General features: G+C 45.4%; 6 protein-coding genes across 6 annotated transcripts in view; 4 read left to right on the forward strand and 2 right to left on the reverse strand.

Moving 5' to 3' along the window:
- Window positions 1–7,082: 7,082 nt before the first annotated feature.
- Window positions 7,083–8,525, reverse strand: LOC138820043 (PRAME family member 12-like). Its single transcript, XM_070011684.1, has one exon. It carries the CDS (start codon window positions 8,523–8,525, stop codon window positions 7,083–7,085), a length of 1,443 nt encoding a protein of 480 aa, XP_069867785.1.
- Window positions 8,526–10,881: 2,356 nt separating this feature from the next.
- On the reverse strand, window positions 10,882–12,363 carry LOC138820044 (PRAME family member 8-like). Its single transcript, XM_070011686.1, has one exon. It carries the CDS (start codon window positions 12,361–12,363, stop codon window positions 10,882–10,884), a length of 1,482 nt encoding a protein of 493 aa, XP_069867787.1.
- Window positions 12,364–17,351: 4,988 nt separating this feature from the next.
- On the forward strand, window positions 17,352–18,830 carry LOC138820045 (PRAME family member 12-like). The gene has a single exon (XM_070011687.1). It carries the CDS (start codon window positions 17,352–17,354, stop codon window positions 18,828–18,830), a length of 1,479 nt encoding a protein of 492 aa, XP_069867788.1.
- Window positions 18,831–25,343: 6,513 nt separating this feature from the next.
- Window positions 25,344–26,822, forward strand: LOC138820046 (PRAME family member 12-like). Its single transcript, XM_070011688.1, has one exon. It carries the CDS (start codon window positions 25,344–25,346, stop codon window positions 26,820–26,822), a length of 1,479 nt encoding a protein of 492 aa, XP_069867789.1.
- Window positions 26,823–53,584: 26,762 nt separating this feature from the next.
- Window positions 53,585–55,066, forward strand: LOC138820047 (PRAME family member 12-like). The gene has a single exon (XM_070011690.1). It carries the CDS (start codon window positions 53,585–53,587, stop codon window positions 55,064–55,066), a length of 1,482 nt encoding a protein of 493 aa, XP_069867791.1.
- Window positions 55,067–64,801: 9,735 nt separating this feature from the next.
- The window catches only part of LOC138820048 (PRAME family member 8-like), a 10,793-nt gene continuing 4,771 nt past the window's right edge, over window positions 64,802–70,823 (forward strand). Inside the window, exons 1-2 of the mRNA XM_070011691.1 lie at window positions 64,802–64,843; window positions 66,230–66,322. Coding sequence (XP_069867792.1) covers window positions 64,802–64,843; window positions 66,230–66,322 — 135 coding nt within the window. The remainder of the gene's footprint in view (window positions 64,844–66,229; window positions 66,323–70,823) is intronic.

Genomic DNA, 70,823 nt, shown 5'->3' on the forward strand with positions numbered 1-70,823 from the left:
GTTAACCAATTTTGCCAGCACCATTTACTGAAGGGGCTGTCTTTCTTCCATTCTATTGTTTTAGCTTCCTTATCAAAGATTAGATGGCTATAGGTGTGTAGGTTCATTTCTGGGTTTTCAATTCTATTCCATTGGTCCTGAGGTCTGTTCTTATGCCAATACCAAGCTGTTTTGATTACTATGGCTTTATAGTAGAGTTTGAAATTTGGTATTGATATTCCTCCAGCAGTGTTCTTTCCGTTGAGGAGCGTTTTTGCTATTCGGGGTCTTTTATTGTTCCATATGAATTTTTGGATTGCCTCTTCTATTTCCTTGAAGAATGAGGGTGGAATTTTGATAGGTTTCGCGTTGAATTTGTAGATAGCCTTGGGAAGTATTGCCATTTTCACGATGTTAATCTTGCCAATCCAGGAGCATGGGAGGTTTTGCCATTTTTTAAGTTCTGTGTTGATTTCCTTTTTCAAGATTTTAAAGTTTTCATCATAGAGGTCCTTTACTTCTTTGGTTAAGTTAATTCCTAGGTATTTTATTTTTTGTGGGGCTATTACAAATGGAGTTGCTTTCCTAATTTCAGCCACACTTTTCTCATTATTGGCATATAGAAAAGCCATTGACTTTTGGGGGTTAATTTTATGACCTGCTACTTTACTAAAGTTTTGAATCAGCTTGAGTAATTTGGGAGTGGAGTCTATGGGATTCTTTAAATACAAGATCATGTCATCTGCAAAGAGGGAGAGTTTTATTTCTTCTTTCCCTATTTGGATCCCTTTTATGTCTGCATCTTGTCTTATTGCTGTAGCTAGGCATTCTAATACTAGATTGAAGAGAAGTGGAGAGAGTGGGCATCCTTGTCTTGTTCCTGAGTTAAGAGGAAATGGCTTTAGTTTTTCACCATTGAGTATAATGCTGGCTGTAGGTTTGTCAAATACAGCCTTTATTGTATTGAGGAATGATCCATGGATTCCTAATTTTTCCAGAACCTTCATCATAAAGGGGTGTTGGATCTTGTCAAATGCTTTTTCTGCATCTATTGAGATAAGCATGTGGTTCTTATTCTTGCTCCTGTTGATGTGATGAATAATATTAATTGATTTGCGTATATTGAACCAGCTTTGCATCCCTGAAATGAATCCTGTTTGATCATGGTGTATGATTTTTTGGATGAATTGTTGAAGTCGATTGGCCAAAATTTTGTTGAGAAGTTTTGCATCAATGTTCATCAAAGAAATGGGTCTATAGTTCTCTTTCTTTGATGAGTCCCTGCCTGGTTTGGGGATGAGGGTTATGATGGCTTCATAGAATGTGTTTGGTAGTGAGCTTTATCTTTCAATTTCATTGAAGAGTTGGAGGAGTATTGGTGTGAGCTCTGCTTTGAAGGCCTTGTAAAATTCCGCTGTAAAACCATCTGGTCCTGGACTTTTCTTAGCTGGGAGGTCTCTTATTGCTGTTTCTATTTCAATGCTTGATATGGGCCTGTTAAGCTGGTTTAACTCATCTTGGTTTAGTTTTGGCATGTCAATATTTGCTAGGAAAAGGTCCATTTCTGTCAAGTTCTCAAACTTATTAGCATAAAGTTTTGAGAAGTATTCCCTTATAATGTTCTGAATCTTGGTTGTTTCCGTGGTGATGTTTCCATTCTCATCTCTGAGTTTATTAATTTGGGTGTGTTCTCTCCTTTTTCTGATAAGGTTTGCTAAGGGTCTGTCAATTTTGTTAAGTTTTTCGAAGAACCAACTCTTTGTTTTGTTGATTCTTTCTATAGTTTTTTTGGATTCTAATTCATTTAATTCTGATTTAATTTTGATTATTTCTTTCCGTCTACTGGATTGGGGTTTATCTTGCTGCTCTTTTTCAAGGAGGTTTAGATGTGTCATTAAATTGTTAGTTTCCGATCTCTCCAATTTGTTGATGTAGGAGCTCAGAGCTATAAACTTGCCTCTGAGTTCTGCCTTTGCTGTGTCCCAGAGGAGCTGGTAATTTTTGTGTTCATTTTTGTTGAATAGCATGAACATTTGAATTTCCATTCTAATCTCTTCCATGATCCACTCATGATTCAGCAGTGTGTTGTTCAGCCTCCATGTGATACCGGACTTTCTTTGGTGGCTTTTGGTGTTGAGTTCTAATTTTATTCCCTTGTGGTCAGAGAGAATGCAAGGTATAACTTCAATGTTTCTGAATTTAGACAAGTTTGCTTTGTGGCCTAAAATGTGGTCTATTTTAGAAAACGTTCCATGTGCTGCTGAGAAGAATGTGTATTCTGATGCTGCTGGGTGAAATGTTCGGTAAATGTCTGTTAAGTCTAGTTGATCTATGCAGCTGTTTAGATCTGCTGTTTCTCTGTTGAGTTTTTGCCGAGTTGATCTATCTAGTGGGGAGAGTGGTGTGTTAAAATCAACAACAATTAGTGTCTGCAGAGCTTCTGCAGGGCAAATGACATAGCTAGCAAGATCAATAGAAAGCCCACCGATTGGGAGAAGATCTTTACTAGCCATACAACGGACAAGGGTCTCATATCTAAAATATACTTGGAACTCAAAAAATTAAACCACCCAACAACAAATCCTCAAAGAAACAACTGCCCAATAAATAAGTGGGCGAAAGACTTAAAGAGAAGCTTCTCTGAAGAAGAAAGAAGGATGGCCAATAGACACATGAAGAAATGTTCAACATCCCTAGCCATAAAAGAAATGCAAATCAAAACAACATTGAGATATCACCTCACTCCAGTTAGAACAGCAAAAATCAAGAACTCTAACAACAACAGATGCTGGAGGGGATGTGGACAGAAAGGAACCTTACTTCATTGTTGGTGGGAATGTAAACTTGTTCAACCACTTTGGAAAGCAGTATGGAGATTCCTCAAAAGACTTCACATAGATCTCCCCTATGATCCAGCAATCCCACTTTTGGGCATTTACCCAAATGTTTACAAACAAGACCACACTAAAGCTACCAGCACAACTATGTTTATTGCAGCATTATTTACCATAGCTAAGATATGGAACCAACCCAGATGCCCCTCAGTAGATGAATGGATCAAGAAAATGTGGTATATATACACAATGGAATTCTATGCCTCCATCAGAAAGAATGACATTTCCCCATTTGTTAGGAAATGGAAAGGCTTGGAAAAAATTATATTAAGTGAAGTAAGCCAGGCCCAAAGAAGCATAGGTCCCATGGTTTCCCTTATTTGCAATATCTAGTATACGTATGAGTCAAGCAGAAAAGGTCAGATAATGTGATGTTAGGAAAACGAACCCTTAAATATGTATTTTAATGTTTTCGTTTCTTTCATGCATGTGTTTCTAACGCATTTATAAGATTATTTCTTTGTTGCTTTGTATGTCCCTCCCCCACAGTGTAACCCCCGCTTTCGCTATATTTGATGTCAGTATAACATGTGGAGGAGATGGGGACAAACAACTCATTTAAGGATTCAGGTGGACCTGTTACAACAATGAGAAGTACAAAATGTCATGTCAAAACCAACTTTACAATGTCGGTGTGGGGGGGGGGAGGGGGTTATAATTGGGTGGGGGGAGGGGGGAGGCTGGGAAGGGAGGTGAAGGGTAAACAAAGGAGGAGGCTGCAATGCTTAGTAAGAAATGTATGCATTATCCTGCCCATGTAATTGTAGCCCCTCTGTACAGTATGTTCTCAAATAAAATAAAATACAATTAAAAAAAAATTTCAAAGCCTGTCAGCTCACCAATGCCCCCAATCAACCGGTTCCAAAAGAGCTTGCCTCGGTGGAGATAGGCCAGGTGTGTAATGGGAAGTAGACTTCACAGAAATTAAAACTGGAAAATTTGGATATAAATATTTGCTAGTTTTTGTAGACACCTTTTCAGTATGGGTTGAAGCTTACCCAACAAAGCATGAGACCACGAACATCATGGCTAAGAAGATCCTGGAAAAAATCCTACCCAGGTATGGCTTCCCATCCACCATCGGGTCAGACAATGTACTGGCTCAAAAGTAAGTCAGGGAATAGCCGCAGCACTGGGGATGGATTTGAAATTGCTCTGTGCTTATAGACCCCAGAGTTCAGGGCAGGTATGAATGGGATTCTAAAAGAGACCTTAACTAAATTGGCCTTAGAGACTGGCGCAGACTGGGTATCACTCCTTCCTTTCACCTTGTTTAGAATAAGAAATTCACCCTATCGGCTTGGCTTTACTCCTTTTGAAATAATGTATGGACAGCCTCCACCCATTATCCCTAGCCTTCAGACTGAATTGCTTGCTGATTTGGATGATACTGAATTTCTGTGTAAGCTTGACTATTTACAGCTGGGGCATATGTGGCCCCAGCTTAGAGCATTAAATGTTCTGCTTCTATTCCTACCCCCCCCCCATTTGTTTAAACCAGGGGACTGGGTGTTCGAAGGCACAACTTGAGATCTCTGGAACCATGGTGGAAGGGACCTTACATGGTGCTACTGGCTACACCCACTGCTCTTAAGGTGGATGGCATTGCTGCTTGGATCCACTGCTCCCACGCCAGACCGGCTGACCCCTTTGCCCTGGACGACCATGGAGAAACATGGGAAGTCTCCAAGCATCCTACCCAACCACTCCGCATACGCCTCAAGAAAAGAAAAATGGACTGATTGTTATTGGTATACTCATTCAAGATCAAGAGCTGTTGGAGTTTAGTTTCGGGCCAGAGCTACAAGATTGTGGCTCAGGACCATAAGTCAAGGAGGGGAATGAAAGGTTAAAGTTTGAGGCAGTGACCACTTGTTGCTTGTTTCTATCTAGCAAAGCAACATATGGTGGTAATCAAAATACCTCGTTGATTGTGTGCCTTTATAAGACCTGCAAATCCTTAGCTCGGGGCTCTCCTCCTAGGCTCCGCTGTGTCGGAGTGTAGGAAGAGGCCTGAGCTGCAGCCCATTTAGATAAAACAGCTATAGAGTCTGACTCTTGGTGGTCTTCTTGGAGGGGGGCCTGTGACCTTGGCATAACACCTTCAGAAGACATGAAGTCAGAGACAAGGTCTTCAAAGGCGGCAGGCTCCTGAAGATGGTGGGTATATTTGCATTAAGCAAGACAATGTGATGCACATGAAGCTCCTGGAGATGCTGCAGCTGTCCTAGATGCTCCCTGATCATCCAGGGATACTGGAACTCCTTGTGAGGGTGAGGGTCCAAGTCGCCACCCGTATTGGGACAGTTGAGGATGTGAAGGTTCTTCATTCCACCCAAGTTAGGAGCAAGTTCTTTCCTAATTCCTGGATGCCAAAATTCACTCCCCACCAGTTCCTGGATGGAGTCCAGCCTCACCACAAGCAGAGCCTTCTGGATTTCAGAGATGGAGTCAGACCAAATCTGCAGCTTCCTGGAGCACAGCTGGACTCATTCTCTCCTCTCCCTGGCCCAGTGTAGCAGGTGTGTTTGGAGAGCATCCTGGGCGCCATCTTCGATGAGCAGATGCATAATTTTCACCAAGGGTTTCTCTGCAGTCTTTGCTGAGCAGTGATTTACAGCTTGCCTGTCAGTCAGAACATCTGGAGGAGCGATGCGGGCATGGAGACATACCCCCATGTCCATATGTCCACAGATTGATAACTTGTAGTTTACATTGCCTGGGAGCTCCTTCTTGGCAAGTAGCAGATCCAGCCCATCCAGGACAGCCTTGAAGGTCTCCAGGTTGGGAGACTCTGCCAGATCCCTCAGGGGGAGGCAGGGGAAGGGCCAGGCCTGCCCCAGGTCCTTCAGCACCTCTGTGTGGCCCTGGGCATAGATCTCTATGAACAGTGAAGGGAACAGCAGCAGAGGAAGATCGTCTACAGCAAAGATGGCCAGGGCCTGGTTGCTCAGCAGACTCTTCATGGCTAGATGCTGGAGCGAGGGTGGGGCTCCAATGCTCATCTTGATGGACCAGATGTGGGCCAGGTGTGCAGGGCTCTCTGAATCCCAACAGGGCCAGGCACTCACTGTGCAATCCAGAATTCTTCTTCTGTTCTCTGATCCCTAGATATCCTTCAAGCCCAACCCCAGCCTCACCATTGCATACCTGCCAATGAGAGAGCAGCTTCTGATGGAATTTTTGAGACACACCATGCACACCTTGGTTGGCTTTTGCACTTGAGATTAATTCAAATATTGATTTTAACCAAAAAGGGATAGGTTTAAAGGCCTGTCCCACACAGCCCAGCTTCTCTCTGTATTGTAAATCACACTTTATCAAAATGACCTCCACTTTTATTCCTTAATCCCTCCAGACATTCTCACAGATGTTCCACTGCAAAGCCTGCAAGGAGAGAAGTCATCTGAATTGATAACATCCACAAAGCCTGCAGGAAATCTTTTCTCTGGAGTTCTTTCCCTCTCTGAATCCCTTCCTATTCTTCTTCATCCTTCCTTCCTTCCCTCCCTCCCTCCCTCTCTCCGTATATCCTTCCCTCCCTTCCTTTCTTGCAAGTTTCTTTTTAATCCCCATTCTAGACCTTGGGTAAGGGTTTATTTGTTTGTGTATTTGTGCCAGTTCTTGCATCTAGGTGCTATCTCTGAGCTTTGGTTCACAATGCCAGAACTCTACTACTTGAGCCACAGCTCCACTTCTTGCCACTTTTGGAGGTTCACTAGAGATAAGAGTCTCAAAGATGTCTGTGCCCAGGCTGCCTATGTATGGAAACGCTCAGATCTCCGACTTGCAGAGTTAAGGTTCTAGGTATGCACACTCCTCATTCTTTGGTGCTGAAAAATGATATCTTTCTACTCATGCTTTTTCATTTTTTTATTTTTGATCGATACAGAAAATTATAGATGGTAAGGGATTATTCTACAACTTAGGGGTTTTCTTACAACCATTCAGAAAAACAAAATCATGATCCAGTTCTTTCCAGGCAGAATTGACTCCAGATTCCTGCTGCTGTGTGCACAGGACACATGGAACCCCAAAGCACTCACAAACTCCTGGGGTTCCAGAGTTACAATTGAACTGACAAACTCAGGACCAGATGCCCTGTCTCTTCCATCTACACTGAACACGGGGGTCTGTGCCCCCTGGAGAATGCTCTTCCTGGCTTTCATTTCTGCTGCTAGGAAGCAATTCTAGAAGAGAGGTGCACAACTACAAAGACAGAGTAGAAAGGCCAGAAAGATGCTCTTCTGTGAGCAGCCAGGAGCCATTTGACTCCAGGGTACAGAATCGGTATTTGTTCAGGTAATGACTGAATTTGGTACAGATCTGGACTTTATGGCTTGGTCCCATGTCCCTCAAAGTCTGTGCCAAGACAGCAAGAACCTGAGCAAATCTCTCCGGGTGGATGTCCCAAGGCCACTGATTTTGAGGGTAGTAGCTCTCCAGAGGGGCAGGATAGAGCCCTCGTCTCAAATGACCCATCTGGGCCGTGTGGCACAGGAGGATCTTCAGGGCGGCCATGGAGATGTGGTTTCCATAGAAGCTGAAGAACCTGAGCTGGAAACACTGGCACAGGGCGGGCAGGATGGCCGAGAGCTGGACATCCGTGAAGGCTAAGTCCTCCAGGGCCAGGGTCTCCAAGGTGCCGGCCACTCCATGCAGCAGGTCTAGCAGGGTCTCAAGACTGAAGCAGACCGTGGACAGGCTCCTCAGACGCAGGTGCTTGAGCTGTTTGGTGCAGGGACACTGGAACAGGAACCTCAGGTGAGCTTCGCTCAGCAGACACGAACTCAGAGACAAGGTCTTTAAAGACGTCAGCATCCTGAGGATGGAGGGCGGCTGTTCGTAGTGGAAGCAGACATCGTGTACATAAAGCTCCTGCAGATGCTGCAGCTGCCCCAGCTGTGCCCCAAATTTGCAGGAACACCAGCCATTCCTGGAGCTGGAAGTGAAGAAGCTGCCACACATCTTGGAGAAGTTGAGGATGTGAAAGTTCTTCATGTGGCCCAGGTAAGGGGCAAATGTTTTCAGAAGTTCTTGACATGGGAAATTACTCACCACCAGCTCCTGGATGGAGTCCAGTCTCACCACACGCAGAGCCTTCTGGATTTTATAGATGGAGCCAGACAGAATCCGCAGCTTCCTGGAGCACAGCTGGACTCGTTCTTTCCTCTTCCTGGCCCACTGGAGCAGGTAGGCTTGGAGAGCATTCTGGGCGCCATCTTTGATGGTGAGATCCCTGATGACCATCAAGGGCTGCTCTTCAGTCATCATTGAACCACAGCTCTCTGTTGGTTTGTCAGTCAGGACATCTGGATAAGAGATTTGGGCCATTGAAGGGTAGCCCTGTATCCAGATGTTGGGGTGCTCATTCCGCAGGTCGAGGACTTGCAGTTTCCACCGACTGGGGCGCTCCTTCTTGGCCAGTAGCAGATCGAGCCCATCCAAGACAGCCTTGAAGGTCTCCAGGTCTGGAGACTCGGCCAGGTCCCCCAGGGGGAGGCAGGGGAAGGGCCAGGCCTGCACCAGGGCCTTCAGCACCTCTGTGTGGGCTCCACAATACACCTCCATGAAGAGCGAAGGGAACAGCAGCAGAGGCAGATCTTCCAGGGCAGAGATGGCCAGGGCCTGGTTGCTCAGCAGACTCTGCATGGCCAGATGCTGGAGGGAGGGTAGGGTAGAAAATTCTTTCACTTCCTTCCTTCCTGTCCTCCTTTGCTTACGTTGCCCCTCCCTCTTTCCCTTTCTCTCTTTTCTCTCTTTCTCTCCCTCTTTCTTGCTCTTGCTTTTTCTCTCACCCTCTCTCTCTGTCCCTTTTTTCTTTTTCTATCCCTTTTTCTGCTCTCTCTCACCTTCACTCTCACCATCCCTCCCTCCCTCCTGCCCCCTCTCTCTTTGTATGCAAGTACTCAGGGCCTCTTGTTTTGATTTGGCTTTTTCCCTCAAGGCTGATGGCCGAGCACTCAAGCCACAGCTCTACTTCTGTTTTTTGTGGGTTTACTGGAGACAAGAATCTCTTGAACTCATCTGCCTCACTGGCTTTGAACCATGAACCTCAGAGCTCAGCCTCCTCTTTGCCTGGGATTACAAGAGTGATACACTAGGTGCCAGCAGCTAGTTTCTTTTGTAGGACAGGACAGAGGCCCTCTCTCTTTCTAAGGTCTCAACCTGTTGTGTTCAGTACATGCTGGGCCCAGCTGATATCACCAACCCTGCGGTTCAGCATCAGATTTGGAAGATAAGAAAGGGCATTTGACTGCTCTTTGTAAGTATCATCCACATAGCAGGACACACATATTCATTAATTCAGTTATTTTATTGATTCATTCAAAAAATGCTTTCAGTCTCTAAGAAGGCAAGATTATTTCTTCTTTTCATGCTTTCTGGTTTTCTCTTCTTTGTTCTTTCAGTGTGTGTGTGTGTGTGTGTGTGTGTGTGTGTGTGTGTGTGTGTATGTGCGTGTGTGTGTGTGTGTGTGTGTGTGTGTGTGTGTGTGTGTGTGCTTCTAGTGGGATTTGAACTCATGGTCTGGCACTGTCTGTCCCCCAGCTCTTTCCATTCAAAGCTGGCAATCTACCACATGACCCACAGATTCCACTTCCAGCTTTTGGTGGCTAATTGGAGATAAGAGTCTAAGAGGCTCTTGCCCAGATTGAAGGTGAACTGTGATCCTCAGATTGTGATCCCCAGACTAGTTATAATTACAGGTGTGAGCCACCAGCCTGAGCCTGAGGGGTGACTTATTCTCTTTGGGTTGTTGTTACTGATCTTGACTTTGAATGCAGAGCTCTTTTGCTCAAGGCCAGTACTCTACCACATTGACCCACAGCTCCACTTCTGGTTTTCTGGTGGTTCACTAGAGATGAGAGTCTCGTGGACTTTCCTGACCAGCTGTCTTTGAACTGTGATTCTCAGATTTCTAAGTGGTTTAGGGGCTAGAATTCTGGGCAGAAGCAGTACTCTGATTTTTGGATTCTGAGAAATGACATCCTTCTGCTTACTGTTCTTTTTTCTTTGGAAATGAATTAATTGATGTGTAGACATAGAAAACTGTACACAGTCAGAAGTTTGCTTACAACGATTTAGAAAGACAAGATCGTATTTGAGTTCTTTCTAGGCAGAATTCATTTGAGTTTTCTGATGGTGGGTGCACAGGACACATGTACCCCGAAAGTACCCAGAAACACCTGGGGCTCCAGAGCTACAATTGACCTGAAAATCTCAGGATCATAAGGTAAAGCTGGATTCGGAAATCCTTACCCAAAAGACCACCAGAGACTGTCACCAATGTAAAAGCAAAGGAGTCTTTATTGCAAACTGAAGCTTGGTCTCCCTATTGCCCTCCCCCTCTCAACCCCTCTCCCCCCTCCCGCTGTGTACAAGTCAGCAGCCTACAATGCTGAGAGGCGGCCCCAAGCCCAGGGTTACAGCACCTGTTGTACACTTTTTAGGGAAGGCAGGGGCTTTGCATACATCATAGCATCTTGTAACAAATCACGACACACCATGGGAAAATCATAAAACAACTCCATAGTATGATTGGCGCACTACACAGAGAGAAAGGACCAGAAACAGGTTGTTGGTTAGATCCAGACGTAATTTGCACTGGTTGGCTTGCACAGGGGAGTCTTCAAGAGGATGCATGCTAAACTGCAGGGTGTCCAGTTCAGAGAATGGTCACCAGACTCCAGGAAGGCTGTTCTGGAATTTCAGATACCTTGACATCCTAGCATCTCTGGTTCCCAGGATAGTCTGTGCAAGGCTATTTCAGATACTTCGAGATCCTGGCATCCAGGGTTCCCAGGACTGTCTGTGGCTGGCTTAGGTCAAGGGCTAAGTTGCAGAACTGAGCTGGGGTCTTAAGTAAAAAGAGAGTTGCTCAGGTTGCTCAATAAGCCCTGTCTCTTCCACCCACGCTGAACATTTGGGTCTGTGGCCCTGGAGAATTCTCTTATGTCCTGGCTTTTATTCTGATGCTGAGAAGAGATTCCAGAAGAGAGGAGCCCAACTACACAGACAGAGCAGAAAGGCTGGGAAGCCCCTCCTCTGTGAGCACCCAGGAACCACCTGGGCCCAGGCTGTAGAACTGGCACTTGTTCTGGTGATGACAGAAATCAGTACAGATTTGGACCCTCTGGGTTGGCCCCAGGTCTCTCAATACCTGCCCCAAGCTTGCCAGAACCAGGGCAAGTCTCTCAGGGTCGATGTTCTCTAGCCCCCACTCCTGAGGGTGGTAGCTCTCCAGAGGGGCAGGATAGAGGCCCCGGCTTAAGTGGCCCAACCTGGCCGTGTGGCTCAGGAGGTTGTACAGGGCAGCCATGGAGATGTGGTTCCCATAAACACTGAAGACGCGGAGCTGGGAGCACTGGCTCAGGCCCGGCAGGATGGCCGAGAGATGGGCATCCGTGAAGGCACAGTCCTCCAGGGCCAGGGTTTCCAGGGTGCTGGCCACGTGCTCCAGCAGGTCTCGCAGGGACTCAGGACTCGAGTTATCCATGAACAAACTGGTCAGTTGCAGGTGCTGGAGCTGCCTGGTGCAGGGAGCCTGGGACAGACACCTCAAGTCGGCCTCCTGCAGTGCACAGGCGCTCAGAGACAAGGCCTTCAAAGGCCTCAGGCTCCTGAGGACGGCGGGCAGCTTTCCATAAGGAAAGAGGACTTCGTGCACATGAAGCTCCTGGAGATGCTGCAGCTGGCCCAGATGGTTCCCAATTTTCCAGGAATACCAAGAGTTCTTTTGGCTGGCAGTGTAGAAGTCGGCACGCATCTTGGAGAGCTTCAGGAGGTGAAGGTTCTTCATCTGGCTGAGATAAGGGGCAAAGATCTTCATAGTCTCTCGATTCCAGAATTCACTCACCACCAGTTCCTGGATGGAGTCCAGCCTCACCACATGCAGAGCCTTCTGGATTTCAGAGATGGAGTCAGACCAAATCTGCAGCTTCCTGGAGCACAGCTGAACTCTTTCTCTCCTCTCCCTGGCCCAGTTGAGCAGGTGGGCTTGGAGAGCATCCTGGGTGCCATGTTTGATGGTCAGATCCATGGTGATCATCAAGGGCTGCTCTTCAGTCATCCCTGAGCAGTGGCTCTCTGTTGGCTTGTCAGTCAGGATGTCTGGAGAAGAGATACGGGCCATTGAAGGGTACCCCCATGTCCAGATGTTGGGGTGCTCCTTCTGCAGACTGAGCACTTGCAGTTTCCACTGACTGGGGCGCTCCTTCTTGGCCAGTAGCAGATCGAGCCCATCCAGGACATCTTTGAAGGTTTCCAGGTCTGGAGACTCTGCCAGGTCCCCCAGGGGGAGGCAGCGGAAGGGCCAGGCCTGGACCAGGGCCTTCAGCACCTCTGTGTGGGCCCTGGCATAGACCTCCATGAAGAGTGAAGGGAAGACCAGTACTGGCAGAGTCTCCATGGCAGAGATGGCCCAGGATGGGTGGCTCAGTAGGCTTTGCATGGCCAGATGCTGGAAGGAGGGTGGGTTCCTGAGGCTCATCTTGATGGATGAGATGTGGATCAGAAGTGGGCCAGTTGTGAGGGGCTCTCTCGGCCAGGCACCCACTGCAGACTCCAGAGCACTCTGCTTCTTTCTGGACCCTGGGCATCTTTATAATCCAACCCCACCCTCAGCACTGCAGATCCACCAATCAGAGAGCAGCCTCTGATGGGATTTCTGAGACACACCCAGCACACCTGGAAAGGTGCCACCTTGCAGATTAATTCAAACTAGGATTCCGGGACAAAACCAATGGCCCTATAGACTGGACCCACTCAGTCAAGCTTCTCTTTCAAATCTGAAATAAAATGGACACAGAGACTTCCCTCCCTTATATCTTGTTCCCTCCAGACATTTCCAACGTTACTCTGCCCTGAGGCAGCAAAAGGCTCAAAGAAAATCACTCATTCCAACCTTATAGCATTCACAACGAGTTCTACAAATTTCCTTATTTCTTTCCCTTTTTTCTTTCCCTCTTTCCCTCCTTCCTTCTTTTTATTCTGTCTTTTTCCCTTTTTCTTTCTTTCCTTTCCATCCTCCTTTCTTCACTTCCTTCCTTCCTTTCTTCCTGTCTGCCTTCTCTTATGTCACCCTCCGTCCTTCTTCCCTCCCTCCCTCTCTCTCCACTCTCTCTCTTTTTTCTCTGTCTCCCCCCCCTCTCTCCCTCCTTGTCTCTCTCCTTATATGAAGGTACTCAGGGCCTCTTGTTTTGACTTGGCTTTTTCCCTCAGGGCTGAGGCATACCACTCAAGCCACAGCTCCACTTCTATTTCTTGGTGGGTTTACTGGAGGCAAGAGTCCCTTGGACTCATCTGTGTTGCTGGCTTTGAATCATGAACCTCAGAGTTCAGCCTCCTGAGTGCGTATGACTACAGGTGTGATACACGGGACAGCAGCAGCTAATTTTCTTTTGAGTGACAAGACAAAGAGGCCCTCCCTCTTTCTAAGATTTTAACAGACAACCACAACTGGCACAAAAAAAACCTGAAACAAGCCAGCATCAAGGTCCAACATACACAGATCTAATTTTGCTGAAAAGATGTTGTGTAGGGGAATTGCCATCAAATACTGAATACTCCCTCATGAGAACATTAAATCTATTTCTTAAGCTCATGTGTACTCTTGGATGAGAATTCTCAGTAGTTAAACTGTAGTCACTGCGATTTGATGAAACATGACTTGAGAATAAGAAATATTCACCTCCTGTTCACCTAGCACACCAAAAAGAAGGAAGGCAGGAAGGAAAGAAAGGAGAGGAGGGGTGTAGGAGGGACGGAGGGAGGGAAGAAGGAAGGAAGGAAGGAAGGAAAGAAGGAAGGAAGGAAGGAAAGAAGGAAGAAAGGAAAGAAGGAAGGAAGGAAGGAAGTGAGGGAGGGATGAAGGGAGGGAGACAGGGAGGGAGGGAGGGAGGGAGAGGGAGGGAGGGAGGGAGAGAGGAAAGGAGGGAAAAAGAAAGAATATTGACTTACACAGGACTTTGGTGGCTCACACCTTTAATTCTCCTAGTCAGGAAGACTAGATGTCAGGATGGCAGTTCAAAGCCAGTCTGACCAGAAAGTCGTTGAGAAGCTTTCTGTTAACCTTTAAATTTAATTGTGAAGATGATATACAGAAGGATTACAATTTGAGTACATTTCCTTTAAAACGGTGTCCTTCATTCCTTCCACTTTTTCTCCTTCCCACTGACCTCCCCTCCAAAGTGTAAAGTTCATTTCCCACCATTTCCACGCTTCCCCATCCTCTCCCAAATGAGATAAATGTGCATACAAGACAAAGGCACAGAAATAAAAAACAACAAAAAGAGGCAAAAAAGAATACAAAAATGAAATAAAAGGAACAGAGAATGCAATAAAATCGGGCTAGCTTCCATTTCTTAGAGTTCATTTTGATTAGCATCATTTTATATGATCCCATCATGCAAATTGAACCCTTGTGATCCTTTTCTAAGCATATCCTCCTTTCTTCTCACTGTGTGAGTATTTACAAGGCTGTTTGATTAATCATGTCCAAGTCTTTTACTATCCTTTGGATTTACCATAGATTTATACGCACATATGAATGATAACAAATGAGGGAAACCGTGCATTTTGTTTCTTTGGGTCTGGCTTACTTTACTTAGTGTAATTTTCTCAAAGTCTTCCATTTCCACATGAGTAGGGAAATAACATTCTTTCTGATGGAAGCATAAAGTTCCATGGGATATATATACCACATTTTCCTCATTCCTTTATCCACTGAGGGACAACTGGATTGGCTCCATATCTTAGCTAGGGTATCAGTGCTGCAGAGATCAGGGTTGTGCTGTTTTAATGTGGCCTGATTTGGGCCATTTGCATAAGAATGAAGTTTTATGGATGGTTAGTTGGGGAACCTCCATACTGCCTTCCTTAGTAGTTACACAAGTCTACATTCCCCACCAACATTTGTAGTATTGTTCCCTTTTGGCCATATCCTCAACATCATCTTTTATTGTTAGGGATTTTTGGATGGTTTTTTTTTTGATAGTAGCCATTCTAATTGGGATGAGGTAGAATCTCAAAGTTGATTTGATTTGTATTCCTTTTATAGCTAGGAATGTGGAACACCTCTTCATGTGTCTATGGGCCATTCATGTTTCTTTTTCATAGAAATCACTCTTTAAAGCTCTAGCTGGCTAGTCATTACTTTGAGGTTTTGTTTTTGGTAGGGTTAATTTGTTTAGCTGTACTTACATTTTAGATAGGAGGCACTAGTAAGTAAAGATGTTATCCCATTCTGTGGGCTATTTGTCTTGCTACTGTGTCCTTTGCCATGCAGAAGCTCTTCAGTTTTTTCAGTTCCATTCATCTAGTTATTATTTAACTTGTGGTGATTCTGGGTCTTTATTTAGGAGTTTTGGCCTATACCAAGGAGCTTCCTGCTTCTCCTATCCCTTCCAGTAATATTTCCAGGGGGTCTGGTGTTCCATTAATGTCTGTGATCTAATGGGAACTGACTCTTGTGCGATGTGTTATGGAAGGATCTAACTTCAGTTTTCTGCATGTGGATAGCCAAAACTGCCAGCACTATTTGTGGCACAGGCTGTCTATCTTCCATCTTGTGTTTCTACTTCCATTCTGATCTTTTCAATGAACCACTTCTTCTGCAACAATATATTATTCAGTCTCCATGAGTTATAGAGATTTTATGATGACTGGTTGGTGTGTGAGTGTGTGTGTGTGTGTGTGTGTGTTTGGTCAATAATGGTGGGGTGAACTCTGGGCCTGGGCACCGTCCCTCACCTCTTCAGCTCAAGGCTAGCACCCTACCACTTGAGCCACAGAGCTACTTATGGCTCTTTTCTGCTTATGTGGTGCTGAGGAATGGAACCCAGGGCCTCATGCATGCAAGGTAAGTGCTCTACCACTGAGCCACCTTCCCAGCCCATGATGACTGTTTATATTGAACTATAATAATACAGCATGTGGTCTGACAGAATGCTGGGAATAATTTTAATATTTCAGAACTTGTGCAGACTTTCTGCACAGACTTATATGTTATTGGTTTTGGAAAATATTCCATGTGCTTCTCAGAAAAATATGTATTCTGATGATGCCTGGTCAAATATTCTGTAGATGTCTGTGAAGTCTAGTCAGTCAATGCAGATATTTAGGGGATTTAGTTCTGACGTTTTTCTGTTACACTTTATGGGTTCATTTATCCAGTGAAACAGTGGTATGTTAAAATCACCAACAATTACTATTTTTGATTCTATGGGGTTTTTTTTAGGTCCTATAGTATTAGTTTGATGAAGTTGGGTGCTCTGGTATTGGTGAATAGATATTTAGAATTGTTAGAAACTTCTAGAAGAGATCCCTTTATTAGTTTGTAATGCCCTTTGTCTCTTCTAATTTTAAATTGAAATCTATTTTTTCTGATATTATTACTGGTACTCCAACCTGTTTATGGGAGCAATTTTCTTGAAAGCATTTATTCCAGTCTTTCACATTCAAAATGTTTGTTTTTCTTGGCAAGATGTGTCTTGCACATGGATAGATCTTGCTCTTTTATCCTACTAGTGAATCTATGTCATTGAATTAAAGAGTTAAGTCTATTAACATTGAGAGTGAGGACTGAGAAGTGTTTGGTAATCCTGCCATGTTATCCACCTTTTTAGGGACTCTGCCTTGACATTTCTCACTATATTTCTCTGGTTTTCTGATAAACAGCCATATCTCTGCCATGACTTAGATTCCTATCTTCAATAAACTCCACAGAAAAAAAGAGGAAAGTACTGTTTTGGTTCAAATGTTGGAGCAAAAGCATTGAGGAAAAGAAGCTCAAGGACACTGGCCATGCCCTCAATTCAAGTTGTGAGATGAACAATAAAAAAAAAAGACAGGAAGGAAGGAAGGAAGGAATGAAGGAACGAACCAATGAACAAATGAATGAATGAAGGAACAAAGGAAGGAACAAAGGAAGGAAGGAAAGAAAGAATGAGGGAAAAAGGAAGGAATGAAGGAGGAAGGGAGGAAGGGAAATAATTTTCTAGAGAAATGTTTGTGCATGCTATAAGATTGGGCTGGCTGATGTTCTTGGAACTTTTGCAGGCTCAAGGAACTGAAATATCTGTGGAAATTTCTCAAAGGGATAAAAAATAAGCACAGGAAATGTGTGTGTGTGTGTGTGTGTGTGTGTGTGTGTGTGTGTGTGTGTGTGTTACACATTTGAAATGGAAGCTGGGCCCAGTGGATCCTGTGTATAATCTTATCACTCTGAGTAGAATCTCTGTTTAAATTAATCTAGACCATTTGAACCAGATGAGGTGTGGTAGGTGTTACTCAGAAATCCCATCAGAATCTGCTCTCCCATTGGTAGATACACAGAGGGGAGGGTGGGACTGGGGTATAAAGATGCCAAAGGGCCAGAGAAGAGCAGAGGCCTGGAGTCGGCCTTGAGTGCCTAGCCCTGCTGGGATTCAGAGAGTCCTGCACACCTGGTCCACATCTGCTCCACTTCTGGCCTTGAAGATGAGCGACAGGAACCCACCCTCGCTCCAGTATCTGGCCATGCAGAGCCTGCTGAGCAACCAGGCCCTGGCCATCGCTGCCCTGGAGGATCTACCGGTGTTGCTGTTCCCTTCGCTGTTCGTGGAGGTCTATGCCAGGGCCCACACAGAGATGCTGAAGGCCCTGGTCCAGGCCTGGCCCTTCTCCTGCCTCCCTCTGGGGGACCTGGCAGAGTCTCCAGACCTGGAAACCTTCAAGGCTGTCCTGGATGGGCTCGATCTGCTACTGGCCAAGAAGGAGCGCCCCAGTAGGTGGAAACTGCAAGTCCTCGACCTGCGGAATGAGCACCCCAACATCTGGATACAGGGCTACCCTTCAATGGCCCAAATCTCTTATCCAGATGTCCTGACTGACAGGACAACAGAGAGCTGTGGTTCAATGATGACTGAAGAGCAGCCCTTGATTTTACTCATGGACCTGACCATCAAACATGGCACCCAGGATGCTCTCCAAGCCTACCTGCTCCAGTGGGCCAGGGAGAGGGGAGAACGAGTCCAGCTGTGCTCCAGGAAGCTGCTGATTCTGTCTGGCTCCATCTCTGAAATCCAGAAGGCTCTGCGTGTGGTGAGGCTGGACTCCATCCAGGAGCTAAAGGTGAATAAATTCTGGCATCGAGAAACCATGAAAAAAGTTGCCCCTTACCTAAGTCAGATGAAGAACCTTCGCATCCTCCAATTCTCCAGGATGAGACTGACTGTCACTTGCAGACACAAGAATTTCTCATATTCCTACAAATATGCTGTACATCTGGGACAGCTGTATCATCTGCAGGAGCTGTATGTGCACGACGTCTTCTTCCTTTATGGACGGCTGCCCACCATACTCAGGAACCTCACCCTTTTGAAGACCTTGTCTCTGAGTTCGTGTCCACTGAAGGAAGCTGACTTGTGGTTCCTGTCCCAGTGTCCCTGCTCCAGGCAACTCAAGCACCTGCGTCTGAGGAGTTTGCCCCTGGACAACTTCAGTCCTGAGCCCCTGAGAGCCCTACTGGAGTATGAGGCCGGAACCCTGGAAACCCTGGCCCTGGAGGACTGTGCCATCACAGATTCCCAGCTCTTGTGCATGCTGCCCGCCCTGAGCCAGTGCTCCCACCTCAGCTTCTTCAGTTTCTATGGAAACCACATCTCCATTTCTATCCTGCAGAGCCTCCTGAGCCACACAGCCAGACTGGACTGTTTGAGACAAGGGATCTATCCTGCCCCTCTGGAGTGCTACCCCCATCATGAACGGTGGGTAGGGGACTTCGAACCTGAGAGATTTGCCCACGTTCAGGCTCAGTTGGAGCAGTCATTGAGAGACATGGGGACTACTCAGAAGGTCCAGATCTGTATCGATTTCTGTCATCATCACAAATACTGGACCTTTTACACCCTGGGGTCTGATGGCTACTGGGTGGTCACCGTCAAGAATCATCCTGGCCTTTCTGCTCTGCCTCTGTAGTCAGGAGCCTCTCCTGGGCTCTCATCTGAGCACTCCAAAATGAAAGTTGGGGTTGGGATTGTGGCTCAGTGATAGAGCGCTCACCTGCCTTGCAGGAAGCCCTTGTTTGATTCATCAGTACCACATACACAGAAAAAGTTGGAAGTGGAACTGTTGTTCATGTGGCAGAGTATTAACCTTAAGAAAAGAAGCTCAGAGACAGTGTCTAGGTCCTTATTTCAAGTCATAGGACTGGCAAAAATAAGAAATAAAAAACAAAATGAAAGATATGACATAAGAGCATTCTCCTGGAGCACCGACCCCAACACTCAGAATGGATGGAAGAGAGAGAACCTCTGTTTCTGGACTTTTCATTTCAATCATAACTATGTTGGGCTATACATGGGCACACATTATCAGGAATCTGTAGTGGATTCAGCCTGGAAAGAACTGGACCATGACCTTGTTTTTCTAAATGATTGTGACCAACTGGCTCATGTTCTAGGGCAGTCCTTGACTGTTCACAATTTGCTGTATTAATGAATCAATAAAGTCATTTCCAAAATAATACAGATAATGTTATTATTTCTCAGCACCAAAGTGTACAGTTTTCTGAGAGGAGACTGCCACGTGGTTCAGGAAGAAGGGAGTTCATTGGGGAGAGCCCATCTTGTGGCTTTCATGATCTGTTGGTGTGCACAGAGCCAAATGAGGGCAGGCACGAGGGGCTATGGCTACCAATGTAGAAGTGACCTATTAGCCAGTGTCCTCCCAGTACTCCCAGGTACACCAGTTACCTGGGTTTATAGTGGTGGGCAGGGATTCTAGGTTGGTCTGCCTTCTGTCCCTTGGGGATAACAAAGGGTTGGAGAAGAGAGAAGAGAAGGGTCCATTGTTGCCTGAGCAGGCTTACCATTCCAAACTTTTGATAGTTAAACAGGAGCACCAAATCTCTATAGCTACTTCCTGCTAGCAGGTGGAGTTAAGCTTGGGGATAGAAGGCAGAGGTGTCATGTGGTCCAGGAGGAGGCAGCAGTAACCCTTCCTGGGTGGTAAACACATGTAAGCATCCTTGGCTGAAATCTGAAAGAAGTCTTATGAGGCAGAGACTGAACAGTAAGTCAAAACATTACTGGAGGGCACACAAACACAGAGGGACCGGCAGCCATCCAGTCACAGTGGAAAGGGCAAACGGTGGATGATCTGGCAAGTCCCTCTCTCTTGCAATCCAGGTGGCCCTGTGACTGGTGGATCAGGCCCCTGCTACTTCTGACTGATTAATATCCAGCAACTGCATAGGGGAGAGCTAAATGGACTGGTTATAATAACCACTCCGAAGCTAGGGCTGGATTGCAGTGGTTAAGATCCCAGTGGGAGGCCTTGATCTTACTGTAACTGGACTATAGATACCTGGACTACAGATGTTTGCATGACAGAGTATGTATGGGAGCCCCCTTATAAGTAGACATAGAAGGTATCAAGGTCATGAGTGTAAGTTCCTGTCCACTTACAAGAAAGACGGGTATGGGCATTAAATAGGCATACTTATAAATATTTTCTTTTGACCTCCTGCCTCTGGTGAGTTTTGAAGGGCAAGCACAGAGTGACTCCATTTAGCATCTCGCACCATCCACCCTCATTTATGCAGTTTTTTCCAAGTGTCTCGGGGTAGACCTCATCACCAGGACTAGCTCTGTCCTGGGGGTCTAGCAGGTCTCTTCTGGCTAGGTGCTGAGATGGCATGTCCCATGGTGTTCTGTGCTCATCCTGGGCCGAGCTATCTTCCCTGCAGTCCAGTTGCAAAGCGTTGAGGGGGAAAAAACCCCACAATCATCATGTCTCCATCCACCCGGACCAGGGCTTTCATTCTGGAGAAGGAACTGGAATTGAGCGATGAAATTCCAGGCACGGAAAGGCAGAAGAGGAGGAAGAAGATCATTGAAGCTTCAGCTCAGCGGGGACTCCGGCTGGCAGCTTACATGACAATAGTGCAGGCAGATGATGTGTTGTGGGTGACAAGCCTTATTATGCCGCAGTGGCCACTGTGTCCCTTTCCTTCTTTCAGACTCCCCTGGAGGTCTGGGGAGCATGCCCTCAGACTCTGCAGCTGTGGTTCTCATCAGCAGAAAAACACGAGCTGTAAAACATGTTTGGTTATCTGCCCGTCCACATCCAGTGCTGTGACCTCATCCAGGAGAATGAGGCTCCAGGGAGGGAATCTTCCCGTTACTTTTAGAAACTTCACTGCAGCAAAAGGATGAATCAGTGAATGCAGCCCCAGGGTTGGGCCAGTAAAGGGGAACCAGTCTGCCAGCCCAGTAGCAAGGACTCCACCAGAGTCTCCGGGACCTCACACCCTCCAAATTCCACATGGGGGGGAGGTCCCACAACTCCAGTCTGGCTGACCCACCCAGAACTTCAGTCGCCAAAGGCTGTATGAGAAATGAAAGGAACTTCCAAGAGCTGGTGGCTCATGTCTGTAATCCTAGCTACTCAGGAAACTGAGAGATGAGGATCTCAGTTCCAAGCCAGCCTGGGCGGCAAAGTCCATGAGACTCTTATCTTCAACAAACCACTAGATTACTGCAAGTGGTCCTGTGGCTCAAGAGGCGGAATGGGAGCCTTGAGCAATAGAGCTCAGGGACTGCACCCAGGCCCTGTGATAAAGTCTTATTGAAGGAATGAGCTCCAGTGTATTATCTCAGGTGCATCCAGATGTCAGGCTAGACCCCAGGTGTGCATGGACATGCTTGACACAGGCTGGAAAATGGGACCTAGCCTGGCCATCCACATTCTATTGTAGGCCTAACCTGTAGGGGGCACTGAGGCTGAGCTGTGAGGCAGGAAAGGGTTAGGAGGTTGGAATGCCAGAAGGCTGAGAATTGGACCCCCAGAAAGTCAGCCAAGACAAGACAGATGGAGAGCTGTGTGAACCGTACAAAGCTTGAGACTTTGGAAGTAAGATCACTCCCTTCTGCTCCCTAAAGATAAGGCAGCCAATATTCACTATGCGCACCTACCTTATCTTCTGTCCACATCTGCAATCATCGCCCCTGTACAGAACCAAAGTAAACTCTACCTCCTTGCTCAGAATGTATAAAAGCCTAATTCCAGCCCCATCTACTTGCACAATCTCCAATCCCACAGTAAGGTTGCTACCCCTCACTGTTGCTCAATAAATTCTCCAGCATGTTTCTTCTGTTCTCCTCCACCAGCAAGGAAACAAGTAGAAAGAAGGAAGGAAGGAAGGAAAGAAAGAAAGAAAGAAAGAAAGAAAGAAAGAAAGAAAGAAAGAAAGAAAGAAAGAAAGAAAGAAAGAAGAAAGGAACTAGCCTCCATGGGTAGCTATAGTTCAAACCACAAAGTAATGTCCTCACCCTGACTGCTTGTAATGGCCTGACCCCAGTAGGCGGTGGGATTCACCCCAAATCAGGGAACTTGGCAGTCAGAGGTCACTCAGGGCTTAGGGATTTCTGGGTTATGCAGCCATAGTATTTGGGCAAAGACTGTAATGGCAAGCTCACATAGAGATGGAAGGCTCTGATTCCAGCAAGCTGAGGGCCAGAGAGGAAGGAAAGCGATGGTAACACCACCTTAACTGCAGGGCCACAGGGCTGAACACTTCCAGCCAGTGGACTTACATTGGCTGCCTAAACCTCAGTGCAGAGTACAGACAAGATCAAACAGACAAATGAACCAGGGCCTGGAAAGGTCAACAATGCACAGTAACAGTTGTCTCTTGAACAGCAAAGAAGAAAGACAAAAGAAAGAAGGATGTCAACAAACTGTGAGAGGCCATGTATAAAAATAAGCTCAAACAGCTGAATGATTTGAGGAACAAAATATAAGATAAGAGAAGATGGAGATATAATCCTAGCTACTCAGGATGCCCAGATCTGATGATTGAGATTCAAAGCCAGCCTGGGCAGGAAAGTGTCTGAGACTCTACCCACCAGAAAACTGGAAGTGGTACTTTGGATTTACTGTACATTTATAGGCACATTTGAATGATAACAAATAAGGGAAAACGTGCATTCTGTTTCTTTGGGTCTGGCTTACTTTACTTAGTGTAATTTTCTCAAAGTCTTCCATTTCCACATGAGTAGGGAAATAACATTCTTTCTGATGGAAGCATAAAGTTCCATGGCATATATATATACCATATTTTCTTCATTCATTTATCCACTGAGGAGAAACTGGGTTGGCTCCATATCTTAGCTAGGGTATCAGTGCCGCAGAGATCAGGGTTGTGCTGTTTTAATGTGACCTGGTTTGGGCCATTTGCATAAGAATGAAGTTTTATGGTTGGTTAGTTGGAGAACCTCCATACTGCCTTCCTTAGTAGTTACACAAGTCTACATTCCCCACCAACATTTGTAGTATTGTTCCCTCTTGGCTATATCCTCAACATCATCTGTTATTGTAAGGGATTTTTGGATGATTTTTTTGTTTGTTTGTTTTTTGATAGTAGCCATTCTAATTGGGATTAGTTAGAATCTCAATGTTGATTTGATTTGTATTTCTTTTATGGCTAGGGATGTGGAACAACTCCTCATGTGTTTATGGGCCATTCAAGTTTCTTTTTCATAGAAATCACTCTTTAAATCTCTAGCTGGCTAGTCATTACTTTGAGATTTTGTTTTTGGTAGGTTTAATTTGTTTAGCTGTACTTATATTTTAGATAGGAGGCACTAGTCAGATGAAATGCAAGTAAAGATTTTATCCCATTCCGTGGGCTATTTGTCTTGCGACTGTGTCCTTTGCCGTGCAGAATCTCTTCAGTTTTTTCAGTTCCATTCATCTAGTTATTATTTAACTTGTGGTGATTCTGGATCTTTATTTAGGAGTTTTGGCCTATGCCAAGGAGCCTTCCTGCTTCTCCTATCCCTTCCAGTAATATTTCCAGGGGGTCTGGTGTTCCATTGACTTCCCAGCCCATGATGATTGTTTATATTGAACTATAATAATACATCATGTGGTCTGACAGAATGCTGGGAATAATTTTAGTATTTCAGAACTGTGCAGACTTTCTGCACAGACTTACATATTATTTGTTTTGGAAAATATTCCATGTGCTTCTCAGAAAAATATGTATTCTGATGATGCCTGGTCAAATATTCTGTAGATGTCTGTGAAGTCTAGTCAGTCAATGCAGATATTTAGGGGATTTAGTTCTGACGTTTTTCTGTTACACTTTATGGGTTCATTTATCCAGTGCAACAGTGGTGTGTTAAAATCACCAACGATTACTATTTTTGATTCTATGGGGTTTTTTTAGGTCCTGTAGTTTTAGTTTGATGAATTTGGGTGCTCTGATATTGGTGAATAGATATTTAGAATTGTTAGAAACTTCTAGAAGAGATCCCTTTATTAGTTTGTAATGCCCTTTTTCTCTTCTAATTTTAAATTGAAATCTATTTTTCTGATATTATTGTTGCTACTCCAACCTGTTTATGGGAGCAATTTTCTTGAAAAGTTTTATTCCAGTCTTTCACATTCAAAATGTTTGTTTTTCTTGGCAAGATGTGTCTTGCACATGGATAGATCTTGCTCTTTTATCCTACTAGTGAATCTATGTCATTGAATTAAAGAGTTAAGTCTATTAACATTGAGAGTGAGGACTAGGAAGTGTTGGGTAATCCTGCCATGTTATCCACCTTTTTAGGGACTCTGCCTTGACATTTCTCACTGTATTTCTCTGGTTTTCTGATAAACAGCCATATCTCTGCCATGACTTAGATTCCTATCTTCAATAAACTCCACAGAAAAAAGAAGAAAGTAGTGTTGTGATTCAAATATTGGAGCAAAAGCATTGAGGAAAAGAAGCTCAAGGACACTGGCCATGCCCTCAATTCAAGTTGTGAGATGAACAATAAAAAAAAGACAGGAAGGAAGGAAGGAAGGAAGGAAGGAAGGAAGGAAGGAAGGAAGGAAGGAAGGAAGGAAGGAAGGAAGGAAGGCAGGGAGGGAGGGAGGAAGGGATGGAGGGAGGGAAGGAGGGAGGAAGGGAGGGAAGTAGGAAGGGAGGGACGGACGGAGGGAGGGAGGGAGGGAGGGAAATAATTTTCTAGAGAAGTGTTTGTGGATGCTATCAGATTGGGCTAGCTGTCGTTCTTGGAACTTTTGCAGGCTCAAGGTAGTGAAATATCTGTGGAAATTTCTCAAAGGGTTAACAAATAAGGGCCAAAATGTGTGAGTGTGTGAGTGTGTGTGTGTGTGTGTGTTACACATTTGAAATGGAAGTTGGGCCCAGTGGGTCCTGTCTATAATCTTATCACTCTGAGTAGAATCTCTCTTTCAAGTAATCTAGATTGTTAGACCCAGCCAGGGTGTGGTGGGTGTTACTCAGAAATCCCATCAGAATCTGCTCTCCCATTGCTAGATACACAGAAGGGAGGGTGGGACTGGGGTATAAAGATGCCAAAGGGCCAGAGAAGAGCAGAAGCCTGGAATCTGCCTTGAGTGCCTAGCCCTGCTGGGATTCAGAGAGTCCTGCACACCTGGTCCACATCTGCTCCACTTCTGGCCTTGAAGATGAGCGACAGGACCCCACCCTCGCTCCAGTATCTGGCCATGCAGAGCCTGCTGAGCAACCAGGCCCTGGCCATCTCTGCCCTGGAGGATCTACCGGTGTTGCTGTTCCCTTCGCTGTTCGTGGAGCTCTATGCCAGGGCCCACACAGAGGTGCTGAAGGCCCTGGTGCAGGCCTGGCCCTTCTCCTGCCTCCCCCTGGGGGACCTGGCAGAGTCTCCAGACCTGGAAACCTTCAGCGCTGTCCTGGATGGGCTCCATCTGCTACTGGCCAAGAAAGAGCGCCCCAGTCAGTGGAAACTGCAAGTTCTCGACCTGCGGAATGAGCACCCCAACATCTGGATAGAGGGCTACCCTTCAATGGCCCGAGTCGCTTATCCAGATGTCCTGACTGACAAGCCAACAGAGAGCTGTCGTTTACTGATGACTGAAGAGCAGCCCTTGATTTTACTCATGGACCTGACCATCAAACATGGCACCCCGGATGCTCTCCAAGCCCACCTGCTCCAGTGGGCCAGGGAGAGGGGAGAACGAGTCCAGCTGTGCTCCAGGAAGCTGCTGATTCTGTCTGACTCCATCTCTGAAATCCAGAAGGCTCTGCGTGTGGTGAGGCTGGACTCCATCCAGGAGCTAAAGGTGAATAAATTCTGGCATCGAGAAACCATGAAAAAAGTTGCCCCTTACCTAAGTCAGATGAAGAACCTTCGCATCCTCCAATTCTCCAGGATGAGAGTCAACGTCACTTGCAGATACAAGAATTTCTCATATTCCTGCAAATACGCTGTACATCTGGGACAGCTGCAGCATCTGCAGGAGCTGTATGTGCACAACGTCTTCTTCCTTTATGGACAGCTGCCCACCATCCTCAGGAACCTCACCCTTTTGAAGACCTTGTCTCTGAGTTCGTGTCCACTGAAGGAGGCTGACTTGTGGTTCCTGTCTCAGTGTCCCTGCTCCAGGCAGCTCAAGCGCCTGCGTCTGAGGAGTTTGGCCCTGGACAACTTCAGTCCTGAGCCCCTGAGAGCCCTACTGGAGCACGGGGCTGGCACCCTGGAGACCCTGGCCCTGGAGGACTGTGCCATCACAGATCCCCAGCTCTTGTGCATGCTGCCCGCCCTGAGCCAGTGCTCTCACCTCAGCTTCTTCAGTTTCTATGGAAACCACATCTCCATTTCTGTCCTGCAGAGCCTCCTGAGCCACACAGCCAGACTGAGCTGTTTGAGACAAGGGATCTATCCTGCCCCTCTGGAGTGCTACCCCCATCATGAACGGTGGGTAGGGGACTTCGAACCTGAGAGATTTGCCCAGGTTCACGCTCAGTTGGAGCAGTCATTGAGAGACATGGGGACTACTCAGAAGGTCCAGATATGTGTCGATTTCTGTCATCATTACAAATACTGGACATTTTACACCCTGGGGTCTGATGGCTACTGGGTGGTCACCGTCAAGAATCATCCTGGCCTTTCTGCTCTGCCTCTGTAGTCAGGAGCCTCTCCAGGGCTCTCATCTGAACACTCCAAAATGAAAGTTGGGGTTGGGATTGTGGCTCAGTGGTAGAGCACTTACCTGGCTTACACGAAGCCCTTGTTTGTTTCATCAGTACCACATACACAGAAAAAGGTGTGGCACTATTGGTCAAGTGGCAGAGTATTAACCTTAAGCAAAAGAAGCTCAGAGACAGTGTCCAGGTCCTTATTTAAAGTCATTGGGCTGGAAAAAATTAAGAAAAAAAAAGACAAAATGAAAGATCTGACATATGAGCCTTCTCCAGGAGCACAGTCCCAAACATTCAGAATGGGTGAAAGAGAGAGAACCTCTGTTTCTGGACTTTTCATTTCAATCATAACTATGTTGGGCTACATGGGCACACATTATCAGGAATCTGTAGTGGATTCAGCCTGGAAAGAACTGGATCATGACCTTGTTTTTCTAAATGATTGTTAGCAGCTGGATCATGTTCTAGGGCAGTCCTTGACTGTTCACAATTTACTGTATTAATGAATCAATAAAGTCATTTCCAAAAGAGTACGTAGAAGGTTATGATTTCTCAGCACCCAAGTGTACAGTTTTTTGAGAGGAGACTGCCACGTGGTTCAGGAAGAAGGGAGTTCATTGGGGAGAGCCCATCTTGTACCCTTCATGATCTGTTGGTGTGCACAGAGCCAACTTAGGGCAGGCACGAGGGGGTATGGCTACCAATGTAGAAGTGACCCATTAGCATGGGGTACTCCCAGGTACACCAGTTATCTGGGTTTATGGTGCTGGGCAGAGACTTCTAGGTTGTTCTGCCTGCTGTCCCTTGGGGATACCAAAGGGTTGTGCATCCACATATGCTTTCCCCTGGAGAAGAGAGAAGAGAAGCGTCCATTGTTCCCTGAGCAGGCTTACCATTCCAAACTTTTGATAGTTAAAAAGGAGCACCAAATCTCTAAAGCTAGTCCAGGAAGAGGCAGCAGTAACCCTTCCTGGGTTGTGAATACATGTAAGCATCCTTGGCTGAAATCTGAAAGAAGTCTTATGAGGCAGAGACTGAACAGTAAGTCAAAACATTACTAGAGGGCACACAAACACAGAGGGACCGGCAGCCATCCAGTCACAGTGGAAAGGGCAAACGGTGGATGATCTGGCAAGTCCCTCTCTCTTGAAATCCAGGTGGCCCTGTGACTGGTGGATCAGGTCCCTGACTACTTCTGACTGATTAATATCCAGCAACTGCATAGGGGAGAGCAAAATGGACTGGTTAAGAATTACCACTCTGAAGCTATGGCTGGATTGCAGTGTTTAAGGTCCCAGTGGGAGGCCTTGATCTTACCGTATCTGGACTATAGATACCTGGATTACAGATGTTTGCACTATAGAGTATGTATGGGAGACCCAGTATAAGTAGACATAGAAGGTATCAAGGTCAAGAGTGTAAGTTCCTGTCCACTTACAAGAAAGACGGGTATGGGCATTAAATAGGCATACTTATAAATATTTTCTTTTGACCTCCTGGCTCTGGTGAGTTTTGAAGGGCAAGCACAGAGTGACTCCATTTAGGATCTTGTACCATCCACCCTCATTTGTGCAGTTTTTTCCAAGTGCCTCGGGGTAGACTTTATCACCAGGACTAGCTCTGTCCCGGGGGTCTAGGAGGTCTCTTCTTGCTAGGTGCTGAGATGGCATGTCCCATGGTGGATAGGGAGTGACTGACAGATCAAGTGAGCGTCTATGCCAAGAGGCCCTTTTCATTTCCAATTGAAGCAACGAGGAGAACTTCATAAATCATTTTTTAAGCAAGGCTTACCTGGAACTTATTAACAACAAAAGTTAAGTTTGACCAAAAAATATTGGTAAGAGTTGTTTATCTTTATGTGGGTCTGACTGTAAATGCTGCAGAGGATCAAATCTGTGACAACAAATCTCAATCGTGGTCATGATGAGAGTTTAGAAACCACAACTTATTGAACTGATTAAATTTAGCTGAATATAGCCCTGTAGGTTACTAATTAAGATTGAAACCATTGTTGGCACTGTATCCACTGTACCTTACATACTCGGGGAAACAGACCTTAAACAATGGAAAATAACATTTGAGTTATAGGTGTTTATTTGGAGGACCCCAAGACTCACCCTAAGCCTCTCCAACCAAAAAGAGAGAAAGGAGAATCCACACCCCCTAAACCCTCCAAGAGACCTCCAACAGCAAAACAACTGAGTAAGAGAGAATCACAGGAACAGACAGAGAAAAGAAGGGTGGGGAAGCAAGTCAACTGTGCACACTAAGAGGGACCTCCCTGTGTACACAGGGCGGGAACATGTTTCAGCACCCCAGGCCTGGACAGCGCCCTGCAGCTGCTCAGCATCTCAGCACCATCAGGGATCTGTGGGAACCCTGATGTAGAAGAGTCCCACCTGGATAGAGCACACAGGCTGAGACCAGGAGTGCAGCACCTCCCACAGCACACTGGTCAATCTACAACCGGTCCCAGGACCCTGCGTATCCTGCCAGGGGGGGGGGCCCTCCTCCATAGAGGCCAACACTGGCGGTGACCAGCAGGGCTTACTGGACCCCCACTGCCCTGCCCAGGAAGGACTGCGGCACTGTAAGGGGACAGAGAGGACAGAAGCCTCCTCCACCACTACCCCCACCCAAACCTGCCAAGCTGGGGAGCTAAGCTGCACTCACACCTGGCAAAGCTCAGAGGCAAGTGTCCACCCCTCCCCTGCTAGCTGGGATGCCCAGCAGCAGAGGACGTCCACTCCCTACCCCCCCCCCAGCACCCAGGGCACCGATGTGTGTGCCACGCCAGGCAGCAACCCTGTGGCTGGAGGCCTGGGCCTCTCTCCTCACAGGATCTGCCCACCCGGGGCACCTGAATTCCAGCTCCTGCAGGGAAAGAGCATACCTGACCCCGCGGCCAGCACACTCCCACGGGTGTTGTGTGTGCTGAAATCCCTGTCCAGTCTGAGGTGCCATAAGTGTGCGTGCTGACCGTGGGCGGAGCACGCCAGTATGCATAAGAAGCAAGGGATCAAGCACCCCTGGAGAGGAGAGAAACCACCCAGGGCCAAGGCACACACAACCAAAAACACACCCAGTGCACCCATCAAAAGCCCAACCCTTCTGAAAGTAATTACTACCCTGGAAAACCCATCAACCCGCTCATTCTTGGCTGCAGACTGGGCAGAATTCCTTTCAGCCAGCCTGTGACTGGAGATCACCACTGACAACCAACCAGGAACAAACCCAGAACCAAGCAAAGGCTGCCACCTATTGACCAAAATCAGTCAGAGTTTGGGCTTTGACTCTGCTAATCCCCAGATCCTCTGGTGAACATTGCAGCAAAAAAATTATAAAACACATGAATCGTCAAGACAGAAAAACAACTCCATAGCCAGCAGCAAATCAGGAAAGAACTCTAGTGAGAGTAAAGAAGAAATGGAGGACAAATGATCAATGAAAGAGATGATGAAGGAATTGGCCAAAGAAATAGGGTGATGAATAGATCCACGATTCAAATACAAAGAAGAGATAGCCAAAGAATTTCAAGAGATACAGTCAAGAATAGACATGGTACATAGCTGTTAAAAATGAAATTAACACTTTGTGAACCGATATAGATATCATAAATGGTTCCATTTCCACCATGCAAAACACAATGGAAGCCCTAGTTGACAGAATGAATGAGATGGAAAATAGAATATCAGGAGCCAAAGACAAAATGCAGCAGCTGGAGAAAAAGTCATAGATTTGGAGAAAATACTCAGAACTTACCAAAGAGAAGTCCAAGAACTGGCAGACAATGCCCAGAAATTCAAACTTTGTATAACTGGAATTGATGGAGGAGAGGGATACAGAATAGGGGGATGCAATACTTATTCAACAAGATTATTACCTAAAATTTCCCTAATCTTAAAAGATAAAATCTCACCTACATATCAGAAGTATACAGAACACCTAGCAAACAGGATCCAGGAGGAGCACTTCTAGACACATCATAGTAAAAAAAAGAAGAGAGGAGACCCAAATCCATAAGATCAGGGATGCCAGAGCAAAAATTACAACAAACATCCAAGACATCAAAATGATCATAAAGAACTATTTCCAGAATCTTTATTCACTAAACAAGGAAAACCTAGCAGAAATGGAACACTACTGCACTGATGGTGGGAATGTACACTAATATAACCACTCTGGAAAGCAGTCTGGAGGGTCCTCAGAAAGCTAAGTTTAGACCTCCCCTATGACCCAGCCATACCACTCCTAGGCATCTATCCTGAGCAACAGGAACCAGGATACAAGGAAACATGCACCTCCATGTTCACTGCAGCACTGTTTACAATAGCCAGGATATGGAAACAACCCAGATGCCCCACTACAGATGAATGGATCCAAACACTGTGGTACCTATATACAATGGAATATTATGCAGCCATTAGAAAAAACAAAACAATAGCATTTGCAGGGAAATGGATGGAACCAGAAGAAATCATGTTGATTGAAATAAGCCAAGATCAGAGAGACAAACGGCACATGGTCTCCCTGATATGCAGATGTTAAATTCAAACTGCAACAAGATAGGACAACGTAAACAGGACTCAAGAAGCAAAGGACCTCTTCTTAATTTGTTGCATCATTGTTAGATGACTCCATGTTCCTGACCTCATGGTATATATACCTGCACACCTGAGGGAAGTCAGGAGGAGGGCAAAGCACCAGAGGGCAATGGATGAAAAAATACACCACAGGAGTCCATCGGCTGCACCGGACCTTGATGAACGTGAACTAAGCAACTCGAGGGCAGCGATGGGAGGGAGGGGAGGAGCAAGAACGAGGGAATGGCTGACACTGAGCAGAAGGAAAGAAATGTATGTATCACCCGACTTGGAAAAGATAGGTGTAGTGTCAAAGTTTGTAGCGTTCCTAAGCTTTGTAGACCGTGACAATGGTTAAAATGTGTCTGTGACTTTAGGTAAGACCAACCCCCCCACAATACTGTGAAATTTACTTCTCACTTAATCTCAGTAAAGAAATAAAAGGTTCTTATTTGAAGGACCTTGACGTAAACAAACAGAATAACCTTTGATGTAGTCCTGCAACACTTTACACACTTGCCATTACATGAGCACTCACGTAAGGGGAAAGCTCTGGCACATTTGTAAGGTGCCCAATCTTCTGAGCTTCTTCGCGGTTTGAGTTTTAAAGCTCACATTTTTTCTGTTGGCCTGCAGAGCCAGTTAAGCAAAGATATGACAGAAGCACTCTAGTTTGGTAGAAAAGACTTCTTCTCACACCATGATGAGTTTTTATGCATTAAAATGAGGTTGTTTTCAGCAAGTTCATGACACACAAACACACCCACACACACACACACACACACTTACTTACTTGAGCACAAACGTTTTGAGTCACGCTTAGAGATGTTTTGGGGTGTTTTTTTTATAAGGATACTTGTTGGCTCAATTAGATTAGTCAGACTTTGCCAGGGAACCACACAGACATTCAGGTACAAAGAACAAAGAACAGGTTTATTGCTAGGAAAGGGGGACCAGCAAGACCCCTTCTCACAAGGGAGAAGTGAGAAGCAGCGCCGGCTATTGTCTGGGGTGACCTATGTAACCTAGGGGGTTAGGAGGGGCTGGGAGGGGCCAGGAGGCGGAGACCCTGGTGTGGACGTGCGGGCCAGGGGCTTCATCGTGGTGGACTAGGATGTATAGTAGACAAGGGTCCTGCAGCTGCCCAGACCTGAAGTCACTCTAAGGGGCTCTGGCGGCCTTCTAGGGTGGTAGCTGCCCCAGAGGAGTGCCATCCCAAGGTACAGAGGGCTGGAGGCTGATGATTTACTGACTTTACTACATGGGTCTGGTATTGCCTAGGAAGGGAGCATGCTGAGCAGTGGAGAGGGGAAGGAATGGACTAAGCTATGGGAAAGGACTCATTTTGCTAATTCTGTATAGAGGGGTTACAGTTATGTCAGCAAGGTAATGAGTCCATTTCCTACACTTGGGTTTTAAAAACAAAAGTTGGCTGTAATGTTCTGGAATTTCAGTGGCAAAGCATTTTTCCCCAATGTGTGATAGAACCACATGGTCAATGCCACAACAACAAAAGCTTAAAAACAAATACTTTTGCCAACAAAATATTTAATAGAATTGAATAGAATCTCCAGGCTTAAACATGGGCTGCCTGAGCTGGCTTGGAACTGTGGTCCCCCAATCTTAGTCTCCTGAGAAGCTGAGATTACAGATGTGAGCCACAGTCACAGAGTGCAGAGCCAAGTCCTCTCTACCTTTCATCCTTAAATACATTCCTGGAGGTGCTGACGATGGAGTTCGCCAACCTAGCAATCCAGAGGGGAAAATGCTAAGGAGACACAGCTGTTTAATGGCAGCAATGAAACTCTGGCAGGTGTCTTAACTTTCATCTGTGATGTGTGAACCGCCCTTTACTGAGTCACCTTCAAACTAGAATTCACCACAAAGGTCCAGCCATCCATAGACAGGGCCTAAGGACCTAATCTTAGCACAAGGCCTTCTTCTGCTCCTATACATACCACCAGGGACACGGAGATGACTGGTGAAGCCAATGGGCAGAAAGGAGGAGACAGACCACAGAGCCACACGTGATGCGAAGACTTCACCTCCAGCCATGTGCTCACTTGCTGTTATCAATTCATAATTCACCTGTTGCACTCTCAACTTTAACCACCAGTAATGGGGCAGATCCATGTTGTCCTCAGTGGTGACGGTTTTATTTAACTTGAAGAGCTTTCCAAAGGTGGGAAATGTAAGGTAAGAAATGGATGTGTATAATACTCTTAGAGAAAAACCCTCTGTGCCTCTGATCAGACAGAATAATATTTATCAAAATGAACTCCAGGAAATGGAAACAAGAGGTTTCTGTAGCTCTTGTTGTTTTGTCTTGTATGGTCATTTATCTGTCTTCGGGAGGGTAGACGATGACACAGAAATGAAGTACAAAGGGTGCTCACTGCACATGATAAGGGAAGTGAACTCTGCAGCTGGTGGGTGGGGGCTGGAGGGAACAACTGGGAGAGAGCACGGGAAGGGGGGACATTGTCCAAGAAGAAATGTACTTATGATCTGACTTACAGCACTGTCGTCTCTCTGTCCATCGCCTTTATAGTAACAAAAAAAAAAAAAAAAAGAAATGGATGCCTATAATTGTAGCTACTCGAGGCTGAGAGCTGAGGATCACAGGTCGAAGCCAGCCTGGGCTGGAAAGTCTGTGAGACTCATCTTTAAGGAACCAACAATATTCCAGAAGGGGAGCGGTGCTAAATTAGCAGAATGCTAAGCTTGAGTAGAAAAGCTCGGGGCCAGTGCTTAGGCCCTGAGTTCAAGTCCTAGGACTAGTACATGCACATGTGTGAATACACACACATACACAGTTTGCTTAGAAAAACAGAAGTGGTATAAGCAGTGGTTGTGTGGACAAGTCATTGCTTCTGCGGTAAGCAGAGAGGGCACGCCGAGGCCGGCCATCTCCTCTTCCCTGGGTACAAAGGGAGCCACAAGCTGCGGAGCACCTATGGAGGAAGTTGGGGAGCAGCCTGTGTTGGTGGGGGTGGAAACCTTTCTTGAGCACCCTCCTATTCTAGAAGCCCTTTCTCTCATGCCAGGGGAACAAAGAGGCCGTGCATACCTCTGCTGTACCCCCAGATACTTGGATCTACTTTCTTTGGGCCCTCAGGTTCTACCTCATGCTTCAGCCCCATTCTCTGTCGTAGATGTTTCCTCTGGGACCATGCTGGAAGTCCCACCGCACACCTGTGTGAAAGTCTGAGGTCTCTTCCCCAGCCCCTGGACACCAGGGTCAAACCCCATTTGATCCCCACTCCCTGGATCTACCCCGCATCTAGAGAGAGCCACCCGAGGGCATGGCTTACACACTGTACCAATGACACACAAGGATCACGTCTATAATCCTGGCTCCTGAGGTAGCTGAGAGATGAGGATCCCAGAGGCTTTTAGTTCCAATGAACCAGAAAAAAAGGCAGAAGAGTAGGTGTGACTCAAGTGGTAGAGCACCTGCCTTGAGCACAAAAGATGAGCAAGAGTGTGAGGCCCTGAGTTCATATCCCACTACTGTCATGATCAGTATGTAGCTAGGAGAGAGAGACAGAGACAGAGAGACAGAGACACAGACACAGAGACAGACAGAGAGACAGAGAGACAGAGACACAGACAGAGAGACAGACAGAGAGACAGAGAGACAGAGACAGAGACAGCGACAGAGACAGAGAGACAGAGACAGAGAGACAGAGACATAGACAGAGAGACAGAGACAGAGAGACAGAGACATAGACTGAGAGACAGAGACAGAGAGACAGAGACATAGACAGAGATACAGAGAAACAGAGACACAGAGACAGAGACAGAGACACAGAGACAGAGAGACAGAGACAGAGAGACAGAGACAGAAAGACAGAGGCTGAGACAGACACAGAGACAGACAGAGAGACAGAGAGACAGAGACAGAGACAGAGGCAGAGACAGACAGAGACAGAGAAAGACAGAGGCAGAGATAGAGAGACAGACAGAGGGACAGAGAGACAGACAGAGACAGAGACAGAGACAGAGAGGCATTAATGTAAGTCTGTATTTTCAGGCTTCTTCCTTCCATGGCTCCTTTCTCTTTCCCATGTTTCTGAAGCAGTCTTATATTGGTTTCAACGACTCTCCCCCATAGGCCAAAAAAGAGAGCTGGTGAAGGACAGAGAAAGGAGGTGGATTCAGGGCAGCCGGGGGCTGACAGCACCTGAGGACGTCTTCGGCGTCTTCAGGGTGCAGACACGGGCTTCAGGTTCAACAGGGAGAATTGTGGTTGGGGTGGGGGGACTGGGTGGGAAAGATCTGCAGAGTGACCATTGCAGTCTTTGATGCAGCCTTTGTCCTTGGAGGAGATCCGTGGGATCGCTGTCCTTGATTCCCAGGATGGAGCAGGAGCGAGGTGAGCTCCTGAGTTTGGGTGTTCGCCTTGAGATGCTCAGAAGGAGGCATGGCTTGTAAGAGGAAGTTTGCCTGCCACAGGAGCTGCTGCTCCCAGAATTTTGTGTAGCTTGTGGAATAGCAAAGGGGCTGCAGCAGAGACCATCTCAGATCGCAGGGGGCAGGTATGAAGTCGGGGGCCGTTTAGTTAGCTCAGGCCCCAGCAAGAGCATCTCTTAGGTTTGCCTCTGACATTTCTGCATGTTTCTTTGCTTTTTTGGGGGGAGGGGGAGAGGAAGAATGTATACTGGTTTCTTCCGATGTGAGCCATGTCTCTTGTCAGCAGCAAAGGCGAGAGTGAGCGCAATGAAAGTCAGAACCTGCAGAGGAGCCACAGGCCATCATGAGCCCGGTGAAGCAGCTGTAAAGCCAGCTGGCCAAGCTCAAGGAGCAGGAGTAGAGTGAGTGAGGGGCTTGGGCACCAGGGGCCGAGCCTCCGGTGGGGGCCGGGCCTCCGGTGGGACCTGGGCCTCCTGGGGGGGCCGGGCCTCCGGTGGGGAGCCAGGGAGAGGAGGCTGTGGAGCGGGCAGGGTCTCCCCCACCTTGCACCAGGGGCCCGGGAGGTCCAGGGAGGCTTGATGGCATCTCTGAGGATTCTAAGTTCCACCCAAGAAACCACCGGTGGCTCACCCTGAAATACAGATTACTCAGGAGGCTGAGATGGGAGGATGGAGGTTCTAACCCTGCCTGTGCAGGAAAGTCTATGAGACTCTTATCTCCAATTAATCTCACAAAAAAAGCCAAACGTGGAGCTGTGGCTCGGGTGGTAGAGCGCTAGTCTTCAGCACAAAAGCTCAGTGGCGGTGCTCAGGCCCTGAATGCCCTGTGTCTTTTCCTCCCCAGATGACAGAACAAAGGGAGAACAAGCAGAGGCTTCCTGGGCTGCCACATCCCCACGTGAGCCGTCCCTTGTCCCCACGCTGAACGCAGGGGGACAGCGTGACTGGCCTCTCCCATTGGGGTCCTTTCTCCTCTCTGAAAAGAAGACTTGAAAGGAGGAGCAGAACGGTGCCTATTGTTTACAAAGTGGCTGAGCTCCAAGAACGACTGGTAACTGGCTTTTCATGCTGGAGAAGCAGCAGCCAAAAAGACAAGCAGCTTGAACACAGCTCACGCGCTCAGTGCAAGTGGGGGCCGCCTGCTCCCAGGGCCGTGGAGGGAGGAGGAGCCAAGCGGCCGGAGGCTTGGGGATGGCAGAAACACTGTCTGCTGGATCCACGGGCGATGACTCGATTGAAATACAGACAGCACTGCGTGGCTGGAATTTCTTTCTTTTCATCGTGGTCTGGGGAAGAAACTTTGGTGGCCACGTTTTGCTAAGGCAAATCACTGGATGGCTTCAAAAGCAGACTCTCGGAGAAAGGGTTCAGCTGGCCAGGTGCTGGTGGCTCATGCCTGAATCTCAGCTGGAATATGACGGCTTTTGTCCGAATATCAATGAATTGTTAGAGCGCAGCACAAAAGGGGATCTTCATGTAACTTGTTAAGAATGGGTTTTAAGGCAGGTTCAGGTGAAGACTGCAAAAGACTTGCAGGAAAGAGGCTACTAATAATTCCCGGGCAAGAATTCTAGAAGAGTGTGTATCTATTAAAATATACTGAAGCTGGACCTTGTGGCCCATCCCAGAATTCCTAATTTCACAGTGGACTGAGATCTAACTATCACAGTTTGAAGACAGCACAAGCAAGAAAGTGCATGAGATTCTCATCTTCAGGGAACTGGCAAAATGCTAGGAGTCAGGCTGTGGCTTAATTGATAGATAGAGGGCCAATCTTGAGGGAAAATGCTCAGCAACAGTGCCCAGGCTTTGAGTTCGGTCCCTAATACTGACACACAAAAATGTATCTATAATATTAAGAATAATTATTGGGAATGTTTCAAGATGACCTGGAATATTGAAAAGTTAGGATGGTGGACTTCCTTGTCTGTTTTGTTTTGTTTTGTTTTTGGTTCAGTCCTGAGCCTTGAACTCTGGGCCTGGGAGCTGTCCCTCAGCTCTTCAGCTCCAGGCAAGTGCTCTACCACTTGAGCTACAGTGCCACGTCTGATTTTCTGGTGGTTAATTGAAGATAAGAGTCTCACAGACTTTCCTGCCCAAGCTGGCTTTGAACTGTGTGATCCTCAGGTCTCAGCCTCCTGAGTAGCTAGGATGACAGGCATGAGCCACCAGCATCCGGCTTTTCCTTGCCTTTTATAAACATGGAATAAATACAATTTGACTCATGATCATTGTGCTTAAGTAACTGTTTTTATTTATCTTCCTGTGGTTCAGGGCAAAGGAACGCAAGAATTCATTAACTTCACAAGAAAAGGCAGCATTGCATTGAATATCTAAAAATATTCAAAATGGCCACTGATGGCACACACCCATAACCGGAGCTACTCAGAAGGCTGAGATCTGAGGATTGAGGTTCAAAGCCAGCCTTAGCAGAAAAGTCCATGGGACTCTCATCTCCAATGAACCAGCAAGAGCCACGAGTAGAGCTATGGCTCCAGTGATAGAACATTGGCCTTTAGTAATAAAAAGCTAAGGGCAGCACCTAAATGCTGTTCATGTCCAGTACACATGTGATGTGTGCACATGTGTGCTCTCTCTCTCTCATACATACACAATACATATATATATATATGTATATATATATACATATATATATTCAGAAAGATCCTAGTCTTGTCCTCAAATTGTCTTTAGTTGATTCAGGCAATGAGAGCTTGGTAAGGGAGAAATACCCTGGCACAGTGGGATTATTTGGAAGATGAGCATATTATTATAATGCGAGAATATTAAAGAAAGGTTTTGTGGGCAGAGACCATGGATATGGACACTCAGAGCGGCTGTACACACTGACCCTGCAGCCTGGGTCTCCATACTACCCGTTACTGCCCCCAGAGTGCTGGGCGGATTTTGCTGTGAAAACCTTCAAGCTTTTGAGTTGTTTGGCTGTTGTTTTGGCAGCTCAGGAGAGAGGTGCCCAACGACACAGACAGAGCAGAAAGGCCAGGGAGACCTTCCTATGTGAGCATCCAGTTGCCATCCGGCCTCAGGTTATAGAATTGACACTTGTTCTGAGGCTGCAGAAATGAGTACAGATCTGGACCTTCTGGGTTGTCCTTTTGCCTTCCAAACATGTGCCAACCCAGCCCAAACTTAGGCAAATCCCTCAGTGTAGATGGTCCCAGGGCACTGGCACTGGCACTGTCCCCAGAAGGACAGGATAGAGTCCTCATCTCAAATGGCCCAGCCTGGCTGTGTGGCTCAGGAGGTCCAGCCCTTGTGATCCTCTCCTAAGAATATCCTCCTTTGTTCTCACTGGATGGATATTTGCAGTGCTGTTTAATTAATCTTGTCTTTTACTGTCCATTGGGTTCACTCGTAGATTTACAAGCATATTCTAATGATTACAAATGAGGGACACCATGCAGCCTATGTTTCACTTAGTGTAATTTTCTCCAAGTCTTTCCATTTCTGCATGAATGGTGAAATGTCGTTCTTTCTGGAGGAATCATATAATTCCATTGAGGGCTTCTGGATTGATTCCCTGTCTTATCTGGGCAAACCATGCTGCAGTGAACATGCTTGTGCTGGTGGCTTCCGTGTGTTCTGGTTTGTGGTCCTTTGCATAAATACCCAGGACTGAGGTGCTGGGTCAGAGGGAAGTTTTATGTTTAGTTTTGTGTGGAACCTCCATACTACTTTCTTGAGTAGCTGAACAAGTTTACATTCCCACCAATATTTGTAGAACTGTTCCCTTTTGGTGACATTCCCTCTGTCATGTGTTATTTTTAGCTTATTTTTTTTATCATGGCCATTCTAACTGGGATGAGGTAGAATCTCAAAATTGTTTTGATTTGCAATTCTTTTATGACCAGGGACATGGAACATCTCTTCGTGTGTCTACTGGCCATTCTTATTTCTTCTTCAGGGAAGTCTATAAGTCTCTAGCCCACATACTAATTGGGTTGTCATTTATTTGAGGTTTTGTTTTGGTGGGTTTAATTTCTGAGCTCTAATTATGTTTTAGATATAAGGTCCTTGTCTGATGCATAGCTAGTAAAGATCTTATTCCATTCTGTGGGCTATTTGTCTTGCTAGCTGTGTCCTTTGCCATGAAGAAACTCTTCAATTTATACAATTCCATTTATCTAGTTTTTCTTTTATTTTTTAGGATTTGGGATCTTTACTCTGGAAGTTTCTACAATGTCAAGGGGCCCTAATGTTTCCCATATACCTTCCTGTTGTATTTTCAGGGTATCTGCTCTTCCACTGATTTTTTTATCCAGTTGGAATTGATTCTGGTGCAGGATGATATAGAATGAAATCACTTCAGTTTTCTCTATGTGCATGGCCAATTTTGCCAGTACTGTTTCATTCCTCTTATCATATGTAAGGTGGTTATAGGTCTGAGGTCCATTTATGGGTCATGTCTTCCTTTGGTCCTAAGGCCTATTCTGGTGCCAGTATCACACTGTTTTATTGCTATGGATTTATAATAGAGTTAAAAGCTTGGTTTTGATATTCCACCAGCACTGTTCTTCCTGCTGAGGATTGTTTTTGGTATCCAATATCTTCTATTATTCCACATGAATTTTTTGGATTGCATCTTCTATATCATGAAAGAATGTCATAGGGATTTTGATGGGTATTGCAATGAATTTGTAGATCTCTTTGCAGTATTGCCATTTTCCCAATGTTAATCCCCCAATCCAGGAACATAGGAAGTTTTTCCAGTTCCTTCAGTCTGCTTTAAATTTTAAATTTCATCATAGAGGTTCTTTGTATCTTTAAGTCAATTGTTCTGTTGCGTTTTTTTTATGTTATTGCAAATGGAATTGCTTTCCTGAATTTTGTCTTGCTCTCCTCGTGGTTGGCATAAAAAATACTACTGGTTTTTGATTATTAATTTTACACCCTGCCACTTTGTCAAAATTTCAGATTAGTTGCTGTAACTTTGGTTAGGAATTTATGAGGTTCTTTTTTTTCCCTATTTGTATTCCCTTAAGTTTGTGTTTTTCCTTATTGCTCTGGCTAGGAATTTCAATATTATATTGTTGAGGAGTGGAGAGAGAAGACATCCCTTTCTTGTTCCTGATTTTAAATGGAATGCTTTTCACTGATCACCATTGAATCTAATGCTGGCAGTAGGTTTGTCATATTCAGCCTTTGTTATATTAAGGAATATTCTATGGATTCCTAGCTTCTCCAGTGCACCAGCAAAAAGCTGGAAGAGGAGTTGTGGCTCAAGAAGTAGAGTGGGAGCTGCGAGTTAAAAAGCTGAGGAATTACTTCTGCCTCCATGCTGGTCCCGCCTCCCACCTTTCCCTGTGTAATTTGGCTTAACACGAGTCCCCTCCTCTTTTATTATTTTTCCTTCCCCTCTCTCTTTCCATCCTGTGTGGGCTCACAGTTTGCTGTCCCCCCAAATAAACTCTTTTCTGCCTAGACCACGAGGTGGTTTCCTTTCAACGAACCTTACATCAAGAAGTATAGACATTCAGTCCACAGGACTGAATAAGTCTGGCAGGGAATGAGACAACTCCTCCAGAGCTGGTTGGCCACTGTATGATTCCAATAAAGATTAGAAGTGACAAGATTGCATGTAGGACAATTAAACTCAAGACAGAAAGTGACTGTAATGTGTCAGCTTCATTTGTAGGTATTTATTGGTGAGAAGTGATTAACACACAAATAAAACCACACAGATCTGCATTTTAATGAGAAGTACATATCCATCAAAAAGTATAGTGCACCTTGGCACTCCTGCAGCACATTTCTGTAATCCCAGAGACTAGGAGGCTGAGAACTAAGGACCACAGTTTAAAACTCCAGGCAGCTGATAGTGGTAAAAGAACTTTATTCCCGATTAACCATCAAAAAAACAGATGCGGTAGTGTGGCTCGAGTGGTAGAGCACTAGCCTTGAGCAGAAAAGGCTAAGCAAGATTGTGAGACCCTGAATACTAAAACCAAAAGAAAGGAAATTAAGAGTAGAGGAATCTATTAACTTCGCACATGAACTGTATGAGAATTAAAACATATAACAAAGGTGTTTCTTATATATGGTGCTTGGTAAATAAGAACTTGAATCAGGATCCAATCACAGATCTTTCTAGATTTGATATGTATGATTTTAGCTGTGACAATGGCTTCTCCTGATAAGGAACTGCATAAACATGAGTAAAAATTGGGAGTTTGTATGTTTGTGTAACAATAAAAGCCACCCACCCCTCACTTTGAGCAACTGATATATACTCATAAAAAGTATTTAAATAATGAAATACCTAAACGAACATAGTGACCCCCATGTCTCACATTTGTAAAGCAAGCTACTCAGGAGGCTGAGCTCTGAGGATCGTGGTCCAAAGCCAGCCAGGGCAGGAACGTCCATGAGACTCTTATCTCCAATGAACCAGCAAAGAGCTGGAAGTGGATTGCTAGCCTGGAGCCTGGAGCCCAACAGCATTTAAGTCTTGTTTTTATGCCCCAGGACCACAAACACACACACACACACACACACACACACACACACACACAAGTGTGGCAAACACCACACAGGAGAAAGTAGTCCCCCCGTCCCCATGCACCCCACCAATCATCTATGGTGAGGGGTCAGCAGTTACAGAGCCATCGGACGCAGAGACAGCCATTCTCAGAGCTGTACATTTCTGCTCTTATGATATCTCTGCTTTGGGCCCCACTAACTGACAAATGATGACCCATCGGCCCTAACATCTCTGAATAAATGAACACTGACAATCTGAAAGCACCCCCCACCCCCAGTGCTACCCGAGCAGCTAAAAGCCTTTGGTACTTTTCTACCATCTCTATTGTATTAGTTGCTCCGCCACCATCCTCGAGGCAAAAGAAGGTAAAAGGTCTCAGTGATGCTCACAGACTATTATTACGAAGGGGAGTTCTTTCCCCACTCAGGCACTTTGCTCAGCTCCACTACGTAACCTACCTGCTACTTGCATTTACTTTTTGTTCCTCACTCCTTTTCCCTTCTTAATTTCCATCCTCAATAGGTAGTAGCACCAAACATTGGTTTATCTAATAGAGCAGGGTTTGCCAGCTGGAAGGGGTCACACACCGATAACAGCTTGATTCCTCAGCACCTTCACTACCAGTTCCCTGGATGGGTGCTCAGATATTCACAGGCTGTGTGTTGTGTAGCATTTTTAGAGTTTGTTTTGGTTTTTGGCTCTGGGCCTGTACTGAGAGCTGAACTCAGTAAGAAGTCTTTCTGAGGCCCCATTTCACTGATGATGGTTAGATATTAAGTAATCATACCTTTCTGTTTGTACATTTTCGTAGGTGTGGGACCTGGCTGTTGTGTGTACATCTGGGTGGGCAGGAAGCGAATGTCACTTGTAGAAGAGCAAATGATGTGTGGCCTCCATTCTCAAGGAAAGTTAGGTCAACTCTGAACTGGCTTTACATCCTGAGATTTGTCGTCCCAAATACATTGGGATGTCTTTTGGCATTTGGTTTTGAATTCTTTCTCTAGCTTTTCCACAGAATTTGACCTTCGTATGTTTGAGGTTGGTCAGGGGTTTGTTTCCTTGTTTGTTTTGTTGTGTTCTGTTGTGCTAGCTGTGGGGCTTGAACGCAGGGCCTAGGTGCTGTCCCTGAGCTTTCCTGATCTTATGCTGAAGCCCCAGGCCTACTTCTGGCTCTTTTGGAGCCAGAGGTCCTCCAAAGCTGGCTTTGAACTGTGATCCTCAGATCTCAGATATCTGGAGTAGCTAGGATTCTAGGCAAAAACAGCACTTTCATTACATGGTTTTGAAAAATGAGCTCTATTTATGATTGATTGATTGATACAGTAAATTATAGATAGTAAGGGATTGTCCCACATCTCAGAGGGTTGCTTATAACCATCAAGGAAAAGAATATTGTTTTCCAGTTCTTTTCAGGCCAGATACTCCAAGTCCTGAGGGTGTGTGCACAGGACACACACTGGGTACCTTCAGTCTCCATGATTTAGAGAATTTTTCATGATGGCTTTTGATGTTAAGCTCTAATTTTATTCCAATTTGATCTGAGAGAATGCAGGAGATAATTTCAACATTTCTGAATTTGCACAGATTTTCTTTAGAACCTAAAATATAACGCATTTTGTAAATTGCATGTGCTTCTGAATAGAAAGTGTATTCTGACGCTGCTGGGTGAGATACTATATAGACATCTGTGAAGTCTAATTGGTCAATGAAGTTCTTTAGTTCTGAGTTTTCTCTGATTAATTTTTGCTGGGTTGATCTATTGAGAGATGACTTGATGTATTAAACTCACCAACAATCTGTTCACTTGTAACCACATGTGTTTTAGGTTAAAAAGTATCAGTTTGATGAGATTAGATGCTCCAGCATTTGGCGTATAGATGTTTAGAATTGTTATGTCCTGGGCTGGGAAGGTGGCTCAGTGGTAGAGTGCTTGCCTTGCATGTATGAGGCCCTGGGCTCGAGTCCTCAGCACCACATAAGCAAAAAGAGAAAAGTCCGAAGTGGCGCTTTGGCTCAAGTGATAGAGCACTAGCCTTGAGCTGAAGAGCTAAGGGACAGCGCCCAGGCCCAGGGTTTAGGCCCCACAACCAGACCCAAAAAAAGAAAAAGAATTGTTATGTCCTCCTGTAGGAGAGATCCATTTATTAATATGTCACGTCCTTCTTAGTCTCCTCTCATAATTTTAATTTGAAGTCTATTTTTCTATCCGCTAGTGGTTTTGCTGTTCTGGCCTGTTTATGGGGCTCTTTGCTTGATAGATTTTATTCCAGCCTTTCACATTCAGAATGTTTGCTTCCTTGGGCAATGTGTGCTTTTTGGTGACAGAAGATAGGTGGATCTTGCTTTAGGATCCGGTTAGTCAATCTATGTCATTTAATTAGGAGTTAAGTCTGTGAATATTGACAGGACTGAGAAGTGTTTGGTAATTTCTGCCATTTATCTATCTTCTTTGGGGCCACGATTGTCTTTTCATACTGTATTTATATGGTCCTCTAGTAAACAGCTTTTTCTCTGCCAGTATCAAGCCTCTTATTTATAATAAACTCCCCAGAAAAGTGAGTAGTAATGTTGTGGCTCAAGTAGATCAGCACTACCTGACAATATGGAGGTAAGGGACAGCACCCAGGCTCAGAGTTAAAGTTCTAGGATGGACACAAGAAGAAACACAGAAGTAAGAAAGGAAGGAGGGAAGGAGGAAGGAAGGAATGAAGAAAGGAAGGAAGGATGGAGGGAGGGAAGAAGGGAAGGAAGGGAGAGGAGGAAGGAAGGAAGGAAGGAAGAAAGAAAGAAAGAAAGAAAGAAAGAAAGAAAGAAAGAAAGAAAGAAGGAAAGAAAGAAAGAAAGAAAGAAAGAAAGGAAGGAAGAAAAAGGAAGGAAGGGAAGGAGGGAAGGAGGGAGGGAGAGATGGAAGGAGGGAGGGAGGGACGAAAAGAAAGGAGAGGAGAGGAGAGGAGAGGAGAAAGGGAGAGAGAGAGGGAGGGAGGGAAAGAAATCCAGAGAACAATTTCCTGATGTCTTGTGGAGGTTATAACTTCGGGTAACTTCTCTCCTTGCATGCTTTGCAGTGGAACATCTGTGGAAATGTCTGGAGGGATTAAGGAATAGCAGTGGAGGTCATTTTGGTAAAGTGTGATTTACATTTCAAAGAGAAGCTGGGCTGTGTGGGATGGGACTTTAATCCTATCATTTTTTTGTTAAAATCAACCTTTGAATTAATCTCAAGTGAAACACCCAACCAAGGTGTGCTGGGTGTGACGCAGAAATCCCATCAGAAGCTGCTCTCTGATTGGCAGGAATGCATGGTGAGGCTGGGGTGGGCTTTAAAGATGCCTAGAGATGGAGAACAGAAGTAGAGTTCTGAATCCTGCAGTCAGTGCCTGGCCCTGCTGGGACTCAGAGAGCCCTGCACACCTGGCCCACATCTGGTCCATCAAGATGAGCATTGGAGCCCCACCCTCCCTCCAGCATCTGGCCATGCAGAGTCTGCTGAGCAACCAGGCCCTGGCCATCTCTGCCCTGGAAGATCTGCCTCTGCTGCTGTTCCCTTCGCTCTTCATGGAGGTGTATTGTGGAGCCCACACAGAGGTGCTGAAGGCCCTGGTGCAGGCCTGGCCCTTCCCCTGCCTCCCCCTGGGGGACCTGGCCGAGTCTCCAGACCTGGAGACCTTCAAGGCTGTCTTGGATGGGCTCGATCTGCTACTGGCCAAGAAGGAGCGCCCCAGTTGGTGGAAACTGCAAGTCCTCGACCTGCGGAATGAGCACCCCAATATCTGGATACAGGGCTACCCTTCAATGGCCCGACTAACTTGTCCGGATGTCCTGACTGACAAGCCAAGAGAGAGCCACTGCTCAGGGATGACTGAAGAGCAGCCCTTGACCATAGCCATGGACCTGACCATCAGAGGTTACATCGAGAATGATCTCCAAGCCCACCTGCCAGTGGGCCAGCGAGAGGAAAGAACAAGTCCATTTGTGTTCAAGGCAGCTGCAGATTCTTACTAGCTCCATCTCTGAAATCCAGAAGGCTCTGCGTATGGTGAGGCTGGACTCCACCCAGGAACTGGTGGTGAGTGAATTCTGGCTTCAAAGGTCCTTGAGAATGTTTACTCCTTACCTGGGCCAGATGAAGAACCTTCGCAGCCTCACGTGCTCCAGCATGTGTGGTGACTTCTTCACTCAATCCCAGTATTCCTGGGAGATTGGGGAGCAGCTGGGCCAGTTGCAGCATCTTCAGGAGCTTCACATTCACGACGTGTTCATCTTAAATGTAAATGTGCCCGCCGTCCTCAGGAGCCTGAGGCCTTTGAAGGCCTTGTCTCTGAGCGCCTGTGTGCTGCAGGAGGCCGACCTGAGGTTTCTGTTCCAGTGTCCTTGTACCAGGCAGCTCCAGCACCTGCGTTTGAGAACTTTGCTAATACGAAATGCTGAGCTCCTGAGAGCCCTCCTGGGGCAAGTGGCCAGCACCCTGGAGACCCTGGCCTTGGAGGAGTGTTACATCACTGATGCCGAGCTCTCGGCCATCCTGCCCACCCTGAGCCAGTGCTCCCAGCTCCGCTTCTTCAGTTTCTACGGAAACCACATCTCCCTGGCCACCCTGCAGAACCTCCTGAGCCACACTGCCAAGATGGGCCATTTGAGAAGGGGCTCTACCCTGCCCCTCTGGAGAGCTACAGCCCTGAAGTTTGGTTTGAAAGGAACTTTGACCCTGAGAGATTTGCTGAGGTTGGGGCTGCCTTGGTGCAGACATTGAGAGATGTGGGAACAAATCAGAAGGTCCAGATCTGCACCAATTTCTGTCACTGCCAGAACAGGTGCCAAATCTATAGTCTGACCCTCGATGGTTCCTGGGCGGTCACAAAGGAGGGTCTTCCTGGCTTTCCTGCTCTGCCTATGTAAGTCAAGTGCCTCTCTTCCCTGGAATCTTTCTCAGCCTCAGAAATGAAAACAGGGACAGAAAGGCAGTCTGCAGAGGACACAAAATCTGAAGTTCAGTATTGGTGGGAAAGACTGGCCATCTGGCCTCAGCTTTGCAGTTCAATCATAGCTCCAGAGCCTTAGGAGTTTTGGAGTGTTTCCGGTGAGGGGGGTAATATGTGTCCTGTGCACATACCATCAGGAATCTGGAGTCAATTCAGCCTGGAAAAAGTGGAACACAATCTTGTTTTTCTTAATGGTTGTAAGCAAACTCGTATCATGTGACAATCTCTTACTATCCATAATTTACTGTATCAATCAATCAAAAATAAAAAGATCAGAAAAGCATGAGTAGAAAGAGATCATTTTGCGGCACCATAGAATGAGAGTATTGTTTGTGGCTAGATTCCTAGTTACTCAGCAAGTCTGAGATCTGTGGATCACAGTTCAGAGCCAGCCTGGGCAGGAAAGTCCATGAGACTCTCAACTCTAGTGACCTTCAAATAACCTAGAGATGGAGCTGTGGCTCAAGTAGTAGAGTGCTGGCATTGAGCACAAAATCTCAGGGTTAGCACAAATTTGCCAGAACTGGCAAAAACAAACACATCAACCTAAACAAAAGTCAATCACACATAGATCAATTTCTGGAGAAAATGTATGAGAGAAAATTAAACATCCAATACCAAATGACATCCTATTAAATCCAAGAGAACTTTCTACTTCTCCAACATATTTGGCAATGAGAATTTTTTGTAATTAATGCTGTAGTGGTTGAGATTTGATCAAATGGGCCTTAAAAATGCAAACCATGGTCCCTTTGAACTTCTATAAGAAATACTCACTTTGTGCCCACCCAGGCACACCAGGCAACAAATCCAAAACAAAAAGCAAGAAAATGTGCTCACACCAGGGTCCAGCATCTCTGGCCTCTAATTCTATTCATGAGTTTGATATCTGAGGATCTCAGGTAAAAGCCAGCCAGGAAGCAAAATATTTGAGAGTATTATCTCCAAGAGACTCCCCACAAAATTTCTAGGATTCCTAGAATCCTAGGCACTCAAGAAGTGTGATCTGAAGGTCACAGTTCAAACCCAAGGTGGGCTCTAAATTGGTGAGGGTTTTAGATTCAATAATTAGTGTTGTGGCTTAAGTGGTAGAGCACTGGCCTTGACATAAAACAGTTCAGGTACAGCCAAAGGCCCTGAGTTCACATGGCAGATTAGCACAAAATAAAAAAAGAAAAGAAGAAAAAAATGAATGGGAAGAATGCAGCTGAGGAGGAGAGAGAAAGGAAAAAAGGAAGAGGGGAAGGAGGAAAAGAGGGAATGAGGGTAAGGGAGGGAGGGAGAGAGAGAAGGAAAGAACAGTAAAAATAGATTTTCCACATATCTAAGTTGGACTGGCTGCTATTGTTGGGTCCTTTGTAAGCTCAGGGCATTGGGTCATCCTTGGAAATGACTTGAGGATTTAGGGTACATGGGTGGGAGAACTTTTGTATTCAGTTTGTCATACATTTTAAAGAGAAGTCAGGCAGTGTTGGTTTTGCGGGGTACATGTGTCCTGTGCATACACCAAAGTAATCTAGTGTGAGTTCAGCCTGGAAAGAACTGGAACAGGATCTTGTTTTTCTAAACCCCAAAATTCCAGGGCAGTCCCTGACTGTCAACAATTTACTGTAGAAATGAGCCAGTCATATTTATTTTAAAATGAAAGAGAGGAAAAGAGAAAGTGCAAAGACATCATTTCTCAGCACCATAGAATGAGAGTATTATTCTTTTCTCCAATCTTAGCTACTCAGCAAGTCTCAGATCTGAGGATAACAGTTCAGTGCTAGTTTGGGCAGGAAAGTCCTTAAGTCTCTCATCTCTGATGAACCTCCAGAGAAGCCAGAAGTGGAGCTGTGGCTCAAGAAGTAGAGTCCTGGCTTGGAGCAGGAAAGCTCATGGACAGCTCCCAGGCCACAAGTTCAAGCACCACAGCTAGAACAATATAACACAATAAAACAAACAATAGAAACTACATGATCTACATCAAACATACATAGATCAAGTTTGGGAGAAAAGTTTGGAAAAAATTAAAAACTTAATGCCAAATACATCCCATGAAAGCAAGAGAACTCTTTCTGCTTCAACAGTATATTTGGAATGACAAATCTCAGTACTAAAGCCAGTTCAGATTTGATCAAAGACACCCTTAGAATACAAGCCATACTTCATTTGCTCATCAACTTCACAATAAAATTTCAAAAATTTACAGAAAAGAGACTCATAGAATTTTCTGGCTTCCTGCTGTGAACTGCCATCCTCTGATCTCAGCCTGTTGACTAGTAGAGTTTAAAGCAGGAGTCACAGAATCCCAGTGTGAACCTTTCAGTAAGTATGTGTGTGTCCCTGGGTGAGCAGGAGGTCAATATTTCTTTGAGTCTCTTTCTGGTAAATTTTTGAAATTTTATGGTGGAGTTGATGAATGGAGGGATTATAGTTGCATGATTAAGACAGAGAAGTCTGTGAGACTTTATCTCCATTAAACCACCAAAACCTTGACACTAGAGTTGTTGCTCATGTGTTTAATCACTAGCTTTGGGGGAAAAAAGCTAAAGGACAATACCCAGGCCCCACACATACAAACATATGGCACACACACACACACACACACACACACACACACACACACACACACACACACACACACACACACACACAAAGACAAAATCTAAATACCTAAAGATCATCAGGGAAATGGGGCTCAGAGAACTTGCTTACTGAGTTCAAATCCCAGTACTGGCACAAATCAAAAACCAAAATAAACTCTAAAAGAAGTTACATAATGACCAGCACAATTTGTTCTGTCAATCAATCCATAAACTTACTTTCAAAAGAAAGAAAAGAATAGGTAGAAGGATAGTATTTCTCCGCACCAAAGTGTAAAGGTTTCTGAAGAATAGGTAGAAGGATATTATTTCTCCGCACCAAAGTGTAAAGGTTTCTGAGGCTAGATAGCCACATGGTTCAGGCAGAAGGGAGTTCACTTGGGAGAGGCCATCTTCTGGCCTGCAGGATATATTGGTGTGTAGAGAGCCAACATATTCTGGGGAGATTAATTATATATGAGAGAGTGGGAGGAGTGTTGCTGCAACCAATGTGGAAGTGACCTCAGAGCCTGGGGCTAATGTTTGGCAACTTGTAGCGAGAGCATGATGTACTAGTTAAGAATAACCACTCAGAAACTAGGGCTAGACTGGAGCAGGCAAAGATCCGGTGGGAGGCCTTGATCATTCCTGTAACTGGTCTAGCTAGAAGCTTGGATTACAGATGTCAGGACTATAGTGTACAGACCGGAGACCCACTGTAAATACAAATAGCAGGTAACAAGGTCAAGAATAACTCCCTGAGCCACACAGCGAGGCTGGGCCATTTGAGATGAGGGCTCTATTCTGCCCCTCTGAAGAGCTACCTTTGAGGGGCTTGGTGGCTAGGGAACATCAACCCTGAGAGATTTGCCCAGGTTTGGGCTGGTTTAGTCCAGGCATTGAGTGGCATGGAGATATCCCAGAAGGTCCAGATCTGTATCAATTTCTGTTATTAACAAAACAAATGCCACTTCTACAGCTTGGGCCCAGATGTTTCCTGTGTGGTCACAGAGGAGGTCTTGCTGGCCTTTCTACTCTGCCAGTGTAGTAGGGTGCTTCTCTCCTGGAATCTCTTCTTGTCATCAGAAATGAAAGCCTGGACAGAAGTGCATTCTCTAGGGGGCACAAACTCCATAGATCAGCACAGGTGGAAAAAACAGGGGGTCTTGTTCTTAGCTTATCAGTTCAATTGTAGCTCTGGAACTCCAGGAGTTTCTGAGTGCCCAGGGGGTACATATGTTCTCTGCACCCAGCATCAGGAATCTGCAGTGAATGCATCCTGGAAACAACAAGAACACAATCTTGTTTTTCTTTTTTGTTTTTTTCTTTTTTGGTCAGTCGTGGGGCCTTTACTCTGGGCTTGAGTGCTATCCCTCAGCTCTTCAGCTCAAGGCGAGTGCTCTACTGCTTGAGCCACAGTGCCACTTCTGGTTTTCTAGTAGTTTATTGGAGATAAGAGTCTCGGACTTTTCTTGCCCGGGCTGGTTTGACCCATGATCCTTAGATCTCAGCCTCCTGAGTAGCGAGGATTACAGGCATGAGCCACCGGCGCCCAGATGATTTTGTTTTTTTAATGGTTTTAAGTAAGCAAAGCTCTCCATTGTGGGACAATGTGTATAATTAATATGTATAGTTTACTGTATCAGACAATGAAAAATAAAAAGAATGGAAAACCATGAGTAGAAAGATGTTATTTCTTGTCACCAAAGAGAGTATTGCTTGTGGCTAGAATCTTTGCTACTCAGCAATTCTGAGAACTGAGGATCACATTGAAAAATCAGGCTGGGGAGGAGAGTTCTTGAGACTATCATCTGTGGTAAACCTCCAAATAACCTGGAAGTTGAGCTGTGGCTCTAGTAGTGTACTGCTGACATGGAGCACAAAAGTTCAGGGACAGCCCTGGTGACAAAGCTGGCACAAACAAACAAGCCTATGAACAAGGACAAACAGATATAGATCATGTTCTGTGGGAAAGTTACAGGGTAAATTTCAACATCAAATACCATATGGCCTCCATTGAGGGCAAGAGAACCCTTTCCACATCTCACACCTTTTGGAGTAAGTATTCTTAGTAGTTTACACCATAGTGATTGAGATATGATCAAATTTGCCTCGAGAATGCAGGCCACACTTCATTTGCTCTTCTACTGGAAATATTCAATTCCTGTCCACCCAGAAACACCAAAAATTTAAAAAAAAATGAAAGAAAGATTCACACTGGCATCTGGTAGATGCTGCCTGTAATTCTACTAGCCAAAGGCTAAGATCAGAGGATGGCAGTTAGAAGCTAGTCTAGCAGGAAAATCAGAGACTCTTTCTTTAAAATTATTAAATTATTTTCTTAAGTTGAGGTACAGGACTACAGTTTCATGATTCAAGTAATGACTACGTTTCTTCTTGTACAGTGTCACCCCATCCTGCATTCCTTTCCAAATGACATCCCACTAAAGCCAAGAGAATTCTTTCTCTTTCTCCAATATTTGGGGATGAGAATTTTCCGTACTTAAAGCTGTGCTGGTTGAGATTTGGTCACATGTGTCTGAAGCATGCAGATGACAGTTCCTTCGCACTTCTATATGAAGAATTCACTTTGTGCTCACCTAGACACATGTCTCTTGCTTTTAATTTGATTCCGGAGACTGAGATCTGAGGATGTCAGTTAGAAACCAGCCAGGCAGGAATGCATGTGAGAATATTATCACCAAGAAACTTCTCACAAAAATTCTAGGATTCCTAGAATCCTGACTACTCAAGAAGTCTGAGATCTGAGGGTCACAGTTCACACACACACTGGGCCAGTAACAGGTGAGACATTTTTGGTTGTTTTTTTGGGGGGTCCGGTTGTGGGGCCTGAACTCTGGGCCTGGGCGCTGTACTAAGCTCTTCAGCTCAAGGCTAGCGCTCTACCGCTTGAGCCACAGCACCACTTCTGGCTTTTTTCTTTTTGCTTATGTGGTGCTGAGGAATCCAACCCAGGGCCTCATGCACACAAGGCAAATGTTCTACCAATAAGCCACCTTCCCAGCCCAGTGAGACGTTTTTGGATTCAGGATTTCTGTTATGGCTCAAGTGGTAGAGCACTGTCCTTGACTTAAAGTAACACATAAGCAGCCCCTAGGTCCTGGGTTTAAGTCCCAGTCCAGCACAAGATTTAAAAAAGGAAAAGGCAGCCAGGAAAGAAAGAAGGGAGGGAGGGAGAAAGGAAGGAATGAAAGTAGAAAGGAAAGCAGGGAGGGAGGGGGGAAGGGAAGAAGGAAGGAAAGGAAAAGAAAATTTCTTAGAGATATGTTGGTGGATGCTATAACATTGGGCTGGCTAATATTCTTGGAATCATTACAGCCTCAGGATAGTGAAATATCTGTGAATGTTTCTCAACGGATTAACATGTAAGTGTGGGAAATGCTTGTTTGACTGTGTTATAAATTTTAAATGGAAGCCTCACCAACCCGGTCACACCTATAATCCTATCAGTCTGCTTAGAACCAATGCTTCAATTAATCCAGCAGACTGGGTGTGAAGGGCCTGTCTCAGAAATCCCATCAGAGGCTGCTCTCTGATTGGTAGATATGTAAGGGCGAGTGTGGGTTTTAGTTATAAAGATGCCCAGAGACCAGAGGAGAGCAACAGAATCCTGGGGCCTGCAATCAGTGTCCAGCAGAGAGCCTGCACTGCTGGCTCAAATCTGGTGCACATCCCATCCATGAAGATGAGCCGCAGGACCCCACCCTCGCTCCAGCATCTGGCCATGCAGAGTCTGCTGAGCAACCAGGCTCTGGCCATCGCTGCCCTGGAGGATCTACCGGTGTTGCTGTTCCCTTCGCTGTTCGAGGAGGTCTATGCCAGGGCCCAAACAGAGATGCTGAAGGCCCTGGTGCAGGCCTGGCCCTTCTTCTGCCTCCCCCTGGGGGACCTGGCAGAGTCTCCAGACCTGGAAACCTTCAAGGCTGTCCTGGATGGGCTTGATCTGCTACTTGCCAAGAAGGAGCGCCCCAGGCGGTGGAAACTGCAAGTCCTCGACCTGCGGAATGATCACCCCAACATCTGGATACAGGGCTACCCTTCAATGGCCCGAATCTCTTATCCAGATGTCCTGACTAACAGGCCAACAGAGAGCAGTAGCTTGTTGATAACTGAAGAGCAGCCCTTGATTATACACAAGAACCTGACCATCAAAGATGGCTCCCAGAATGCTCTCCAAGCCTACCTGCTCCAGTGGGCCAGGGAGAAGCAAGAAAGAGTCCAACTGTGCTCGAGGAAGCTGCAGATTCATTCCAATTCCATCTACATAATCCAGAAGGCTCTCCTTGCAGTGCAGCTGGACTCCATCCAGGAGCTAAAGGTAAATAAATTCTGGCATCGAGAAACCATGAAAAAATTTGCTCCTTACCTGAGCCAGATGAAGAACCTTCGCATCCTCAAATTCTCCAGGATGAGTGCCAACTTCAACACTTCCAGACACAAGAATTTCTCATATTCCTGCAAATACGCTGTACATCTGGGACAGCTGCAGCATCTGCAGGAGCTGTATGTGCACAAAGTCTTCTTCCTTTATGGACAGCTGCCCACCATCCTCAGGAACTTCACCCTTTTGAAGACCTTGTCTCTGAGTTCGTGTCCACTGAAGGAGGCTGACTTGTGGTTCCTGTCCCAGTGTCCCTGCTCCAGGCAGCTCAAGCACCTGCGTCTGAGGAGTTTGCCCCTGGACAACTTCAGTCCTGAGCCCCTGAGAGCCCTACTGGAGCAGGCGGCCGGCACCCTGGAGACCCTGGCCCTGGAGGACTGTGCCATCACGGATCCCCAGCTCTTGGGCATGCTGCCTGCCCTGATCCAGTGCTCCCAGCTCCGAGTCTTCAGTTTCTATGGAAACCACATCTCCATGTCTGCCGTGCAGAGCCTTCTGAGCCACACGGCCAGGCTCCCTCATTTGAGACGAGGGCTCTACCCTGCCCCTCTGGAGCGCTACCCCCCTCAAGGCTGTAGGGTTGGGAACTTTGACTCTCAGAGATTTGCCCAGGTTCAGGCTAAGTTGGCACAGGCATTGAGAGACATGGGGACTACTCAGAAGTTCCAGATCTGTACCAATTTCTCTCATCGTCACAAAACATGCCAATTCTATACCCTGGGGCCTGAAGGCAACTGGGTGGTCACCATGGAGCGTCTTCCTGGCCTTTCTGCTCTGCCTCTGTAGTCAGGTGCGTCCCTCCTGGGCTCTCTTCTGAGCACTCAGAAATGAAAGTTGGAGTCTGGAATTGGGTCTTAGTGGTAGAGTGCTTGCCTAGTATGCATGAAGCCTTGAGTTCATTTCCTCAGTCCCACTCAGAAAAAGCAAGAAGTGATGCTGTTTTTCAAGTTGCAGAGTACTAGCCTTGAGCAAAAGTAGCTCATGGATAGTGCCCTTGTCCTCAGACCAACTCCCAAGACTGGCAAAATAAAAATAAAAAAGAAATGAAGGCTTTGGTGTAAAAGCACTCTCCAGGGGGGCATAGACCCCAATAAGTCAGTGTGGGTGGAAGAGAGAGACCTGTTTCTGAGCTTTTCTTTTCAATCGTAGCTATGTTACTCCCGGAGATGCTGAGCACTTTTGGTCTACATGGGTACACATCCTCAGGAATCTGGAGTGAATTCAGCCTGGAAGGAACTTGACCATGATCTTGTTTGGCTAAATGATTGTGAGGAAATCCTCCCAGGCCTGGGGCAGTCCCTGACTGTCCACAATTTACTGTATCAATGAATCAATAAAGTCATTTCCAAAAGAATAAAGAATAAGAAGGTTATCATTTCTCAGCACCAAAGTGTACAGGTTTCTGAGAGGAGACTGCCTCGTGGTTCAGGTAGAAAGAGTTCATTTGGGAGAGCCCCTCTGGCAGCTTGCAAGATATGTGGTTGTGCAGGAAGCCAACTTAGGGAGGGAAGGAGGGTTTGCTGCAAGTGACCTAGTGACATGGGGGGCCTCCCTATGTTCCCATTTACGTGGGTTTAAGGTGTTGGGCCAGGGGCTTCTCAGCAGATCCATGTGCTGTTCTTCGGGGAGAACAAACATTTGGGCATCTTCTTATGGTATCCCCTGGAGAAGAGAAAAGAGAAGGGTCCATTCTCCCTGAGCAGACTTAACATTCCAACATTTTGATAGTTACAAAGGGGCGTTGACTATCTATAGCTACTTCCTTTTGTCAAGCAGAGTGGACGTTAGGGGTAGAAGGCAGGATTTCATCTGGTCCAGGAGAAAGTAACAGTAACCATTCCGAGGTGGTGAATGCATGTATATATCCTTGGCTGAAATCTGAAAGACATCTTATAAGGTAGCAACTGAACAATAAGACAAAACATTATCAGAAGGCACACAAAGACAGATAAAAGGGCAGCCATTAATTCACAGTGGAAAGGAAAGATGTTGGATGTCATGGGTACTTGTCTCTCTTGTAAGCCAGATGATCCTGGAGCTGGTGGATCATGTCCCTGAATACATCTGACTGATTAAGGTCTGGCAACAGCACATAGGACAGCACAATAGACTAGTTAAGAATAAAAATTTAGAAGCTAGGGGGATTGGAGTGGTTAAGGGCCTGGTGGGAGTCCTGCATCATTCCTGTAAATGGGCAAAAATGCCTGGATTACAGACATTTAAACTACAGAGTATGGATGGAAAAACACCGTAAATAGAAATAGCAGGTATCATGATCAAGAATGTAAGTTCCTGTCCACTTACAAGATAGGGATGAGTATTAAATAGGCATACTTATGATCTATTTTCTTTTAACCTCCTGACTCGTGAATTTTGAAAGGGCAAGCACAGAGTGACTCTATTTAGGATGTTTTTGCCAAGGGCCTCTGGTAGACCCTCGTCACCAGGACTAGCTCTGTCTTGGTGGGTCTAGGAGGTCTCTTCTCCTCATTGCTAGGATGGCATATCTTCATTGACTGATGGCATGTCTCATGTTGGATGAGGGGTGATTGACAGATCAAATGAGAATCAATGCCAAGAGTCCAAGAGTGGTCATTGTCTAAAAAAGAAATGTTCTCATGAGCTGATTTATTTCATTGTCAAATCTCTGTCCATCAACTTTATAATAATGATTGCAAAAAAATATGATGACTCAGATTCTAGCTATTCTTGAGGCTGAGATCTGAGGATCAGAGGTAGAAGCCACCTTGGGCTTTAAATCCTGAGATTTTTATCTCCAATGTACCAACATAATTCCAGAAGTGGAGCTGTGGCTAAACTAGAAGAATTAAGCTTGAGCAACAAAGCTCAGGTCCAGTGACTAGGCCCTGAGTTCAGCCCCAATACAAGCACACCCAGACATCCAGACAGACAGACAGACAGACAGACACACACACACACACACACACAAACACACACACACACACACACACACACCATACTACACACACAATCTGCCTAGGAAAACAGATGTACAAGTGATTGCTGTGTGGGCAAATCATTTCTCCATAACAGCTGTTTCTGTAGGAAGCATAGAGAGCAACCCAGGGCCGGTCCTCTTCCCTGAGTACAGCAGGAGGCTGGAGCTGCCAGCAAACCTGGGGTGGACATTGGAGGAGAGCCTGTGGCAGCTCAAGTTGAAACATTTCCTTGACCAGCTTCCTATTCTAGAAGCCTTTTCTCTCATACCAGGGGAAAGAGAAGCAGTGCATACCTCTGCTGTACCCCTAAATACTTGGACCTCATTTCTGCAGCCCACCCCACTGATCCTACCTCATGCTTCAGCAACATTCTCTCTCCTAGATCTTTCATCAAGGACCTGAGAGACCCACAGCACATTTGTGTGAACATTTGAAATCTTTCCCCAACTTCTGGGGACCAGTGTCAAAACCCCATTTGATTCGCTTGGCCCTGCTCTGCCCCTCCTCTGGACAGAGGCTGCCTTAGTGTGTGGCTTAGATGTTGTAATATTAGCACACAAGGCTCATGCCTATAGTCCTGGCTACTTGGGTGGCTGGGAGCTTAGGATCCCATACACTTTTAACTCCAGTGAACCAGCAAAATTTGGAATTGAATGTGTAGATCAAGTGGTAGAGCACCTATGTGAGCAAAAAAAAAATGAGCATGAGTGTGAGACTGAGTTCAAACTCCTCTACTTGCATGATCAATAGGTCTATAGATAGGTAATAGATAGATAGATAGATAGATAGATACATAGATAGATAGATAGATAGACAGACAGACAGACAGACAGACAGACAGACAGACAGACAGACAGACAGACAGACAGACAGATAGATAGATAGATAGATAGATAGACAGATAGACATATAGATAGATAGATAGATAGATAGATAGATAGATAGATAGATAGATAGATAGATAGATAGATAGATAGATAGATAGATAGATAGATAGATGCAATAATGCATTGTGTAATTTCAGGATTATTCATTGTAGGTCTCCGTTTTTATCCCTGAGTTTCTGTAAGCAGGTTTCTAGACCCCAGGCCCAGTCCTGGAGAGTCTTACATTATTTCTGGCCATTCATCCCCATATGCCAAATAAAGAGAGCTGGTGAAGGGCAGAGAAAGGAGCTGGATTCCAGGGCAGCCAGGGACAGACAGTGCCTGAAGACGTCTTCAGCATCCTCAGGGGTGCAGACATGGGCTTCATGTTCAATAGGGAGACTTTGGGTTCAGAGGTGATAAAGGTCTGAAGAATGAATAGGAGCGAGGTGAGCTCCCGAGTTTGGGCTGTTTTGAGATGTGCAGAAGAAGGCATTGCACAAGTGAGGGGCTGTTTGTGTTCCATAAGATGCTTCTCTGAGGGGGGAGGGGGGAGGCTGGGAAGGGATGTGAAGGGTAAACAAAGGAGGAGGCTGCAATGCTTGGTAAGAAATGTACGCATTATCCTGCCCATGTAATTGTAACTCCTCTGTACAGTATGTTCACAAATAAAATTAAATTAAATTAAAAAAAAAGATGCTTCTCTGAGAATCTTCTCGGGCCTTCTGGAAATATGTGATGGCAAAGTGGATGCACCAGAGAAAAATCTCAGATCGCAGAGCACAGACACAAAGTCAGGGGGCATTGAGTTAATCCCTGGGTTCCAGCAGCAACATCTCTTCACTTTGCCTCTGACATTTCTGCACGTTTTTTGCTGTTAGGAAAAAAGTTTACACAGGTTTCCTTAGATATGAGGCATGATCCTTGACAGCAATGAAGGTAACAGTGAGAAAAATGAGATTCAGAACCTTCAGGAGAAGCTGGAGGCCACCAGGAACCTGGTGATGCAGCTGTCAGGCCATTGGCCCAGCTTCAGGGATAGGTGAGGGTTGGGGCAGGGGCTTGAGCAGAGGGGGAGTTTCTTCAGGTGGAGCGCACTGGGGAAGAGCCTGTGATTCAGGGACAGGGCCAAAGGTGAGGAGTGTGGGGGAGGAGCTTTGCCAAGGAGGTGGGGTCACCTCCACCTTGCCTTATGGTCTCTGGAGATTCAGGGGATATTGATGGAGTCAATGATGTTTCTAAATTTCAGTAAAGAAACTACTGGATACCCATGCTCTGAAGAATCAGTGAACCTGAGGATCACAATTCAAAGCCAGCCTGGGAAGGAAAGTGTGTGAGACATTTATCTTCAATTAATCAAAAAAAAAACCACAAGTGGAGCATTGGCTCAGGTGGTAGAGCACTAGTCCACAGCACAAAAGGTCAGTCACAGCACCCAGGCCCTGAGGCTCCTGTGGCTTTTCCTCCCCAGATGACAGAACAAAACAAGAACAGAGGCTGGACTTACTGGATTCCAAAAACCCGCCCCCACACGTGAACCATCACCTGCCCCATGCTGAATGCAGGGGGGCATTAGGGCTGGCTTCTCTCATGGGGTCTTTCCTCCTCTCTGAAAAGAAGACTTGAGATGAGGAAATGATCGGTGCCTATTGTTTAAACAGTGGCTGAGCTTCAGGAACAATTGGTAGCTGGTTCTCAATGGTGGAGAAGCAGCAGCTAAAAAGACAAGCAACTTGAACACAGCTCCTGCGCTCAGTGCAAGTGGGGGCAATCTACTCACAGGGATGTGGCGGGTGGAGGAGCCAAACCGCCAGAGGCTCAGGGATGGCAGAAACACTTTCTGCTAATCCATGGGACTGTGACATCTTGTCTTATAGACAAATGGCACTATATGGCTAGAATTACTTTTTCATCAGAGTTGAGGGGAAGAAATTTGGTGGCCACGTTTTGCTAAGGCAAATCACTGGAGACTCGCAGAGAAAGCGTTCAGCTAGCCAGGTGCTGTTGGCTCACTCAGGTAAGCTCAGCTACTCAGGAGCCCGACATGTGAGGATGAGATTCAAAGCCAACTGGGGCACACAAATCCATTCGGCTATTAACTCCAACTAGCCAGCACACAGAGGGAAGCAGAGCCGTGGCTCAAGTGGTAGAGAACCAGCCTTAATGAGAAATGTAAATAAGGGACAGCAATCAGTCCTGGAATTCAAGCCCCAGTACTGGCATACACACACACACACACTCTCTCTTTCTCTCTCTCTCTCACACACACACAGAGACAGAGACAGAAAGAGAGTGTGTGTAATTGCTTCCAATTTAGCATTTGGTGCATAGCTCCTTAAGCTGACGACAGAACTGGAATGAGATGGCTTTTGCCAGAAAGCAAATGAATTCTGTGAGTGCTCAGCCAAAAGTTTATCTCTGCGTAAGTTGTGAAGAATGGGTTTTAACCTTATCAGAAAAAGGAGAGAACACACCCAAATTAATAAACTCAGAGATGAGAATGGAAACATCACCACGGAAACAACCAAGATTCAGAACATTATAAGGGAATACTTCTCAAAACTTTATGCTAATAAGTTTGAGAACTTGACAGAAATGGACCTTTTCCTAGCAAATATTGACATGCCAAAACTAAACCAAGATGAGTTAAACCAGCTTAACAGGCCCATATCAAGCATTGAAATAGAAACAGCAATAAGAGACCTCCCAGCTAAGAAAAGTCCAGGACCAGATGGTTTTACAGTGGAATTTTACAAGGCCTTCAAAGCAGAGCTCACACCAATACTCCTCCAACTCTTCAATGAAATTGAAAGAGAAAGCTCACTACCGAACACATTCTATGAAGCCATCATAACCTTCATCCCAAAACCAGGCAGGGACTCATCAAAGAAAGAGAACTATAGACCCATTTCTTTGATGAACATTGATGCAAAACTTCTCAACAAAATTTTGGCCAATCGACTTCAACAATTCATCCAAAAAATCATACACCATGATCAAACAGGATTCATTTCAGGGATGCAAAGCTGGTTCAATATACGCAAATCAATTAATATTATTCATCACATCAACAGGAGCAAGAATAAGAACCACATGCTTATCTCAATAGATGCAGAAAAAGCATTTGACAAGATCCAACACCCCTTTATGATGAAGGTTCTGGAAAAATTAGGAATCCATGGATCATTCCTCAATACAATAAAGGCTGTATATGACAAACCTACAGCCAGCATTATACTCAATGGTGAAAAACTAAAGCCATTTCCTCTTAACTCAGGAACCAGACAAGGATGCCCACTCTCTCCACTTCTCTTCAATCTAGTATTAGAATGCCTAGCTACAGCAATAAGACAAGATGCAGACATAAAGGGGATCCAAATAGGGAAAGAAGAAATAAAACTCTCCCTCTTTGCAGATGACATGATCTTGTATTTAAAGAATCCCATAGACTCCACTCCCAAATTACTCAAGCTGATTCAAATCTTTGACAAAGTAGCAGGTTATAAAATTAACCCCCAACAATCAATGGCTTTTCTATATGCCAACAATGAGAAAAGTGTGGCTGAAATTAGGAAAGCAACTCCATTTGTAATAGCCCCACAAAAAATAAAATACCTAGGAATTAACTTAACCAAAGAAGTGAAGGACCTCTATGATGAAAACTTTAAAATCTTGAAAAAGGAAATCAACACAGAACTTAAAAAATGGCAAAACCTCCCATGCTCCTGGATTGGCAAGATTAACATCGTGAAAATGGCAATACTTCCCAAGGCTATCTACAAATTCAACACGATACCTATCAAAATTCCACCCTCATTCTTCAAGGAAATAGAGGAGGCAATCCAAAAATTCATATGGAACAATAAAAGACCCCGAATAGCAAAAACGCTCCTCAACGGAAAGAACACTGCTGGAGGAATATCAATACCAAATTTCAAACTCTACTATAAAGCCATAGTAATCAAAACAGCTTGGTATTGGCATAAGAACAGACCTCAGGATCAATGGAATAGAATTGAAAACCCAGAAATGAACATACAGACCTATAGCCATCTAATCTTCGATAAGGAAGCTAAAACAATAGAATGGTAGAAAGACAGCCTCTTCAGTAAATGGTGCTGGCAAAATTGGTTAACTACATGTAGAAAACTAAAGCTAGATCCTTATATATCACCCTGCACCAGAATCAACTCCAAATGGATCAAAGACCTTGAACTCAAACAGACACTCTGAAAACATTACAGGATGGAATAGGAGAAACCCTAGGTCTCCTTGGCTCAGGTCGAAATTTTCTGAATAGAGACCCGGAAGCACAACAAATCAAAGAAAGGTTGGACAAATGGGATTGCATAAGATTGCAGAGCTTCTGCAGGGCAAATGACATAGGTGGCAAGATCAATAGAAAGCCCACCGATTGGGAGATCTTTACTAGCCATACAACGGACAAGGGTCTCATATCTAAAATATACTTGGAACTCAAAAAATTAAACCACCCAACAACAAATCCTCAAAGAAACAACTGCCCAATAAATAAGTGGGCGAAAGACTTAAAGAGAAACTTCTCTGTAGAAGAAAGAAGGATGGCCAATAGACACATGAAGAAATGTTCAACATCCCTAGCCATAAAAGAAATGCAAATCAAAACAACATTGAGATATCACCTCACTCCAGTTAGAACAGCAAAAATCAAGAACTCTAACAACAACAGATGCTGGAGGGGATGTGGACAGAAAGGAACCTTACTTCATTGTTGGTGGGAATGTAAACTTGTTCAACCACTTTGGAAAGCAGTATGGAGGTTCCTCAAAAGACTTCACATAGATCTCCCCTATGATCCAGCAATCCCACTTTTGGGCATTTACCCAAATGTTTACAAACAAGACCACACTAAATCTACCAGTACAACTATGTTTATTCCAGCATTATTTACCATAGCTAAGATATGGAACCAACCCAGATGCCCCTCAGTAGATGAATGGATCAAGAAAATGTGGTATATATACACAATGGAATTCTATGCCTCCATCAGAAAGAATGACATTTCCCCATTTGTTAGGAAATGGAAAGGTTTGGAAAAAATTATATTAAGTGAAGTAAGCCAGGCCCAAAGAAGCATAGGTCCCATGGTTTCCCTTATTTGCAATATCTAGTATAGGTATGAGTCAAGCGGAAAAGGTCAGATAATGTGATGTTAGGAAAATGAACCCTTAAATATGTATTTTAATGTTTTCGTTTCTTTCATGCATGTGTTTCTAACGCATTTATAAGATTATTTCTTTGTTGCTTTGTATGTCCCTCCCCCACAGTGTAACCCCCGCTTTCACTATATTTGATGTCAGTATAACATGTGGAGGAGATGGGGACAAATAAGTCGTTTAAGGATTCAGGTGGACCTGTTGCAACAATGAGAAGTACAAAATGTCATGTCAAAACCAGCTTTAAAATGTCGGTGTGGGGGGGGAGGGGGGTATAATTGGGTGGGGGGAGGGGGGTAAAATTGGGTGGGGGGAGGGGGGAGGCGGGGAAGGGAAGTGAAGGGTAAACAAAGGAGGAGGTTGCAATGCTTGGTAAGAAATGTATGCATTATCCTTCCCATGTAATTGTAGCCCCTCTGTACAGTATGTTCTCAAATAAAATAAAATACAATTAAAAAAAAAAAGAATGGGTTTTAAGACAGGTACAGGTGAAGATTGTAAAAGACTTGTAGGAAATAGGCTGCTAAAATAATCCCAGGCAAGAATTCTTTGAGAGGGTGTGTATCTATTAATATATGCTGATGCTTGTCCAGGTGGCTGACTGCTGTAATCCGAGATTCTCAGGGGACTGAGATGTAAAGATCACAGTTCAAAGCCAGCAGGAACAAGAAAGCCCATGAGAGTCTTATCCTCAGTGAATCATCAAAATGTTAGAAGTGGAGCTGTGGCTAATGCAGTAGAGGACCAATCTTGAGTGAAAAACCTGAGTCATCTCCAAGGTCCTGAGATCCAGCCCCAATACTGCCACAAAAAATGTCTAGTGCATTACTGAGATTAATTATTGGGAATGCTTCAAGGTGAACTGAAACATAACTGAAAGTTACGAAGGCAAACTTCCTTTTCCATTATAAATGCAGAATAAACACATTTGACTAATGCTTAAGTAATTTTTTTTCATCTTCCTGTAATTCCAGGAGGTGGGGTGGGGTGGGGGGAGGGACCAAAAAATTCATTAAATTCACAAGAAATGTTATGCCAAAGTCTCAGGACCCCCACCACAAGAAGACCACCGAGTGTCAGACTCTACAGCTGTTTTATTTAAATGGGCTGCAGCTCAGGCCTCTTCCTACATTCCGACACAGCGGAGCCCAGGAGGAGAGCCCTGAGCTAAGGATTTGCACGTCTTATAAAGGCACACAATCAACCAGGTGTTTTGATTACCACCACATATTGCTTTGCTAGACAGAAACAAGTAACAAGTGGTCACTGCCTCAAACTTTAACCTTTCATTCCCCCCCTTGACTTATGGTCCTGAGACACAATCTTGTGGCTCCAGCCCAAAACTAAACTCCAACAGCTCTTGATCTTGAACAAGTATACCAATAACAATCAGTCCATTTTTCTTTTCTTGAGGCGTATGCGGAGTGGTTGGGTAGGATGCTTGGAGACTTCCCATGTTTCCCCATGGTCATCCAGGGCAAAGGGGTCAGCCGGTCTAGCATGGGAGCAGTGGATCCAAGCAGCAATGCCATCCACCTTAAGGTCAGTAGGTGAGCCAGTAGCACCATGTAAGGTCCTTTCCACCGTGGTTCCAGAGATTTCAAGTTGTGCCTTCGAACAAACACCCAGTCCCCTGGTTTAAACAAATGGGGGTAGGAATAGAAGCAGAATCTTATAATGCTCTAAGCTGGGACTACATACTCTTATGCCCCAGCTGTAAATAGTCAAGCTTACACAGAAATTCAGTATCATCCAAATCAGCAAGCAATTCAGTCTGAAGGCTAGGGATAATGGGTGGAGGCTGTCCATACATTATTTCAAAAGGAGTAAAGCCAAGCTGATAAGGTGAATTGCTTATTCTAAACAATGCAAAAGGAAGGAGTGATACCCAGTCTGCGCCAGTCTCCAAGGCCAATTTAGGTAAGGTCTCCTTTAGAGTCCAATTCATTCTTTCTACCTGCCCTGAACTCTGGGGGTCTATAAGCACAGTGCAATTTCCAATCTATCCCTAGTGCATCGGCTATTCCCTGATTTACTTTTGAGACAAAGGCCGGTCCATTGTCCAACCCATTGGTGGATGGGAAGCCATACCTGGGTAAGATTTCTTCCAGGATCTTCTTAGACACTACCTTTGCGGTCTCGTGCTTTGTTGGGTAGGTCTCGTGCTTTGTTGGGTAGGCTTCAGCCCATCCTGGAAAAGTGTCTACAAAAACTAGCAAATATTTATATCCAAATTTTCCAGTTTTAATTTCTGTGAAGTCTACTTCCCATTACACACCTGGCGTATCTCCACGGAGGCGAGCTCCTTTTGTAACCGGTTGATTGGGGGCATTGGTGAGCTGACAGGCTTTACAGTTTTTAACAATGTCCTCAATGAGTTGATTTCCTTGCCTAATTTTTACTTCTGAGTGTTGGAGCAAGTCCTGCATTCTTCGGGTTCCCATGTGAGAGACCCGATGGATTCTCTTAAGAATCCGCTTGCCCAATCTTTGTGGCAAGATAAGTTTCCCCTCACCAGTTTTCCACCAGTCTTGAAACTGAGGCTCAGGAGGCAAAGCTTGTGGCCCTGGGTCTACTAGAGTCAGTACTTCCACTCTGGGTTGGAGAGCTGCCTCCTAAGCTGCCTGATCGGCCAAGTTATTTCCTTTGGTTATAGAATCAGTTCCCTTTTGATGGCCAGGGCAGTGCATAATGGCAATATTTCCTGGTTCCCATATGGCCCAGATGAGGCTTAAAATTTCTTGTTTGTTTTTAATAGTCTTTCCCTCAGCTGTCAGCAGCCCTCTCTCTTGGTAAATGGCTCCATGGACATGCACAGTGACAAAAGCATACCGACCGTCTGTGTAAATGTTTAGTCTCTTCCCTTTTCCCATCTGTAGGGCTTTTGTTAGTGCCACTAGTTCTGCACTTTGTGCTGACATTCCCTAGGGGAGTGCCCACACTATCTCAGTGTCCATGGTGACTGCTGCGCCCGCGTACCTTTTTCCATCTCGAATGAAACTGCTGCTGTCTGTGAACCAGGTATGCTCAGCATGAGATAGTGGATAGTCCAAGAAGTCTGGCCTCTTTTCCTTGGCCCAGTCTCTCTTTTCAAGCTCAATTTCATGTTCTCGGTCCTTCCTTTCCTGTCTTTGCTCCTCTGTCTCTCTCTTATTGTAAACCTTTTCCGCCGAGGCTACTAGATCCCTAATAGAGTTTTCACCAAGTTTGTTTACAGCCTGTAACTTTCTCTTTATGTCTGGTGCAGCTTGATTTATATAGGCAAACATAATCATCTGAGCCGACTCCTAGGTCTCAAGGTCATACGGGGTATATTAACTAAAAGCTTCCATGAGCTGCTCAAGATATGCTGCCGGACTTTCACTTCCTCCCTGTCTAAAATCATAAACTTTGTCCTTATTAGTAGGTTGGCGAGTCGCCACCTTGAGACCTGTCAAGAGACCCTGGCAGTAGACGAGGAGTCGCTCCCTACCTTCAACTGTATTGTAGTCCCATGTTGGTCGGATCTCAGGAAAATAGGCACCGATCAGGGCAGGATCAGTGATGGGCGCGCCTGTGGGGCCAGGGATATGTTTCCGGGCCACCTCTTGGATACAGTCTCTCTCTTGGGTTGTAAAAAGAACCTGTAAAAGCTGACTGCAATCATCCCAAGTGGGCTGATGAGTAAAGAGAATAGTTTCAAGCAAATGAATTAAATCCTGGGGTTTCTCAGAAAAGGGGGCATTTTGGGTGTGCCCATTGTATAGATCACTGGTAGAAAATGGCCAATATTGGAGCTGCTGTTGACCATCCCCATCCACAGGACCTACAGTGTGTAATGGAAAAACAGCTGTACTAGAAGGGGGGCTGATCCCACGGCGCCGTCGAGTGACTGGCCCTTCAGAAACTTTAAAGGCAGGTGCCGAGGGTTCTATAGCTCCCTCCTCCTCTTGATCATTCTCAGGTTCTGCAAAAGGAACCTGGGAAGGGGAATATGGGGGAGGAAACATTTCTTCTTCCAGGTTATCTCCCTGAAAAACCGGGGGGTACAATTTCTTTTCCTCTTTCTTAGTTTCTTTTTGGAAGTCCAGGGGACTAGATGGAGTGGTGCCGATGGTTTCCAGTCCCGTCAGTCGTACAGTCCAAAAAACAATAAACAGTACAAACAAGACACACGCAGGCCTGACAGTTACAAAAAAAAAAGCTTATGAAGTGGAGATCTTCTGAATTGGTCCGCTGACTCCTGTAATGGGACATCCACGCCCCACAGCAGAAGGAGCAGACCCACAGTGGAGTTGGGCCTCGGTTAGGAGGCCCTCTTGGTCAGTTCCGGCCCAACACCAAACCGACCCCCGCCCCACAATTCACACGGGCACGGTTCCAAGGACCCCCGCCCCACACGAGGATCTGGGATGTCTCCCAGTTCCTCCAGGGTTGTCGTGCAAGCATGTCTGCTTCGATAACCCTTTACGAATCTGAGCAGCCATCCTCACAAGGGAAAACAAATGTAAAACAGACAAATGACAGCACAAGACAAATTAACAAAGACAGCGCTGTTTTACCTTTGGAGTCTGAGGTCTTGGGGGTCTTTGAGGGGTATCCCGGATGAGCCCCCACTAATATGTTATGCCAAGGTCGCAGGACCCCCCCCCCCCGCAATAAGACCACCGAGAGTCAGACTCTAGAGCTGTTTTATTTAAATGGGCTGCAGCTCGGGCCTCGTCCTACACTCCGACACAGTGGAGCCTAGGAGGAGAGCCCTGAGCTATGGATTTGCAGGTCTTATATAGGCACACAATCAACCAGGTGTTTTGATTACCACCATGTGTTGCTTTGGTAGACAGAAACAAGCAACAAGTGGTCACTGCCTCACACTTTAACCTTTCAGACAAAGCAGCAGTTCAATTTTATACCTAAAACATTTCCAAATGGCCACCCATGGCTCACACTTGTAACCCCAGCTACTCTGGAGGCTGAGATCTGAGGTCTCTGCCAAGGAGCCCTAGAGTTTCTCCTATTCCTTCATGTTTTCAGGGTGTCTGCTTCGACTCTGAGGTCTTTGATCCATTTGGAGTTTATTCTGGTGTAGGGTGATATAGAAGGACCTAGCTTTAGTTCTCTACAGGCAATTAACCAATTTTGCCAGCACCATTTCCTGAAAAGGCTGTCTTTCTTCCAATCTATATTTTTAGCTTCCTTATAGAAGAATAGATGGCTATACGTCTGTAGGTTCATTTCTATGTTCCATTCCATTGGTCCTGAGGTCTGTTCTTGTGCCAGTGCCAGTACTATGGCTTTATAATAGAGTTTGAAATTTGGTATTGAAATTCCTCCAGCACTGTTCTTTCTGCTAGGGCCAGTTTTTGCTATTCAGAGTCTTTTATTGTTCCATATGAATTTTTGGGTTGCTTCTTCTATTTCTTTGAAGAATGAGGTTGGAATATTGATAGGTATTGCTTTGACTTTGTATATAGTCTTTGGCAGTATTGCCATTTTCACGATCTTGATCCTCCCAATCCAGGAGGCTGGGAGGTTTTTCCACTTCCTTAGTTCTGTTTTGATTTCCTTTTTCAGGTTTTTAAAGTTTTCATCACAGAGGTCCTTCACTTCTTTAGTTAAATCCTAGGTATTTTATTTTTGGGGGCTATTACAAAAGGAGTTGCTTTCCTGATTTCAGCCACACTCTTCTCATTGTTGGCATACAGAAAAGCCATTGATTTTTTAAATGTTTTTATTGTGGAAATACTGTACAGAGGTGTTACAGTTACATGAGTAAGGTAATGAGTACATTTCTTATCAAGCATTGTTGGCTCCTCCTTTGTGTTTTCCCTACCTCCCTTCCCTCCCACCTGCACAACTACCCCCCCCCCGCACCTAAATTGTAAAGTTCGTTGTCCAACAGTGTCTTGTACATTGATACAATGGGTCAACCTGTATCTCTATTTAAATATTTTGTTTGTTCCCTTCCTCTCCCCAAATTACACTGACATCAAATACAGTGAAAATGGGCTATACCGTGGGGGAGGAACATACAAAGCAATAAAAAAAAATCACATGATACCTTATAAATACATTAGAAGCAATAGAAAGAAAAAAATCACTTGTTTCACTTCATCATCTTATCTGGTCATATGTACATAGCTTTTGACCTTTTCTGCTTGTCCCAGACATATACTACTTATTGCAAATAAGGGAAACCATGGGACCTATGTTTCTTTTGGCCTGGCTTACTTCACTTAATATAACCTTTTCTAAATCTTTCCATTCCCTAACAAATGGGCGATGTCATTCTTTCTGATGGAGGCATAGAATTCCATTGTACATATATACCACATTTTAAAAAATCCATTCATCTGGGCTGGGGAGGTGGCTTAGTGGTAGAGCGCTTGCCTTGCATGCCTGAGGCCCTGAGTTCGACTCCTCAGTACCACATAAGCCAAAAAGAAAAAACCGGTAGTGGCACTGTGGCTCAAGTGGTAGAGCACTAGCCTTGAGCTGAAGGGCTGAAGGACAGTGCCCAGGACCAGAGTTCAGGCCCCATGACCGGACCCCAAAAAAAAATCCATTCATCTACTGAGGGGTATCTGTGTTGGTTCCATATCTTAGCTATGGTAAATAATGCTACAATAAACATAGTTGTGCTGGTAGCTTTAGTATGGTCTTGTTTGTGATCTTTTGGATAAATGCCCAAAAGTGGGATTGCTGGGTCATAGGGGAGCTCTATGTAGAGTCTTTTGAGGAACCTCCATACTGCTTTCCAAAGTGGTTGAACACGTTTACATTCCCACCAACAATGCAGTAGGGTTCCCTTCTGTCCACATCCCCTCCAGCATCTGTTGTTATTAGGGTTCTTGACTATAGCCATTCTAACTGGGGTGAGGTGGTATCTTAATGTTGTTTTGATTTGCATTTCTTTTATGGCTAGGGAGGTTGATCATTTATTCACATGTCTATTGGCCATTCTTATTTCCTCTTCAGAGAAGTTTCTCTGTAAGCCTTTAGCCCACTTATTTATTGGGCAGTTGTTTCTTTGAGGATTTGTTGTTGGGGGATTTAATTGAGTTCCAAGTATATTTTAGATCTGAGACCCTTTTCTGTTGTATGGCTAGAGAAAAACTTCTCCCAATCTGTGGGCTTTCTATCGATCTTGCTAGCTATGTCCTTTGCCATGCAGAAGCTCTGCAGCTTCATGCAATCCCATTTATCCAACCGTTCTTTCATTTGTTGTGTTTGTGGGTCTGTATTAAGAAAATTTTGGCCTGTGCCAAGGAGACCTAGGGTTTCTCCTATTCTGTCCTGTAATGTTTTCAGGGTGTCTGCTTTGACTCCAAGGTCTTTGATCCATTTGGAGTTGATTCTGGTGCAAGATTATATTTAAGTGGGGCTGGGAAGGTGGCTCAGTGGTAGAGCGCTTCCCTTGCATGCCTGAGGCCCTGGGTTCGATTCCTCAGCACCACATAAGCAAAAAAGAAAAAAGCCGGAATTGGCGCTGTGGCTCAAGTGGTAGAGTACAAGCCTTGAGCTGAAGAGCTGAGAGACAGCA

The sequence above is a fragment of the Dipodomys merriami genome, unplaced genomic scaffold, assembly GCF_024711535.1.
Source record: "Dipodomys merriami isolate MVZ:Mamm:240054 unplaced genomic scaffold, mDipMer1.0.p SCAF_84, whole genome shotgun sequence".
In the NCBI taxonomy this organism is placed as follows: Eukaryota; Metazoa; Chordata; class Mammalia; order Rodentia; family Heteromyidae; genus Dipodomys; species Dipodomys merriami.

Excerpts from the sequence above, each read along its gene's own strand:
- LOC138820043 (XM_070011684.1), bottom strand. The coding sequence starts at position 8,525 with ATGCAGAGTCTGCTGAGCAACCAGGCCCTGGCCATCTCTGCCCTGGAA.
- LOC138820046 (XM_070011688.1), top strand. The coding sequence starts at position 25,344 with ATGAGCGACAGGACCCCACCCTCGCTCCAGTATCTGGCCATGCAGAGC.
- LOC138820045 (XM_070011687.1), top strand. The coding sequence starts at position 17,352 with ATGAGCGACAGGAACCCACCCTCGCTCCAGTATCTGGCCATGCAGAGC.
- LOC138820044 (XM_070011686.1), bottom strand. The coding sequence starts at position 12,363 with ATGAGCCTCAGGAACCCACCCTCCTTCCAGCATCTGGCCATGCAAAGC.
- LOC138820047 (XM_070011690.1), top strand. The coding sequence starts at position 53,585 with ATGAGCCGCAGGACCCCACCCTCGCTCCAGCATCTGGCCATGCAGAGT.